Source organism: Dipteris shenzhenensis, chromosome 10 (assembly GCF_047967505.1).
Source record: "Dipteris shenzhenensis isolate YYH24624 ecotype China chromosome 10, Dip_SZ_1.0, whole genome shotgun sequence".
Lineage (NCBI taxonomy): Eukaryota > Viridiplantae > Streptophyta > Polypodiopsida > Gleicheniales > Dipteridaceae > Dipteris > Dipteris shenzhenensis.
The window spans coordinates 49,218,553-49,290,641 of record NC_141605.1 but is presented as its reverse complement, the minus strand read 5'-3'; the positions used below and the strand labels follow the sequence as shown (position 1 = coordinate 49,290,641).

Here is a 72,089-nt window from a genome sequence, read left to right as displayed (position 1 = left end):
GATATTTTCATAATCAGTCTACAGATTAATTAGCTTAAATTGATGAAAATGCAATCAATGCGATTTGATAGTAAGCATACCTCACAATACCACAGATCTTGAATATAGCATTTCTAACATATTCTTGTAAGCACCCTTTTATTGTAATTGGGAGGATGAACTATCAAAGCAACAAAGAAGTCATGTCAACAATATAACATAATCATAATTACGCTAATGCATCATGATTATCGGTACACTAATTCTACTTAGAGTACCTGAAAGACCTTGTGCCAATCACGGGACTTGAGCCCACTAAGCTTATTGTCCTTTGAAAATGATCCTTTCAAGCAATGCATGTACCCTGTCGGTGTTTGAAAAGAGGCAATGTCTGCCTTGACCGCTGCCTCCTCCCTCGTAGAGAGGATCCACGTTGCTTTCAAGAGGACAACTTTTCCACTTGGGGCCACAAACGAGACATCCTATTCATAGCACACAAGTCTTCTCGCACTCTCTCGAGTCCTTGGAACCAACCAAGTGTGCCCAAATAGTAGCCCCCACATTCTTGAAGATATGCATGGGATCCAAGAGATGATTGATTTGTAACTGACCCCAATGAGGAAGCTCATGAAAGATTGATAGCCTCTTCATACCAGGAGGAGGTTCCTCTCCATTCACCCTCCAAGCTTGAGTCTAGTCACTTGCCTTCAAATATGATGGTGGTGGATCAAACTGACCTCCACGTGCGAGATGGTCGAGCAGAAGGTATCGAGCATGACCTTCATAAACATTTTTCCTCATATGTTTGGAGTAGTGTGCAAGTGATTTCAGAGCCGGGTTAAGCATGATACCCACTTGTAACAGGTCCTGCACGTGTGCATGAATGTGTTAGTATCAGACATGCGTGCGAAAGAGAGTCATAAAAGCATAACCCCTCATTATACACGTAAAGACACAACCACGTACGTACACACTCTCCATATCCTAGGTAGTCATGCATGGTCCACATCAAGATACCCCTAACCAAAATATCATTGGTATGTCTAGGAGCTTTGGAAATATCAAAGACCTGCACTCCTCTTTATAATATCTGTAACTCCTCTATCAAAGGTGCCATATACACATCCATATTTTTTGCCTTGTACTTTCCTGGCACAAGTAGTGCAAGCATGAGGTGTCCCTTTTTTATTGTTAGCCATGGTGGGATATTGTAATTCACCACGACTATGGGCCATTTCGACCAAGATGTCGAGCGTAACCCGAAAGGATTCACTCCGTCCATGGCGAGCCCAAGATGTAAGTTGCGTGGCTCCCTCACAAAGTCCGGCCACTGATTATCTATGTGCTTCCAAGGTCCACAATTTGCGGGAATCCTCAATGTATCATCAGTGGACCGATGAGATGCATCCCACGTCATCAACTCCACTATGGACTTGCATCGGAACATGTGTTGTATTTTTGCAATAATGGGAAAGTGTCTCAAGACATTTACCAGTATTTGCTCACCCTACAAGTCATCTCTATATCATTGTTCCCCACACTTTGGACAACTAGCCAAATCTCCATGCTCATGATGAAAGAGAATACAATCATTATGGAAAGCATGGATGGTATCATAATCCATACCCACCGTTGTTAGCATCTTTTTCGCTTCATCTCTTGATGCGGGCATGGTATTTGTTGAAGGCAACATCTTCTAGAGCAACCTATGACAATTCAAACATACATAGGCTTCGAACAATGATGATTCAGTATACACTATCCAAATGATGATTCTCAAAACAAAAATGATGATTCTCAAAACAAACAATATCCAAATAATGAGTCAAATTAATGCAATAGCTCACCTCATTAAGGCCGAGACACTTGTATCCGACCACCCATACTTTACTTGCAAATTCAAGATTGAGAGACAAGCATGTAGTTTAGACATCCTAGCACCCTTGTACAATTGTGTTGATTGCAACTCTCGCATTTTAACCTCAGACTCTGACATCATGTGTACATGGGATGTAGTGCCCCTAAAAATGGAATCCATCATGTCGACCATACCCTCGTCATCATCCGAGAGACTATAGTCTTGCTCAAAGTGAGAAGGTATATGCATATCCTCGTCACCCTCCTCATCCTATTTTAAGATTTCGTGTAAATATAAGATCTTGTATTTCCTAGTATCCAATAAGACTGTGAACTTAAATAGCTTTGACTTACCGATGGTCCATCAACACATGCAACACCAATGGTGGGTACTGGTTCGGGCTCCTCCCCATACATCTATAAGTGGCACATGATAATACGACGTTGATGTCGTACTTCTCGCTTGCAATGAGTGCAATGATAGTATAACCTCTCCGTAAGCCACTTCGTGCTCCCAAGCATTGGCGCATCATCGGAGGAGCTTCCACTCGTCCCTTCCATCTACACTTATAAAATCAGAACATAAGTTGTAAGAAAATATATTAACAGTTATAAAATAGCATCTATGAGCATCCCTTCATGTTAGAACAAAAGGTGACTTAAAGTATCACTTTATAGCGACTTTTTGCTCTGTTCTATTGCTATACAGCGACGTTTTTAATTAAAAACGTCGCTACATAGCGACGGAAAAGCATTGCTATATAGCGACGCTATGGGTTAAAACCTGAAACTCCCGTCGTGCAGTGCTTTCTTTAGCAATCTCTCAAGTAACCAAGGGAATCTCTCCTCCCACCTATTTTCGATGACCTCCCGCCTATTTCTGACAACCTCCCACTCTATTCTCCACTCCTCACCCTTCTCCTAGCTCTTGTACTCCCTCTCTACCCTTTTCTCTCTTTGGTTTCTTGAAAGGAAGTTCTTCAAGAGGTGACTTTGTTTCAATAATGTAGGTTATTTGTTTGTTAGCTTTAGTTTTGTGAGTGCTTCTCCTTGTATTGCTAAACGTGTAAACTAGTTTTCATGCTTGTTTTCAAAGGATTGAAACAAAAAATGAGATTTCAAGAAAGAAAGAAGACTCACCTATTTTAGTCTTTTTTGTATTTCTCTTCCTTGTCTTTCTCCTTGTCTCCTCAATCTCCTCCTTTCAAGAAGTTACTTGTGTAATCTCCTCCTTCCTCTAACATGTTATTTGAAAAATGGTATGTTTCCTCTCTTTTATAGGGCCAGTCGACAACACCGAGCGGGACGTACTATTTTAGGTCAGTGCTTCCTCTTTTTTCCATTTATTATTTTTGTTATTTGCATTGGCCTGTAGCTAGCACCTTAAGCGCTAGCTGTAGTGATGGGCGTAGGAACCCTCTCTTCCCCTCTCTTTCCTCTTCTTTCCCTCTTCTCTCCTCTTCTTTCCCTCCTTTCCTTCTTCTCTCCTTCAATCTCTTTCCTCCTCTTTTTCCCTCTTTCCTTTTCCTCTTCTTCTCTCTTTCTTTCCCTCTTTCTCCCTCTTTCCTTTCCCTCTTCTTCTCTCTTTCCCCCTTCTCTTATGCTCATGCATAAACATAAGCATGAGCATAAGAGAAGGATACATATGCTCATGCTTATGCTTATGCATGAGCATAAGAGAAGTAGACACATGCTCATAGCATGAGCATATGTCTCTTTTTTCCTCTTTTCTCTTTCCCTCTTCTTCTCTCTTTCTCTCCCTCTTTCCTCTTTTCCAATCTCTCCTTCCTTTCCCTCTTCTTCTCTCTTCTCATTTTTTTCCCCCTCTTTTCCCTCTTTCCTTTCACTCTTATTTTCTCTTTCCCCCTTCTCTTATGCTCATGCATGAGCATAAGCATGAGCATATGCTTATGCTTATGCTTTAGCACAAGCATGAGCATAAGAGAAGGAGACATACGCTCATGCTTATGCTTATGCATGAGCATAAGAAAAGTAGACATATGCTCATGCATAAGCATGAGCATATGTCTCTTTTTTCCTCTTTTCTCTTTCCCTCTTCTTCTCTCTCTCTCCCTCTTTCCTCTTATGCTCATGCTTATGCTTATGCATAAGAGGAGTCTTATGCATATGAGCATAAGAGAAGTAGACATATGCTCATGCATAAGCATAAGCATATGTCTCTTTTTTCCTCTTTTTCTTTCCCTCTTCTTCTCTCTTTCTCTCCCTCTTTTCTCTTTTCCAATCTCTCCTTCCTTTGCCTCTTCTTCTCTCTTCTCCTCTTTTCCCCCTCTTTTCCCTCTTTCCTTTCCCTCTTATTCTCTCTTTCCCCCTTCTCTTATGCTCATACATAAGCATAAGCATGAGCATATGCTTATGCTTATGCTTAAGCATAAGCATGAGCATAAGAGGAGACATATGCTCATGCTTATGCTTATGCATGAGCATAAGATAAGTAGACATATGCTCATGCATAAGCTCTCTTCCAATCTCTCTTTTCCAATCTCTATTTCCTCTTTCCTTTTCCTCTTCTTCTTTCTTTTTTCCTTTTCTTCTCTCTTTTTTTTCACTTTCTCCTTTCCCTCTTCTTCTCTCTTCTCCTCTTTTCCCCCTCTTTTCCCTCTTCCATGCTCATGTTCTTATGCTCATGCATAAGCATAAGCATGAGCATATGTCTCCGTCTCTTATGCTCATGCTTATGCTTATGCATAAGAGGAGGCTTATGCATAAGCATAAGCATGAGCATAAGAGAAGGAGATATATGCTCATGCTTATGCTTATGCATGAGCATAAGAGAAGTAGACATATGCTCTCTTTCCTATCTCTCTTTTCCAATCTCTCTTTTCCAATCTCTCTTTCCTCTTTCCTTTTCCTCTTCTTCTCTCTTTTTCCCTCTCCTTCTCTCTTTTTTTCCTCTTTCTCCTTTCCCTCTTCTTCTCTCTTCCTCTTTCATGCTCATGTTCTTATGCTCATGCATAAGCATAAGCATGAGCATAAGATAAGAAGATATATGCTCATGCTTATGCTTAAGCATGAGCATAAGAGAAGTAGACATATGCTCCTCTTTTCCCTCCTCTTCTCCTCTTTTCCCTCTCTTGTTGTATATGTTCGACATGTATATGCTTTTGTTGCTCGATCATTTCATTTGAGCGATTTTGTATCACCCTTTTCGCAAGGGAAATTTTGTTATAAAAAAACTTTGTTTTGTAATTACCCAAAAAAAAAAGGATTAGTGGGGCTAAACAGGGTCATACCAAGCCCTGTTTACCCCCATTAATCCTTTTTTTTAGTTCTATTAATCGTCGCTATATAGTGACGTTTACCAGTGTCACTATATAGTGATGATTAACAGTGTCGCTATATAGCGACGTTTCCATTGTCGGTATATAGCGACGCTTTATAGCGATGGTTCTTTTCTAACACTTTTAGCGACTTTTATAGCGACGTTTGCACTCGTGAAAAAAAAAATTTAATATAAAAAGCATCAGTATTTTCGTCGAAAAAGAGCCTATGCCTTGTACTGTAATGTTGCTCATGGGGATAATCTCATGGAGAAAATAGCTTGTCATTCTTGTTGAGGTAATTTCATGCAACACTTGGGAAGATTTAAGAACCTACCCCAGCCCCCAGCTCTCCATATTCACTTTACGCTTCATTACATGGTCATCCATGTTACTATAGGTTATAAATCCATTCATTTACATTTAAATAAAACGGTCAAGAGGTGGAGAAATGCCATGAGTCACTAATGTTTCAACACAAGTAAAGTGTATTTGTGGGTACAAAGGAATAATTGTAAAAGAAAATCTTCACAAAGAGTGGTGAAAGTCATCTTTTTTAATGTGTTAATTCCTTTTGTCACCTAAAAGTACCTCAAGAACCCAACAATCTTATCTAGGGTGTTATTTTAAAGGAAATGGAATAATGAGCTCTTTTAGCTACCCCCTATTGATCCTCCAATAGTTGACAATCAAAAATGGGAGACACCCATCCAAAATATCAATTGGAATCAAGTACCCAACAAAAAAAAATCCCAACAATCTTATTCAAGGTCTTATCTTAAAGGAAATGGAATAATGAGCTGTCTTAGGTACCCCCTATTGATCCTCCTATGGTTGACAACAAAAAATAGGAGAAACCTATCCAAACTATCAATTTGAATAAAGTACCCAACAAAAAAGAATCCCAACAATCTTATCCAGGGTATTATCACAAATGGAATGATAATGATCTTTCTTAGCTACTCCTTATTGATCCTCCTGTACTTCACAAAAAAGCTCTCTATGCATGTTTGGATGGGATCATGATCTTGGTTTTACCAAGGTTGACCTTCAATTCTCAATTGGAACAATGAGCTCAATTTTTGAAATTCACCTCCAACTCATGGGTTTCAAGATGCTTGAGTGCTAATCATCCAAATTTTTGGACCAATGGCCACAAACCCAATGTGGTGAACATCACCTAACATTGGATGATTCTCCTACGATGAAGTAGTGAAAAGATATAGGAATTCCTTTTGGATTTTTTTCACTCCAAAGAGACAAATTTTGTCTCAATATCTCAGGAAATATCCATTCTCAAAATATGTGAACCATTGGCTTGGCTCGATGTGGTACATTGATCTAAAATTAATATAAAGTAGTGAAAAGAGTTGGAAATCTCTCTAGATCTCTACTACTAGTTAAGAGCCAAAATTTCCCTCTATCTTTCATATATGACTTAAGTTAGACCAATATTAATTTGCAATAGCTATATATGAAATAGGTCTTGGTTGGATAGAGTGTAATTTCGACACTCAATTCTTACTTTTTGTTGTCATCATCTAAGAAATATTCAAAATTGGACATTACTCTTACACTTGGGACTAATACAACCCATTGGTTATATTGGGAAGCTCACATGATAATTCCTTATCATCATGTGGCTTGTGTCGCAATAGGAGTCAAAACAATTAAACTTTTTCCTTGGTTATATTGGAATCTTCACATGAGCATTCCGTAGGACCATGTGCCTTGTGCCCCACAAGGTATGATTACACTAACCTTCATACAAGGTGATCACATGGAATTCAATTGAGCGGTCTCCCCACTCACCACAATAGTACATCCTCTGTCGCATACCTCAATGGAATACCATCAATTGGCAACCTTGACTTTGAGCTCTGCCATTCTTATGCATTTGTGGCAACAATATTATATTTTCATATGAATTTGTGGTAATGATAATAGATGTGGCTCCCACATCCACACATAATACACTTATCTACATTCCATCAATACCAACATCCATTGTGTTGGAAAAATGCTTGACCTAAGGAGACAATAAATTTATTTCTCCTTGGAGGAAAAACAAAGGCAATGCTAAAAAAAATGCATTGAGTAAAATCTTGATTCCATGAATTCTAATGTCCATTCATACTTGTTTCCTAGCTTGATGGTCTTTAACCACCCCATGTGGAATATATAGAAAAATGGGCTTGTTGGAAGTAAAAGATTGGCAAAAGTGATAACCCATCAGTAATTTGGAGAACTCAAAAACAGTATGTAGGTGCATCTTTAGTGACCTTGAGAAAATATAAACCCTATTAATTCTAAGGGCCTTACACACTCGTTTTCCAACTTAATGGCCTTTTTCTACCCCATATTGTCAATCTAGCAAAAAATGGTTATTTGGAGATGAAAAATATGAAAAACTGCCATTTGATCAAATTATTATGAAATTTGATTGTGGTGCTTAAATGCCTTTTACAAGCTCTTCTTGTTAACTAAAAGGCCCTTGAATATCCTTTTCCCAAACATCTATACATACTTCTTTGTAATATATCAATGTCGCAATAATTTAATATCAACAATAGATCTTAGCTTCTCCTCGTGTTTATACTAAGAGATCTAGAGATCAACATGAAGTTTTTGGTATAGGCATTGATCATCTCCCATGCTATCCATTTGTGTCTAAGTCCCTAATAGTCTTGGAGGCTTCACCATGAGAGATAGTCTTGCCCATCATATCTTCAAAGAAGATGGCTTGTTACTCACTTGCTAATGGTGGTAGTGTCTAATATAATCATCCTATTAGCTTTTACAATGACTAAGTGTACTCATGACCAAGCCCCTCTGTTTGGTTATTAATGAGTACATTGTTTGTTGCAATTTAAAAGGATACTAAATTTGAGTATAAGGGGAGCGTAATACAATATTGGTTCATAGATGGGTATTGTGGTTAGAGAGGAGCTCTTGTAGGCTTTGGTACATCTATACTATCTCTAAAGGAACAGTTGGCTCGAGGACAAAATTTGGAGGTTCGAGGAACTTCGCAGGATATAGGGCTTATGCACCATTCAATCATGATCCAGAAGATGAAAATTCATCGTTCGATCCTGTGTAGAGGAAAAGGCAAAGGCAGAGGCAGAATGGGGAAGCAAAAGGGGAAGAGAGAACAAGCTTGACACGTGTGAGGAAAAATGTACATACGGTGTGTTGTTCATGAGATGTGCTTGGAGTGACCAGGGAGCTATATAGTATGTGGTGGGTGTGGGTTTTTTAATAGTGTGGGTGCACCAGACATCCTAGAGCATGGTATCCAATGTGTGACGGTGTTTTATTGTGGGATGACATGTGCACTTTGTGATGTCCCAAGCCATATGTTTGTGAGGGAAATATTTTTGTTGTTGAAGGCATCTTGCAAATATTTTAGTGTGTCAGGATTGGGCTCATTATATGTGATATTCTATCAAAATAAGCATTAAATGCTTGCTTGAAGGTTATGTGCAAATGTGGTGTGCCTAAGGTTGGAATAAAAGGCATTAATAGCCTTGGTATTGTAAAGAATAAGGGAGAGAGATAGGAGACTCAAGTTCAGCTTTCTTCACAACACACAAAAGAGAGAGGACACAAGGTTGGAGGGTGAAGCCTTTCTTCACTTTTGCACACAACAACAATACAATAGAAGAGGGAAATACCCTATATGTCAAAACCTAGAATACGTGGTTCATATGTGAACCCAAACCAAAAACATACGTGGTAGTCTAACTACACCACGAGTACAACTAACATAGGCGGTGACATAAATGATAGTCATCCAGGAGATATGTCAGGGATAGAGCTTGATATCTCAACACTCCCCCTCAAGCTCAAATCCATCTCACGTACACCAAGCAAGCTCCTAAATCTGCGAAGCTTCTCGGTACCCAATGCCTTCGTAAAGATATCAGCCACCTGCTCCTCAGTGCTGACATAGACAAGATCAATCTCACCAGCTAGAACCTTCTCTCTCACAAAGTGATAATGCACCTCAATGTGCTTCGTTCTAGCATGATAAACTGGGTTATTAGCAAGCATGATGCTGCTAATGTTGTCACAATGAATGACAACTGCTGCATGAACTGACTATCCCATATCTGCAAGTAGCTTCCGTAACCAAGCTACCTCACATGCAGCCATTGCTGCACCCCTGTACTCAGCCTCTGTGCTCGACAAGGCAACTGTTGGCTGCTTCTTGCTGCTCCAACTGATGGCACCACTCCCAAGGGAAAACATAAAACCACTAGTAGATCTCCTGTCTGAGACACTACCAGCCCAGTCAGCATCTGTGTATCCATGTACCTGTAATGCACACCCAGCTTCATAAAACAGTCCATAATGCAATGTGGACTTCACATACCGCAGTATGCGCCTAGCCGCATCCAAATGTGGCTTCCTCGGTGCTTGCATAAACTGACTCACCAGCCCCATAGCATAGCTCAAATCTGGTCTGGTTATAGTCATGTAAATCAAGCTACCTACTATGCGCCTGTACATAGTAATATCTTCAAGAAGCTCACCTGACTCTGCATTGAGCTTCACATTCTGCTCCAATGGAACAGAGATAGGCTTACAGCCTGTCATCCCATATTTGGACAGCATGTCCAAACCGTATTGCCTTTGCAACATCCATATCCCACTCGGGGATCTAATAACCTCAATGCCCAAGAAGTAATGCAGCTCTCCCAAATCCTTCATCTCAAATTTCTACTTCAACAGCAGCTTCACTTCATTAATGTCTGCATCACTATCACCTGTAATAATCAAGTCATCAACATAGATGACTATAAGCACAATCCCTCTGTTTGTCCTTTTCACATAAAGTGAAAAATCTGAATTGGAAATCTGAAATCCAATAGTGACAAGATATTGCCCTATCTTGTCTGACCATGCCCTCGGCGCCTGTTTTAAGCCATACAAGGCTTTGCGCAACCTGCATACAAAATCGGGGTGTGCTTTATCCTCATAACCTTCTGGCTGCATCATATAAACCTCTTCCTGCAAGTCACCATGCAAGAAGGCATTTTTCACATCCATCTGATGCAAAGACCATCCCTTTGCAGCAGCCATAGCAATTACTGCTCTCACGGTTGCCATCCTTGCAACTGGGCTGAAAGTTTCCTCATAGTCAATTCCATATGTCTGTGCAAAACCTTTGGCAACCAATCTTGCCTTGTACCTGCTAACAGACCCATCAGCATTGTGCTTTACTTTGTAAACCCACTTGCAGCCAATAGCCTTCTTATCATGAGGCAAAGGCATCAAATCCCAAGTGTGGTTTGCATCCAAGGCAGCCATCTCTTCATCCATAGCTGCTTCCCAATTTTTATGCCCTGCTGCATCCTCAAAACATGTGGGCTCTGGCTCCTCTAGAACCTTGACCATATAAGCATAGTGATGTGCTGTATACCCATCATATCTCAGCCTGTCAACTGGATACTTAATACGAGTGGACCTCCGTACAACTGGATCAGTTGCAGGCGTCTTTAAATCATGCCTGCTTTTCCTTGCACCAGGTGTAACAACAGAAGGAATCCCAAGTTCCTCATCAAGGCTCATTTCAGAGCCGCTTGACTCTCCATCAACATGAGAGCTACCAGCAGACACATCAAACACTGGAGTATGGTCCACTTTTTCTTTTCCCTTATGTGATACCTGCACAACACTATCAGGACTGCCATGTGACGATTCACTAGATCTCAATCTCCCTGTCCATGCATTAGATCCACTAGTAGAGGACTCTCTGGGTCCACTCAAGGCTTGAGATTGCTGCTCTGCATTTATTGCAGCATTCCCATTTCCTGCATCTGCATCTCCTACCATAACAGTTGGTGCATACCAGCTGCTCATTTCATCAAAAACAACATCTCTGCTCACTTGCATTTTGCGGGTGGAAGGGTTATAACAGCGATACCCTTTCTGGTGCTGAGCATATCCAATAAAGATGCATTTTTCTGCCTTTGGATCCAGCTTTGTTCTCTTCTCATCAGGAACATGAACATAAGCTATGCAACCAAATACCTTCAAGTGAGAAATATCTGGTTTTTGGCCTGTATACATTTCTTCAGGCGTCATGCCATGGACAGCTACAGTGGGGGTTCTGTTCATAATATAAACAGCAGTTGCTACTGCTTCAGCCCAAAAATAATCAGGCATATTTTTCTCATTTAGGATCGCCCGTCCTACTTCTGCAATATGCCTGTTCTTCCTTTCTGCAACCCCATTCTGCTGAGGGGTAGACCTGCATGAGTACTTCCTTTGAATTCCCTGTTCTTTCAGATATTCACAAAATTCTTCTGAAAAGTACTCTCCCCCTCCATCAGATCTTAGCACTTTAATATGCACACCTTTCTCTTTTTCAACCATGGCCTTAAAAGCCTTGAAATGGCTGAACACTTCACTTTTGTGCTTCATAAAATAAATCCACACCTTCCTAGTGTAGTCATCAATAAACGTCACATAATAATGGCATCCACCAATAGAAGCAGCTTTGGTTGTCCAAACATCTGAATGGATCACTTCCAAAGGTCTTCTGCTCACCTTAGCATTTTTGGGAAATGCATGTCTGGCCTGCTTACCCATTTGGCATGCTTCACATACCTTTTGCATTCCCTCAACTCTGAATTTAGGCAAACCTGCAACAATGTTTTTCGTTTGCATAGATTTCAGCCTTTGTATATTCACGTGCCCAATGCGCTTGTGCCATATCTCAATATCTACAATGACACCTCTCCCATGCGCAAACATAGCAGCTTTCACCTCAGGCATATCAACATCCAAGGTGAACATTCTGCCATTTTTGTTGCCTTTCGCAACCAAGCGGCACTTATTTTTCAAGTCCTCAACGAAGCATCCATCAGGGTTAAATCTAACCTGCAGACCTTGCTCAACCATCTGGCCAACTGAAACCAGGTTCTTAGTGATTTTTGGAACATGAAGTACATCTGCCAAGTACTTTGTTTTGCCATCTTGCATAGCCAATGGCACTTTACCAACCTGCGTAATTGGGTGCGCAGTATCATCACCTGTTTCAACATAACCTGGCTTATCCAAATTTCTGACATCATGAAACCACTCACCATGACTGGTCATGTGGTTAGAGGCACCTGAATCAACATACCAAACATCATTGCAAGCTGCAGCATCTCCTGACATGGAGTTAACCATATGCTGCATCACAAAAAGGTGCTCATTTCTGTCGTCACCATGCCCACTTGATGATGCATAGTTGCTTTGCTGCAACTTTCCACTTTTGATGTCATTCTGCTTTTTATAGCATGTATTCTCCTTGTGTCCAGGCTTTCCACAATAATAGCATTCTATGCTGCTATTTACTTGCTGGTTCCTTTGCCATGAACCACGGCCTCTTTGGCTCCCCCTGCCTCTAGAACTACCACGTCCTCCTCCATAGGACTGGTTTTCCTGTTGTTGCTGTTGGTTCTGATTTCCTGCATGGCCACCAGAACGGCCTCTTCCTCTACCCCTGCCTCTACCTGTATTCGAGTAGAAAGCAGTCTCTTGAGAAGTTGAGGTGGCTGAACCACCATTCCTTTGCTCTTCACTCAGCAAGAGAGCAATAAGTTCCTGAAAATCAGGAAATGTTTCACGGACTCCAATGGATGTCCGAAACTGTGCATAATCTTTCCCAAGACCATTCAAGGTCACGGACACTAAGTCCTCATCATCAACAGGTGCTCCAATGGAGGCAAGAGAATCTGCAAGGCCTTTCACCTTCAAGGAATACTCATTTATATTCAGATTTTTCCTTTGCACATTGTGCAACTCCTGCTTTAGCTGCATCTTTCGTGCTTTGGTATTTGTGCTATACAGCTTCACCAATGTATCCCATGCCTCCTTAGGCGTCTCTAGATCCTGTATATGCACAATCATAGAATCTGAAATGCTAACGGACAGCCAATACAGGCATTTTCTGGCTTTTTCATGCCATTCTTTAAAGGCCTTCAATTCAGCAGGAGTGGGAGCAGCACCCAAAACTGGTTCTGCAGTTTCACCACTGATGTAATCCCAAACTCCCTTTCCCATAAAGAAGTTTGTCATCCTGAACTTCCATGCTTGGAAGTTGTTCTTGTCAAGCTTCTCACTGACAATGGTAGACAGATTCTCAGACATTTTACAAATCACGAATTGCAACAGCAACCTGTAAACACAGCAAATGCCTCATAAGGGCAAATAGCAAAACTTCTGCGAAAAGCCTCACAGGGGCAGATCTGCAACACTGACGAAAGTGGTATTTCACCACACAGTCACTTCCTCGTGACGATTTTGCATCAACAGGCAACAGGCATGAATCTGCAACTCTCAATATCTCTGCACATAGGCATACAATGCAATTTCTGTGGCACCTTTCCACCGACTAGCCGCGCGGTGGTCGCACAGCAAAAACAGGGCCTTTTTCTGAGTGCCTGCGAAGAACTTCCGCCTTCAAAACGGGCCCCGAAACGGCCTCAAATCAGAAAAATAAAGTCACCAAGGGCTTCGCCTACTCCCGCAGCATATACTGCGCTCTCGCTGCACCGCGAAGGGCCTCTCAATCTGAAGCAGTGCACTCCTGCACTTCTGGCTGTGCTACCTGCAGAGATTTGCTCCCAAACTCGAAATAGAGAAGCTACACTGGTCCTCTTACCAGGACACCACAAATTTGGCTAGCTTTCTTTAGCTCCTTACCACGAACAAGGCTCTGATACCATGTAAAGAATAAGGGAGAGAGATAGGAGACTCAAGTTCAGCTTTCTTCACAACACACAAAAGAGAGAGGACACAAGGTTGGAGGGTGAAGCCTTTCTTCACTTTTGCACACAACAACAATACAATAGAAGAGGGAAATACCCTATATGTCAAAACCTAGAATACGTGGTTCATATGTGAACCCAAACCAAAAACATACGTGGTAGTCTAACTACACCACGAGTACAACTAACATAGGCGGTGACATAAATGATAGTCATCCAGGAGATATGTCAGGGATAGAGCTTGATATCTCAACAGGTATAAGTTTGAACGAAGGGTGGAAGAGTGGTAAAAAGGTAATTGATGACATGGCTAGAATCAAGGAAAGCATGCATGCAAGCATGGTTATGTGATCAGTAAGGGGAGCTCTAGATCGACAAGTAAGCACGTACGTGGAGATGGCAGCTTGCAAGAGAACTCCAGAAGGAATCATGGGCTTTCCTTTGCTGGTATTGCACTGGTATAGGGGTGGAAGCTTTGATCGTCGTGTATCAGATGGCGGAGTTATTTATATGCTGGGCTCAAAGAAGTGTGGAGAGCATACTACCATGAAATGCTTGACTATGGGATTCAAGAAGCCATGTGGTGCCTTGGAAGGGCTCAATATATAAGTGTAGGAGATGAGGATGAAGTAGATTTTGTTGCAGCAGTGTTGGATGATCTTTTTCATATCGGGCTATTGGTGCAAGCCCCTTGGAGTTTCTTGCAGCTTATGGCTTGAGCCAAAGGACTCGACTTTTGTTTCTTGTTTGGCACTCATAGCATGGGTGCTGACTCTTGTAATGCTACATTGGATCAACATTTGGGCATAGAAGCATGGTGCTCTTACTTGTAGATGACAGGCAGGTCTTGTTTGAATTCATGATGAAGATGATCGTTGATAGTGGCTATGTGTTTTTATAGAGTGGTATTTATCTATGTGTATCTAGTCTATAGAACAACTATTGTGAAAGAAGAGTAGAATGTACATTGAAAAGGAAATTCAAAAAGCATCTCATTCTAGATATAGACTCAAACATCAAGCATGTAGTATTTAACTAGAGTTTCCATGTATGATGTAATTTTTCCTATGAGGGCAAGTGGCATGCGGCATCTGATATTGCATGTACAGGATGAGGAGTGGGATGAAGTGATAATACTATGTCATTTTCTACTGATGGAAGCACTAGAAGTGTCAGAGGTGATAACGGGGCAGGGAGAGAATCGGGGGACATTGGGGAGAAATATGGCAGAGTGATAGTGGTGGAAGGGGGAGCAGAGGGGAGGGGGGAAAGAACTGGGCAAATGGTTTGAGCAGCTTGGTAATCCTCAAGGGCAGGAATAGCAAGGGAGGGGAAAAAGCTAGGTGTGAGGCATTAGGGAAAAAGGGAACTCATTTTGGGGCCCTATAAGAAATTCACTATTTTTTGATTTATTTCTCTCCTAAAAGACCTCAAAAATAGTAAAATACGGAAACGTGGCTCAAAACTGTCAGTAAGGACTACAGAACTGTCAATTCAAAAAGGAATAAGATAATCTTTTGTCTGACTAACACGATTTTGTATTAAATATCCTCTTAGATTTTTTTTCGTTTACCAAAGATTCTGCATCTCTTTGGCCGACGTGTGCAGGCCTTTCATAAAGAGTCCATCACTGAACTTAGTGATTGCAAGTTTTCAAAATATTCACATGGATACCGCCACACTTCCACGATTCATGTTACAAAATGACTATGAGATTGAAAAACAAACTTCGCAACCTGAGAAGCACAAAAAATGGCCGATACTAGTGAGTCACTATCTGAGAAGAAGCAATTACACCATCTTCACATCGACTTAGAAGAACAATATGCTACAGCACAAAAAAGACGAAAGGATACGGTGCTGAATGCTCAACAACGGGAAAATATGAGAAGAGAAGGGCTTCAACATATTGACTTATGGTGCGATGGAAGCATATATCCAAAATGTCAAGTAAAATACTCTACATCTCCATTTGTCAATCCCACCACATTATTGAGGTTTGCCGGCGATGGACAAAATGGACTTCTTGGTTATATTTCAGCGCAGTCTGCATTTGCGAAAACGTATAAAATGATGTACCTACAAGAAAAGGGGGCCAAGATGGAGGAGATAGCCATTCGTGCAAAATTGGAGCAACAGTTGCAGAATGAAATTGAGGAGCATTCAAAGAGTAAAAAAGAGTTGACAAGAGCAAGAAAGAAGAGAACCATGCTTGGAGACAGACTACGTAGCAGGAAGATTAAAAACATTGCAAATTTGAAGGCTGGGACTGGTGGATGAAAGGGATGAATTCAGGAAGCAAGGTTAGATTGAAATTTATCATTTTGTATACTCAAAAAGGCTCTCTTCCAGACTATATCTATTTCGTCGATTGTCGCAAAATAAGAATGGAGGTGCTGAATGATATAGTCATATTGTGTTGTTACTACAGGAAATTATTGGAGCCTGCAAAAGAAAATAGGGAATTATTAGAGCATATCCGATGGGGCCTCCAGTTTGCACACAAGTCCGTTTCAACTAGGTTGAGATGCGTGCAAAGTATTATCACCATCGGATATGCTCTGCATGGTCGATTACGCATTATACAACGTTTTTCCCATAGTGATATGCACATCCGTAAAAAAACATGCCCTTAGGTATATTATCTAACCAAGTACTTATCAGATGGGTCTGCCTCTTTGAGAACATTTCAATACCACCTAGGTTAAAGTGTAGGAAAAGTATTGTGCCCATCGGCGGATATGCTTTACATGGTCGATCGAGCATTAAATACCATTTTTGCCTTAGTGTCATGCACATCCGTAAAAAAACACGCTGTTAGGTGTGTTATCTGATCAAGTACTTATGTGATGGAAATGCCACTTTTCATGTAAGTCAATTCCACCTAGTTGAAGGTGTGTGCAAAGTATTGTGCCCATCGGATATGCTTTGCATTATCGATCAAGCATAAAACAGTGTTTTTGCCTTTGTGTCATGCACAACCAAATAGAAACACGGCTGTAGGTGTGTTATTCAAATAATACTTATCGGATGGGGGATCCACTTTGCATACAAGTCCATTTCAACTATGTTGAGATGCGTGCAAAGTATTGTCACCATCGGATATGCTTTGCATGGTCGATCATGCATTATACACCATTTTTTTCCTAGTCATATGGACATTTGCAAAAAAGCACGCCCTTAGGTGTGTTATCTGACCAAGTACTTATCGGATGGGTGTGTCTCATTGAGAACATTTCAATACCACCTAGCTTGAGGCATAAGAAAAGTTTTGTGCCCATCGAATATCCTTTTCATGGTCGATCGAGCATTAAATACTATTTTTGCTCGTGTCATGCACATCCGTAAAAAAACACGCTGCTAGGTATGTTATCCGATCAAGCACTTATGGGATGGGCGTGCCACTTTGCATGTAAGTCAATTCCACGTAGTTGAAGGTGTGTGCAAAGTATTGTGCCCATCGGATATGCTTTGCATTGTCGATCAAGCATAAAACACCATTTTTGCCTTAGTGTCATGCACAACCATGAAAAAACACGGTCCTAGGTGTGTTATTCAAACAAGTACTTATCGGATGGGGGCTCCACTTTTCACGCAAGTCCATTTCAACTACGTTGAGGTGCATGCAAAGTATTGTCACCATCGTATATGATTTGCATGGTCGATCACACATTATATACCATTTTTTCTCTAGTGATATGCACATTCGTAAAAAAACACGCCCTTAGGTGTGTTACCTGATCAAGTACTTATCGGATGGGTGTGCCTCTTGGAGAACATTTCAATACCACCTAGGTTGAGGCATACGAAAAGTGTTGTTCCCATCGGATATCCTTTGCATGGTCGATCAAGCATTAAATACTATTTTTGCTCTAGTGTCATGTACATCCGCAAAAAAACACGCCCTTAGGTGTTATCTAACCAACTACTTATCGGATGGGTATGCCTCTTTGAGAACATTTCAATACCACCTAGGTTGTAGTCTAGGAAAAGTGTTGTGCCCATCAGATATCCTTTGCATGGTCGATCGAGCATTAAATACTATTTTTGCTCTAGTGTCATGCACATCCATAAAAAAACACGCTGCTAGGTATATTATCCGATCAACCACTTATGGGATGGGCGTGCCACCTTGCATGTAAGTCAATTCCACCTAGTTGAAGGTGTGTGCAAAGTATTGTGCCCATCGGATATGCTTTGCATTATTGATCAAGCATAAAACACTGTTTTTGCCTTAGTGTCAAGCACATTTGTAAAGAAACATGGTCCTAGGTGTGGTATCGGATCAAGTACTTATCTAACCAACACGCCACTTTTCATGCAACTCAATAACATTTAGGTTGAGGTGGGTGCAAAGTATTGTGCCCATCGGATGTACTTTGCATGATATATCATGTATTAAACTCCGTTTGTGCCTCAATGTCATGCACAACCATAAAAAATCATGCTTTTAGGTGTGTTATCCGACCAACTACTTATCAGATGGGTGTACCACTTTGCATGCAATGCAATGCCACAATTTTTGAGACTCATGCAAATTATTGTGCCCATCAGATATGCTTTGCATTGTCAAACAAGCATTAAACACTATTTTGGCCTTAGTGTCATGCACAACCATCAAAAAACACGGTCCTAGATGTGTTATTCGACTAAGTACTTATGGGATGGGCACACCACTTTGCATGTAAGTCAATAATACCTAGGTTGAGATGTGTGCAAAGTATTGTGATGATCGCATATGCATTGTATTGTCGATTAAGCATAAATCAGCGTTTTTGCCTTAGTGTCATGGACAACAACCAATAAAAAACATGGTCCTAGGTGTGATATTCTAAAAAGTACTTGTCAGATGGGGGAGCCACTTTGCAAGAAAGTCAATTTCAACTAGGTTGATGTGCATGCATAGTATTGTGTCTATCAGTTATGCTTTGCATGGGGGATCACACATTATGTGCCATTTTCCCCTTAGTGATATGCACATCCGTCAAAGAACACGCTCTTAATAGGTATATTATCATACCAAGTACTTATTGAATGGGCGTTCCACTTTGCATGGAATACCATACCACTGCTTTTGAGGCATGTGCAAAGTATTGTGCCCATCGGATATGCTTTACATGGTAGATTGCATATTAAATACCGTTTTTGGCCTTGGTGTCATGTACAACCGTCAAAAAACACGATCGTAGGTGTATTTTTCAAAAAGTACTTATCAGATGGGGATGCCACTTTTCACACAAGTCAATACTGCCTAGGTTGAGGAATGTGCAAAGTCTTGTGTCCATTGGATATGCTTTGCATAGTCGATCTCACATTATACACCATTTTGTTCCTAGTGTTATGCACAATCATCATAAAATACATTTGGAGGTGTGTTATCCGAACAAGTACTTATGGGATGGGTGCACCACTTTCTATGCAATCAATACGACCTAGGTTGAGGCGTGTACAAAGTTTTGTGCCCATCGGAGAAATGTAGATGCGATAATATTAGAAAATTCTCAGTATGTGTATATGTGTGTGTGTGTGGCAAACAATTTTGATACAACAAAGTAAACACCTAGTGCACTGTATGACCACAATAGGATCGCTTTGACACCTGTGATTTCGCCCACATGTAAGTTTGCAAACAGTATAAAAAATCATATAATAATATATTAATAGTTTGCAAATGTGTATAGCAAGTGAGTAATGGGAAGTGGAAGTGGGAGTGAGGAGGGAGGAGTGGAATGGGAGAGGAAAGTAATAGGGGTGTATGATAATAAGTATAAAAAATAGTATAATAATATATTAATAGTTTTCAAATGGCAAGTGAGTAATGGGAAGTGGAAGTGAGAGTTGGGAGGGAAGAATGGAATGGGAGAGGGGAAGGTAATAGGGGAGTAGGATAATAAGGGAGTGAAATGAGTGAGGGGAGTTAATAAAGGATGAAAAAGAGGAGGGTGAGATGGGGAAATATGGGATTTTGGGAAATGGGAGGAGTATGAGACATGGTGGAAATGTGGGATGGGAGTGGTGGCAATAGGGGAGGAAGAAGAAATGGATGGGGGGAGGGCTAATGGAAGATTGGGATGAGGGATGGGGGTCCAATGGGAGAGGGGGAGTAATGGGAGCTAATGGGAGAGGGGATAAATGAAAAGACAATAGGAGAGAGCGGAGGAATGGAAAGCCAATAGGAGAGGAGGAGGAAAACCTAATTTTTCTTATATATTCTCTTCCTTCTTCATTCATTCTCCCCTCATTTCATTCATTGAAGCAAGAAAACAAGGACGATCAAGAAAGCAAGGAAGGAAGAGCAAGAAAGCAAGAAAGAGCAAACTTACAAACTTTTTCCAAGTACTTGCAAATTTTTTTGATTAATTCTTTATCTAGATTTTTTTTTAAAATTTGAAGAGAGAGGAACTAGAGAGAGAAAGGTTCCTACCAAGAGGGGAGGAGAAGGAGAGAATGGAGGAGCGACAGGGGAGGGAGGGGGAGGGGAGGAAGAGACGGGGCGGGGTCGAGGGGGGGAGGAGGGGGGAGCGAAGCCGGGTAGGGAGAGGGGAGGGAGGGGGAGGGGAGGAAGAGACGGGGGCAGCGTCAAGGGGGGGAGGAGGGGGGAGGGGAGCCGGGTAGGGAGGGGGGGGGAAGCGAGGGGCGGGGGCTAGGTGGGGGAGGGAAAGGGGGGGGCAGGTCTGGTGGGGGAGGCAAGGAGGGAGGGGGGGAGGGGGTGGAAGGGGGGGCGAGGGGGCCACCAGACCCCCATGGAGGGGGGGGCTGGCAGCCGCGGCTGCCAGACCCCCCTAGAGGGGGGGAAGGGGGGCGGGGTGGGAAGAGGGGGGGGAGGTGTTGGGATATCTCAAGGTGTATGCCTCAGGCACACCTTATGTTTCTATGTGTGAGTGCTAGAGGCACAGTTAGGTGTCCACAAGCACAGTTAGGTGGTGGAAAAGCCACATAGGATGATTGAGTGAATCTAGGAGCAGATTGAGGAGATGATTGTGGAGCTTTGAGGTCATCAGTGATGTCAGTGACCTTGTATGAGTCCTTCAGTGTTCCAACATGGTATCAGAGCCCTTTGATCCCCCTTGAGCCCATTTCTGCCACATCATCATCTTCTTCTTCATCTTCTTCTTCTCCATTTTCCTCTTTCTTCCCAAAATCTTTGAGAGCTTGGTTCTCCATCTACAAACAGCCATTGCCCAAACCCTCTGAGCTGGAAACTCCTCTAGTATGGGCGAACTTCCACCTGCAAGCAATTGAAGAAAAAACGTCTGTGGTGGCTGCCATTCTCCAAATAGCGAATTTCTTCTGTTGCTCAATACTCCCTGCCTACTCCGCCATTGCTTGAGCCCTCTTAGGAGTAGATGGGCGACCTCAAGACGAAGATTTTGAGCCATTTTTCAGGTCATTTGGTTTAGTAACGAGGGAGAAATCGTCAAAACTCAGTTTCAGACTGTAGCAACTCTCCCGGGCAAAAGTGCGCACCATTTCGTCCAACCTCTGTGTTGGACCTTCTCTGGTATATGAGCTTTCTTTTGCTTCAGAAAGCCCTCTTTTCCTTGCTTTGAAGAGTGAGCTACAAGCCCTCCAAGTTCAGCTTTTCAGTTTTGACAGTTTTGGACAAGTTTTGAAGATGATGCTACATAAAATGCTACTCTAGCATTTCTGAGCTTTTGAAGTTTTCAATAGCATCAATACAAGTGTGGCTTCAGTTTTGCTTTGATTTGCTAGACCTGGTTGTGATTGGAAAGTGTTTATTTCATCCACTTCTATGAAGCATGTAAAAGGAAGCATCATTGTTTGAAATCTAGTCACTACTATTTGCTACATTAAATGCTTATATTTTGAAGCATTTCAGTTGTTATTCTAAGCCCTGTAAGAGAGAAGACACTACCCAATACTTGGGTTAGAGCCTCTCATGGCTTGCTTATGCAAAATATGTGAAAAGCCAAAACATAAAGCAATGTCTTGTTATGCTACAAAGGATGAAAATGCCAACCTGACTTCCTTGTTGAAGATTGCCAAAACAATGGTTGCCAAAAAGGAAGCAACTACAGAGATCTACCCTCTCATGGTACTTTTATTTGACTCCAAGTACAAGAAAAAGATGAAGCTCAGATACCTAAGATATGCTTCTCTACACAACTATGGAGATGACAAGATAATTGTTCTCTTGAAGGATATGACTTTCAAATCCACTTGTTCTATCATAGTACCATCTTATAAGGCATCTAAAGGCACTAGACACTGCCCATGTGGTAAGACCTTGCCTTGACATGGATATTTTGCCTCCACAAGATGAGGCATCCCATGAAGATTATGCATTTTAAATCATCTCTATGTATGCTCCAGATCTCTCTTTTTATGTCAAGGTACTCAGCCTGGATAGTCCTCCAAAATGAATGCAAATAAACTATTGTGTTTTGTGTGTTTTGTAAACACCTCTGGTCACCTTATGATGTAGGCCATGTGTATGTTTTGCTCCATGGTACCTCCTGCAGACATTGTGTGCATGTACATGCAGGGGAGATAACCATTGGAAGGTCTTTTTGTATCCCTTTCTGTTTACCTTACACCCAAGGGAACCCTTGCTAGCATGAGAACCTAGCCATAGATTAATCCTTGACCACCATGAGATGGCATGAGAAACTATGAGACTAGATGTATCCTTGACATAGCCTGAGGCATTTCTTGAGGGGGGGTTTGTTGGGATATCTCAAGGTGTATGCCTCAGGCACACCTTATGTTTCTATGTGTGAGTGCTAGAGGCACAGTTAGGTGCCCACAAGCACAGTTAGGTGGTGGAAAAGCCACATAGGATGATTGAGTGAATCTAGGAGCAGATTGAGGAGATGATTGTGGAGCTTTGAGGTCATCAGTGATGTCAGTGACCTTGTATGAGGTGCCTACTTAAGGACCTCTCTTTTCTTCATTCTATAAGCAAGTATTCTGATTTTGTGTCCACTCTACTCTTTCCTTTCAGTGTTCCAACAGGAGGGAGGCAGGGGGGGAAGGGGGGGCTGGCGGCCGCAGCCGCCAGACCCCCCTTGGAGGGGGAAGGGGGCGGGGTGGGAAGGGGGGGAAGGGGGGCGGGGGGGGAAGGGGGGGGCTAGCGGCCATGGCCACCAGACCCCCCTTGGAGGGGGGGAAGGGGGGTAGGGTGGGAAGGGGGCAGGGGGGGAAGGGGGGGCCTGGTGGCCACGGCCACCAGACCCCCTAGAGGGGGGGAAGGGGGGGGGCTGGCGACCGCGGCCGCCAGACCTCCCTTGAAGGGGGGGAAGGAGGGCGGGGTGGGAAGGGGGCAGGGGGGAAGGGGGGGCTAGCAGCCGCGGCCGCCAGAGCCCCCTAGAGGGGGGGAAGGGGGGAAGGGCGAGGTGGAGGGGGGGAAGGGGGGGGGGAAGGGGGCAGGGTGGGAAGAGGGGGGGTGGCTGGCGACCGTGGCTGCCAGACCCCCCAAGGGAAGGGGGGAAGGGGGTAGAGTGGGGAAGGGGGGGCTGGCGGCCATGGCCGCCAGACCCCCTTGGAGGGGGGGAAGGGGGGCGGGGGGGAAGGGAGGGGGCTAGCGGCCGCGGCCGCCAGACCCCCCTTGGAGGGGGGAAAGGGGGGCGGGGTGGGAAGGGGGGGGCTAGCAACCACGGCCGCCAGACCCCCCTGGAGGGGGGGAAGGGGGGCGGGGGGGAAGGGGGGGCTGGCGGCCGCAGCCGCAAGACCCCCCTTAGAGGGGCGAAGGGGGGTTGGGTGGGAAGGGAGGGGCTGGCGGCCGCGACTGCGAAACCCCCCTTGGAGGGGGGGAAGGGGGGCGGAAGGGGGGGGAAGGGGGGCAGGGGGCTGGGGGGGAAGGGGCTGGGGGGGAAGGGGGGGAAGGCGGCCGCCGCCAGACCCCCTGGAGGGGGGGAAGGGGGGGTTGGAGGCCGCGGCCGCCAGACCCCCCTTGGAGGGGGGGAAGGGGGGAAGGGGGGGGGAAGGGGGGGAAGGGGGCAGGGGAGGGAGGGGTCGAGGGTTTGAGGGAGGGAAGGGGGGGGAGCAGAGGGGAGGGAGGGGGGGAGCGAGACCGGAGCGAAGGGAGTGGGGGGAGCGGGAGCGGGAGCGGAGGGGGTGGGGGGGGAGGGGAGTAAAGGGGAGGGGGGAGCAGGCCGGAGGGGAGGGATGGGAGGGATCGAGGGAGGGAGAGGGGGAGAGGGGGGGAGGGGAGCCAGGTGGGGGAGGGAGGGAGGGAGGGAGGGGGGGAGGGGAAGGGAGGGGGGAGGGGAAGGGAGGGGGTGGGGGGGTCCCCTAGAGGAGTGGAGCGGAGGGAGGGGGGGGGAGCGGGAGCAGGGGGGAGGGAAAGGGAGGGGGAGGGGCAGGAGGGGGGGGAGCGGGAGCCGAGGGGAGGGGAAGGGAGGGGGTGGGGGTGGAGCGACGGGGGGGGGGGAGCGGGAGCGAAGGGGAGGGGGGGAGGGGAGGGAGGGAGCAAGAGCGGAGGGGAGGGGGGAGGGGTCGAGGGAGGGAGAGGGGAGAGGGGGAGAGGGGTTCTAGCGACGGAGAGAGGAGAGGGGAGGGGGGGAGTGCGGGGTCGAGGGAGGGAGGGAGGGGGGGAGGGGAGCGGAAGGAGAGAGAGGGGAGAGAGAGGGAGAGAGAGAGAGGGAGAGGAGAGGAGGGAGCAGAAGGAGAGAGAGGGGAGAGGAGGGAGGGGAGTGAGAGAGAGAGTGAGGGGAGGGAGAGAGAAAGAGAGAGAGAGAGTGAGGGGAGGGAGAGAGAAAGAGAGAGAGAGTGAGGGGGGAAGGTATGGGAGAGAGAGAGAGAGTGAGGGAGAGAGAAACAAGGGAGTAGAGGGAGTAGAGGGAGACACGTCGAATTCTTACAAGAGCGACAAATAAGATTTGACTTAGGAAAAGAATGAAAGGGACTTACTAGAAGGAAGTATCAAGAAGAATGTTGAACATAAATTTGAATCGTTACAACTAAGAGTAGAACTATCACGAGCAAGAGCGACAAATAAGATTCTTGCTCAAATAAGATTTGACTTACTATCACGAGCAAGAGTGACAAATAAGATTCTTGCTCAAATAAGATTACTATCACAAGCAAGAGCGACAAATAAGATTTGACTTACTATCATGAGCAAGAGCGACAAATAAGATTTGACTTACGAGAAGAATGAAAGGGACTTAAGAGAAGAAAGTATCAAGAAGAATGTTGAACACAAATTTGAATTCAAAAGTAACGTACGAGAAGAAAGTATAAGAAGAATGTTGAACACAAATTTGAATTCAATTTTATAATGAATTCAAATTTCCCTCTCTTTTTTGAAAATTCAAATTTATGCGTAGGAGGAGTGGGCTAGTTTTTCTTATATATACTCTTCTTTCCATTCATTCATTCTCACTCTCTCCTCATTTCATTGAAGCAACCAAGAGCTGAAGAGAAAGGATAAGCAGAGCCTTACTTTTTTCACTTTTTCCATGTACTTGCATTCTTTTTCATTCGTCTTGTAATTCTTTTTCTTTACTTACAATTCTTTTTCAATTAGTTTCTTGTTAAAGTTTTTGAGTTCTATTTCTTAAAATTCGTCTTGTAATTCTTTTTCTTTACTTACAATTCTTTTTCAATTAGTTTATTATTAAAGTTTTTGAGGAGGGGGGTCTTTTAAAAGGCATTACAATTCTTTTTAACTTAGTTTCTTATTTGAGTTTTTGAGTTCTATTTTAATTAGTTTCTTATTTATATTTGAGTTTGTAAATTTGAGAAATAAGAGAGAATAGGGAGGGAGAGAAAGAGAGAGGAGAGAGGAGAGAGGGAAAGAGAGAAATTAAGAGAGAGAAGAGGGGCTCTTGGCAGCCGTGGCCACCAAAGGGAGAGAGAGAATGAGAAATGAGAGGAGTAGGGAGGGAGAGAAAGAGAGAGAGGAGAGAGGGAGAGAGAGAGAGATTCACAGACAGAAGAGGGGCTCCTTAAATGAGAGAGAAGAGTAGGGAGGGAAAGAAAGAGAGAGGAGAGAGGGGGAGAGAGATTAAGAGAGAGAAGAGGGTCTCCTGGCAGTCGTGGCTACTTGAGGGAGGGAGAGAGTAGGGAGAGAGAGGGAGAGAGAGAGAAAGAGAGAGAGGGAGAGAGAGAGAAAGAGAGAGAGAGAGAGGGAAAGAGAGAGAGGGAGAGAGAAAGAAAGAGAGAGAGGGAGAGAGAGGGGGAGAGAGAGAGATGTTTATCAGAATGAAACGTGGCGAGAGGAGAGAGGGAAAGAGAGAAATTAAGAGAGAGAAGAGGGGCTCTTTAGGGCCATGGCCGCCAAAGGGAGAGAGAGAGAGAATGAGAAATGAGAGAGAAGAGTAGGGAGGGAGAGAGACAAGAGATTAAGAGAGAGAAGAGGGGCTCCTTAAATGAGAGAGAAGAGTAGGGAGGGAAAGAAAGAGAGAGCTGAGACGTGGCCGCCAAAGGGAGAGAGAGAATGAGAAATGAGAGAGAAGAGTAGGGAGGGAGAGAAAGAGAGAGAGGGAGAGAGAGAATAAGAAATGAGAGAGAAAAGTAGGGAGGGAGAGAAAGAGAGAGAGGGAGAGAGACAAGAGATTAAGAGAGAGAAGAGGGGCTCCTTAAATGAGAGAGAAGAGTAGGAAGGGAAAGAAAGAGAGAGCTGAGAGAGGGAGAGAGAGAAGAGAGTCTCCTCGCGGCAATGAAAGAGAAGAGTAGGGAGGGAAAGAAAGAGGGGGAGGGAGAGGGATAGAGAGAGAGAGAGAGAAGAGAAGAGGGAGACTTAGGGAGAGAGAAAGAGAGAGAGAGGGAGAGAGAGAGAGAGAGAGAGAGAGAGAGAGAGAGAGAGAGAAAGAGAGAGAGGGAGAGAGAGGGAATGAAACTTGTCTACTAAAAGAGTAGGGAGGGAAAGAAAGAGAGGGAGGGAGAGGGAGAGAGAGAGAGAGAGAGAAGAGAAGAGGGAGACTTAGGGAGAGAGAAAGAGAGAGAGGGAGAGGAAGTGAGAGAGAGAGAGAGGGAGGAATGAAACTTCTGTGCTAGAGGGAGGGAGAGAGTAGGGAGGGAGAGGGAGAGAGAGAGAGAGAAGAGAGGAGGGAGACTTAGGGAGAGAGAAAGAGCGAGAGGGAGAGAGAGAGAGAGAGAGAGAGAGAGAGAAGAGACAGAGAGAGACTTAGGGAGAGAGAGATAAAGAGAGAGGGAGAGAGAATGAAACTTCTAGCAGCCGTGGCCACCAAGAGAGGGAGGTAGAGAGAGAGAGAGAGAGAGACTTCTCGTGGCCGTGGCCGCCAAGGGAGGGAGGGAGGGAGGAAGGTTGAGAGAGATTAAGAGAGAGAATTCAAAGAGAGAGAGAGAGACATAGAGAGGGAAAGAATGACAAATCCTAGCAGCCAAGAGGATAGAGGTAGGGAGGTAGAGAGGCTAAGAGAGAGAGAGAGAGAGAGAGAGAGAGAGAGAGAGAGAGAGAGAGAGGGAGAGAGAGAGAAGAGGAGAGAGAGAGAGAGGAGAGAGATGGAGAGAGAGAAATAATATAGGCAACAAAACCAAATGTATAGAAAAATTGTACATGTCACATATCAAGGCATGAAGTTCATTGTCTCATGCCTTGGAGATAGTTATTATGTGATTGGCAACAAATAGCTTCACATGAAACCAATTACTAGAAGGCATCCTTACCTCCTCCTTTTAGCAATTTGATAATCGTATTGTTGCCAAGGAAAACCATACCAGTGCTAAGTGGCAATGGTACCTTCCTTCCACACTACCATTAAAGCATGTCATTGCAAAAGCTTCAGCCAATAAATCCTAAATAATCATACAAAAATTTTCACAAAGACCTAAAAAATCTAATGCTTTGCTCTATTATCAACAATCCTCCACTTGGAACTCTGTGACTTCACTTGATGGTGGGAAAATGTAGAAACGCTTTCGTTATGGGCTCTATTATGGTAGTTTTGTGGGAAGTGACCTTTCTTTTTATAAACAAAACATGTAAGGGCCAAACCACGCTATTGTAGTATGAATTAAACTCTCTACTAGATGCACAAAAAGTAGATCCAGCTTCTTGCTAGCCTAATCCTAAAGAGTTTAGGCATGTTTAACTGTTGACAAATGGGGTAACTTGAAGGGCTGAACATGCTCTTTGGAAGGCTAAGAAAGTAACCCACACAAAGGATTCATGAAATAAAAATTCATCTCTCAAAATAGATGGGAAGTTTGGAACTAGCGTCGGCATTCCATTGAGGACAAATGATTTATTAAGTAAAGAGTTGTAAAATTATTTTGAGACACAATGTAAGATATCTACTTTTAGAGGAAAAAAGTTGTAGTTCTATATTATTTCAAAAAATATATTATACTACAGTTCCAATCCATAGCTGCCTCTCAAAAGGGATGATGACAAAGTATTGAGAAAAATTAAGCATTACACATGTCTTGTATCTGAGATATATTCAAAATATATCAATTCATAATAGTTAAACAGGTTTTGTCTTGACTTGCTTGCAATTTGGGATGTGCCATGGCTTCCCTTCTAAAGCTACCCATGCTCATTGAAATTCTAGATCTCTTTATTCATTTCTTCTTCATTCTTGAGTAAACTAGGATACAAACAAATCGTTAGCATTCACTTGGACATAGTTAAATTGAAGGTTGTTCTTGAAAATCTCAAATAACCCACAATGCATGAGAGTTGTGCTCTTCTTCACCTTAATTCAATCCCCTAAGAGTATGGTCTTCCAATTGGCTTATTCCCCAACGTCTATTTGCACTATCTTCCATAATTTCCTAGCATTTGGGCAAGCAACAAAAAGATGAAAAATGTCCTCCTGTGTCCTAGGCGTGTTCTGCACTTTCCATCCCCCTTCCTAATGGACCCTCCTTTGGTGTCATCCCAAACAATCTTGTGGAGAATGAAAGCATACATTTGTTTCTAGGATGGCCTTATTACGTATTCTATTAAATCTAGTCTTGCAATTGAGCCTACTGTTAACTACATTCTACCTAGCAAACTAGGACTCTAAATATTTTGTCATTGTCATTGGTGGGAGTAGGTATGGGAAACAAATGTGAGGGTCCCACCAAACTAAACTCTTTTTTATAGATTAAAGTGGAACCCCCTCTCCAATCAATGTTGCTAGTCTGAAGAGCTAATACCAAACTAAATTCTTTGTTATAGATCAAAGTGGAACCCCCTCTCCAATGAGTGTTGCTAGTCTGAAGAGCTAATACCACAACTAAATGAGCATCTTGATTAGAGATCCTAAATTCCCTTTCTATTTCCAACAAACTTCCATCTCATATCCTCTTTGAACCACAACTATCCCCATCACCCTTCTGAAAAAGCAACCTAGTTTGCACGCCCACTTCAGGAGAGGATTAGACACACAGTACTAGATGGGTTTTTACCACAGCCCACCTCAGGTCTCCCTCTTCCCCTCTTATGGTTGCTATCCTGAAAGCATGGGCCAGCTTCAGGAGTACTCTTCGCAGGATTCCCCCATCCACCCATGAAGAGATTGAAAGGCAGCCTATCATGTGGAATGATAGGATTTTGGATGAGCTTGGCAGACCACTTGGAGCTTCTCCTTACATGCAGTGGCCAAGATGGGAGAGGGGCCCTGCATCTATAGTGGGAGCATGGAAAGCCTTCAGGAAGCTTCCTACAGACCAACAGGCCCAGATGGTTCTTAATCTCAGAGGGAGTGTAGGGAGAGTTCAACAGATTGATGCAGCCTTGCCCTTGGATTGGGTGGACACAGATGACATGCCTATTACTTGCTCCACCTAGATGGGGGCATTTTCTAGATTGGGAGTTCCTTTACAGGTGATTGCTTTTCTTGACCCACATGAGGATGCCTTAGTATTTGATGTTTCTTCGGGGGGCAGGCTATCCAAATCCACAAACGATATCTTGTTGGAGGTACTATTTCAGACAGTCAGGATAGTGGGCTTCATGGAGCATGGCTCTCTTTCATAGTGGTACTTGGATCCTAACCCGCTTCTCCTCACCCTTGGCTCATGGAGGCTGTGGCTCTATGGAGGTGTCCCAATTAAGTTTTTGCAGTGGGACCCTGGGGAATGGGAATGGATAGATGAAGGGCACCGAGAGAAGGGCATCCCCTTCTTTCATTACACGGTCAATAATGCCAGGAAATTCCAGCTGTAGGGATTGGAGGCCCACCAGAGCTCGTCATTGGGAGAACTTTAAGATTCCTGCTAACTTGCAGAAATTTTTTTGGCAGAGACTCTGGATATCCCAGCGGAATAGAAAAATCACTCTCTTCTTTTGGCTTTCTATTCATGGTGGGATAGCAATAAACCATTGGAGGGACCCTTCTTGCCCTCACTGCCTTTCTACTTTGGAGACAATACAGCACTGCCTTTGGGATTGCATACAAGCAAGAATCATATGGAAGGGGATTGCAAGACTTTTTAGCACTTTTGTTCGCCTACCTTTCTATATGACCTGGGGATCAGTGGCTTGGCTTACTCTTTCAGAGCCCCACGTATTTTTTGAGAGACTTGATTCCTCTTGGGCTCTTCACATCCGACGACACCTTGTGGATTCGTGCTCTCGAGGATGTTCCGGCCACTCTTTTCAGGGCTGCTCACTCCTCGGTCGACTCTCCATGGGAAATCCTAGCTAGCATTGCAGCATGGCATATTTGGAGAGCCAGATGCACTGAGGCTTTGTAGGGTTCTTAGGTTCACCCTTCTTAGATCTTGGCCAGTACTTGGACAGATACGATATACACTCTGATGGCCATTTGGGCGACCATGCAGGGATCATCTCGAGTAGCCTCCTCAAGGAGAGTTACTTTTCTCAGAGATTGGAGAGACTCTACCTTCTTTGCTAAGACTTCTATAGGGTTGAGATGGCATTTTTAGCCTCAGCCTTGGTTTCTTTCTACCTCATTCCTCTGAGGTGTTTTTTATTACATGCTTAGCATGGTGTATTTCCGCACAGAGCTTCTCTAGCGGGTCTCTTTCTTACTTAATAGAAGTCTCTTTTTTGGGGAGGGGGGTGTTGAGAGTTCACGCTCAACATCATGTGATCATGTGTGCATAGCACCATCACGTGATCATATGTGCATAGCACTAACCTTATAGAGTGCTATAAAGGAAAGGGTTAGATCCCCTAACCCTAACCCTAAAAGGGTTTGTATATATTCTATTTTTTCAACTAATTCTAGTGTACAGTTAGTCATTTGTGGTGTGCTCTCTAGCTGTGCCCTCTCTCCTCATCTCCACTCTTCTCCTCTCCCCTCTTCATATTTTGTCATGGTATCAGAGCTTCCTTGTCTTCCATTGAGACATTGTGATTCTTGAGAGTGTGAGAGAGATTGTGAGATTGAGAGTTCTCTTGAGTGTTCTCCGTGAGAGCCCACTTCCGGTGAGAGATCTTCATCCATTCTGTGAGAGGAATTTCCGTCTGTTCATCTCCTTTGAGTGTTTCTTGAGTTGAGAGAGAGAGAGAGATTCTTCATTGATTGTGAGAGTTTCACTCTTGAGAATTGTTTTCTCTTAATCCGAGAGAGAGAGAGATGTTTGTTATAGATATCCGTCCATTTGATATCATTGTGAGAGAGTCTGTGATATCCTAGCTGCCTCCTACAATCCTCTACAACTAAGGCAACTCCTTCAACAATGGCCTCCTCCACACAACAGCCATGAATCCCTTTGTTCCATCAAGCTCCTCTCAGGGCTTTCGGCTCCCGGCACGTCCAACCGACAATCTCAAACCAAAGAGAGCTCCACGGTCGACAAGCCAGTAGAAGCCTTCTAAGGATCCGCAGCTACAGCTGCGCTATACGCTCTGTCTGCTTCTGCTAAATCACCCTTGGCCATCCACAGAAAGCTGGCGAATCGACCCATCACCTCTCCATCCACTGGATCCGCTCTCATAGCCCTCCGAAACAACTCTTCCGCCCTGTTGTGGTCTCGCCGCACGAGATACAGGAATTGGGCGTAGTTGGCGAGAAGTAGGGGGTTGCTGGGATCCATGCTGATCACGTGCTGATAGTTGAGATCCGTTCTGTCATAGCATGTGTAATCGTCACCCTCAAGCTCGGCATTCACGGGTGCTACCAACATCTGTCTCGTCGGCTGATCCAGCACTGGGATCTAGCATGACATTTCCATCATTGACTCCAGGTTCTGTGATACAGCTTTCCAGAGTATGCTGAAGAAGCGATCTTCGTTTGCAGCATCCGGGTTGACAGTACTACAAGGCGTGGCTCCGGGCTCTCCTCCAGTTTCCAACGGTTCCAATGGCCTCTGACTGCCGGCGACGATAGGTGAGGCGCTGCACCATGGCGGCACAAGCAATGGCGAAGCTGGAGCTTGCCCTTGCCCAAGACAAAATGACTGAGAAGGGCTCTCCAGTGCAACGGCTGCCTCTCCTTCGTCCATTTACTGATGCTCCGTATCTATTCCAACAGTTGTGAATACTTCCGGAAAGCACATCAAATACTACAAAAAATTCGGATCTCGAGGCCAGGTGGGTATCGAGTTTCCTCCTTGGAGATTTGGAATGCTTCCTTGAGACTGAGAACACCTGCACACACTTTCCCTGCAAGGCTCCATAGCTTGTGAGCTTCAAGGCTCCATTGCCTTCTTGAAGACGGCCAACGAGCTCCACTACGCATAAGACCGGCCACAGCGCACGGGCGACGCTCCAGCAGCCACGGGCTGCATGTCCTGTAGACTCCAGCTCTCCATTCGACGCCAGCCCTGAGCTGCTTGTCTCCAGCGACTCAGAGAGCCCACAGAGCTCCATCGAAGAAGAAAACGGAATCTTTGAGATTCTGTCAGAATCTCAAAGATTCTGGTTGTTGTTCTTACGACACGTGCCAGCTGACTTGGACCCTATCCTCAGGGTCACGACACCCTAGAGCTTGGTCAAGGACCCGCCATGTGGCACCCTTATCCATAGTGCCACGTCACTAGCACCACGTCAACTGACACGTCACCACTGCCACATCATCTGCCACATCAGTACTGACACGTCATTTTGCCACATCACTTGCCACATCATCAGTGACACGTCATCAGTGCCATGTCAGCATTGCCACGTCACCTTGCTGACATCATCTGTGCCACCTCAGCACTGCCACCTCAGCAGTCCAGTCAGCACTGACCCCTGCAGGCACAGTCTCTTGCCAGGCACACTGTGCACACACTGCATGTGCACACTCCTGCCACCTCAGCACAGAGCTTCACTGGCACACCTCTTGCTAAGCACAGTGCCACATCATCACTGCATGTGACTCACAGTGACACATCATCATTGAGCACCATTTGCATTCCTTTTGCCCCTCCACCTAGATCAAGTCATATCTCTTGATCCAGGAAGAATTTGAGGGTGATCCAAAAAGGAAAGTCGCTCGATTTTTTGTGCTCTACGCGCTCGTTACATCACGCGCACATTTCGGCGCAAGTTACACTCACATTTGAGCCTCGCCGACAAAACCACTTCCTTCACGCACATTTGCCTCTACATCGATGCATCTGACCCAGCACTTAAAAAGAACAAAGGAAAAGGAATTATTTGCTGCTCTTTCATCGATCGACGGTTGGTTTAGATCTAGATCAGAGTAGACTAGATCGCCATAGAGGGGACGCTTTGAATTCCCCAAGTTGCCAATCTAAGCCATGCCCGAAATTCCCGACTAGTACCTACTCGGAGTCAGTCCATACGCTCACATCCGATTTCACATCATTACATTACCTGAAACCTTACGTTCATCAGTTCAGTGAGCAGACTTCAGAGTTCAGAGGCATTGCAGATTGATTTAGTGGGCAGATAGCACTTGATTTCACACACACATGCCACCATTGTAAAGCCTATTTGGCTATCTCACGGCATCGTGCACATCATTTTTCAGCCTTGTAAAGCCTCTTGGCTATTCCCGGCATCATTGCCACAAGCCTTGTAACATAGATCAGATCTTGTATACTGCAGTTCTATCTTCACCGACGGTACAGAGATTTCACTTGGCATCTTCAGTGTATTTGCAGTTGATTCATACAGAGTTTTTCAGGACACTTTTGAGTACATTGTTTGCACCATGTCGACTAGCAACCTCAATCTGGAGGCATCTGCTAAGTTAGACAACTCCAATTACGGTACATGGAAATACCGAATGGAGACCATTCTTGTGCTTCAGGACAAATGGGACTATGTCGATGGATCTATACCTAGACCATTGGCTGATCCAGCCACCAGTAGCTCTACTCCATCTGTTGTCACAGCACTAGCAACGGGATCTACATCGGGATCTACATCTACACAAACAGTTTCCACACCAGTAGTAGATCCTGCCATTGCCCGATCTGAAGCAGAATGGGATAAGAAAGACAAGTATGCCTATCACCTGATCAAGCAGAATGTGCAAGATGTCATGCTAGGATAGCTCAACACAGTTAAGACATCAAAAGAAGCATGGGATATGTTCGCAGCTCTCTATGAGTCCAAGAACACATCCAGGATTCTCACCCTGAGAAACCAGATCAACCAGAGTTTCCGCAACAGCAGTGAAACTGGTCATGCTTATGTACTCCGCATCAAAGACTAAAACAATCAACTTGCAGCAGCAGGAGAGACTATGAATCCCGCAGAAATGGTTCAAGTAATCCTGAATGGACTAGGAGAAGGATATGAGAATCTAGTCCAGAGTATTGCCATCCAACGGCAAATTCCAACACTGGAAGAACTTTAGTCAGTTCTACTTGGTGAAGAACTCAGGACTCAGGCCATTCAAGCACGTAAAGGTCATTCTAATGATCAGGCATTCACAGCTTCAGACAGAAGCAGAGGCAAAGGCAAAAACAGAGGTAGATCATATCAGAAAAGTGGTCATCATCAACAAAATCAAAGTCAGAATCAGCATCAGCATCAGCAGCATCCTCAGCAACATCAAAATCAGCAAAGAGGAAATCATTCCAACCAAGGAAGATTCCAAGGACGAGGGAATGCATCCACCAATGTGTCAAACATTCAATGCAACTATTGTCACAAGTTTGGACACTATGAAAGAGATTGCCGCAAGAAGCAGTATGACCAAGGCGGTCAATCCAACAGTAATCGAGGGAATTCCCAAGGAAGAGGAAATCATCGTGGTGGACATTCTAGTCACAGTCATTTTGCAAATGAACATGGAAATATGTTTCTTGCAAGTGAGGAATTGCATCAGACTGATACAATGCACCTAGACACTGATTTCAATCCCAAAGAGGATTTCAGTTATCAAGTCGACCAAGTGGAACAGGATCCTTGGTACATCGACAGCGGTGCATCATCTCATATGACAAATCATCAGGAATGGTTCACAGAAATGAAGCCATTAGAAGGTCAAAAGAATGTCATCTACACAGCAGACAATACACCGAATCCGGTTCAAGGGACATGTGTTATCCCTATGAACAATTTCACTGGTACAAAAGGATTAGTCAAAGATGTGCTCTATGTTCCGAAGCTCAGCAAGAACCTTTTGTCAGTAGGTCAAATGACGGAACACAACTACAAAGTCATCTTCGACGGTGATGAATGCACTATCAGAGACAAATCCAAAAGAGGTCAGCTAGTAGCAAAAGGTGTCAAGGAAGGACGCTTATACAGGATGCTAGCTACAGTACCAGATAAGCATGCCATGTCAGCTCAAATGCAACAGATGCCACTATCTGCAAAATGGCACAAGAGATATGGTCATGTCAACTTCAAGTACTTGTTAGATCTAAGGAATCAGAATATGGCAATTGGGATTCCGAAGCTACAGTTTCTTGGAAAGGTTTGTGAAGCATGCTGCTTCGGCAAACAAAAGCGAACCAACTTTGTCATCGTGCACGAGGTATTCTTGATTTGATTCATACAGATGTATGGGGTTATGCCCAGACCCGCAGCATCAATGGTTCACTTTATTACTTGACCTTCATCGACGACTACAGCAGATATTGTTGGGTCTACTTTCTGAAAGAGAAATCTGAAGTGTTTGCCAGATTTCAAGAATTCAAAGCCATGGTAGAAAACCAAACAGGCAGAAAGATCAAGGTCATGAGATCAGACAGAGGAGGTGAATACATGTCTTCAGCATTCATGAACTTTTGCAAAACTCACGGTATTCGAAGACAATTCACATGTGCAGATACTCCTCAGCAAAATGCAAGAGCTGAAAGGAAGAATGGGACTTTAGCAGACAGTGCTAGAGCAATGCTTAGTGAAAAGCATCTTCCGAATCAGTATTGGGTAGAAGCAATAGCTACAACTAACTACTTGCTTAATCGGCTTCCTACCGAACCGATACAAGGTATGACTCCTTATGAAGCATTCACTGGACACAAGCCACGCATTGGGCATCTCCGCATATTTGGTTGCATAGCATATGCCCACATACACGATGATCATCGGGAAATTGGATGCGAAGTCACGCAAATGCATCATGGTTGGCTACAGTGAAGAAAGCAAAGCATACAAATTGTATGATCCCATCAACCGCAAAGTCATTATCTCCAGAGATGTAATCTTCGATGAGGAATCAGAATGGAAAACCTCACCTACACAGGAGATAGAAGCATCGACTTCACAGTCATCTACAGAACAGGTTGATGAAGAAGAGCAAGAATTGCCAGCAACACCCCAAGCAGTGCCACAGTAGCTCAGACGCGGTCTACTAGGGAAAGCAGACCACCAGCCAGATTGACATATGCTCAGAAAGGCAAAGCAATTCAGGTGGAAACCACCAACTATGCTCTTATGACTACCATCATGGCTACAGAAGAGCCAGTGTACTTCGAAGATGCAGTAGATAAGCCAGAATGGCAAACTGCTATGAATGAAGAAATGGATGCTTTGTATAAAAATAACACTTGGGAATTATGCGACCTTCCACTAGGAAAGAAGGCTATAGCCAACAAATGGGTATACAAAGTGAAATACAATCCAGATGGCAGTATTCAGAGATACAAAGCCAGATTAGTTGCAAAAGGATTTGCACAACAATATGGTCAAGATTATGATGAGACTTATGCTCCAGTAGCAAAGATGGATTCCATACGGTTCTTGATATCATTAGCGACACTCAACAAATGGAATGTGTATCAACTCGATGTCAAGAATGCATTTCTCAATGGTTATCTAGACGAGGAAGTCTACATGCAACAACCAGCAGGTTATGTTGAACCAGGAAAGGAGAACAAGGTTTGCCATCTCAAGAAAAGTCTCTATGGCTTAAAGCAAGCACCCAAAAGTTGGTACAGCAGAATTGACAAATATTTTGCTGATCTGGGATACATGAAGTCCAATGCAGATCATACTCTCTACTACAAGGTTCAAGGGGAAGATATTACTATTGCACTTTTGTACGTAGATGATCTGATTGTGACAGGAAGCAAGGATAGCTTCATCAGAAAACTAAAACAAGACTTATCTACAGAGTTCGACATGAAAGATCTTGGACTTATGCACTATTGTCTTGGAATTGAGTTCTGGAGAGATTCGGATAGTACATTCATGAGTCAGCTCAAATATGTTGACAGTCTCCTGAAGAAGTTTCATATGGCAGATTGCAAGATTGCAGCCACTCCCATGGAACAAAGTTTGAAACTTACTAAAGATTCAGAAAAGCCTACAGTCAATGACAGATACTACAGGCAACTCATTGGATCTCTTATATATCTGACAATCACACAGCCAGATATTTGTTATGCAGTAAGCTCACTAGCACAGTTTATGGCAAATCCAAAACAGTCTCACTGGAATGCAGCCAAAAGAGTCTTGAGATACATCAGAGGTACAAGACAATTTGGGATAGCATACAGAGGAAGTCATCCACGGTTGCATGGATACTGTGATAGTGACTATGCTGGAGATCATGAAACCAGGAGATCAACATAGGGATATGCATTTTTCCTTGGTCAAGGTGCTATATCCTGGTTGTCAAACAAACAGCCAACTGTTTCTTTGTCTTCGACTAAAGCAGAATATAGAGCACTCACTACAGGTGCATGTGAAGCTATATGGCTCAGAAGACTATTGTCAGAAACAGATTACTTTGATGAGTCAAAGCCAACAACAATATACTGTGATAATCAATCGGCTCAGGCATTGGCCAAAAATCCAGTATATCACTCCAGAACAAAGCACATTGATGTCAAAGAGCACTTCATCAGAGAAAGAGTGTTACTTGGTGACATCACACTGCAACATTGTGATAGCAAAGAAAATGTTGCAAACATCTTTACCAAACCACTCGGTAAAGAGCTATTCGAGAAACACCGACTAGCTCTTGGTTTGATGCAGAGGAAGGACATTCCCATTAAAGGGGTGTGATGGAATGTAATGCTCAGTCCTTCTTCGATTCCCCAGAATCATCATCTTGAGGGAAGGCCTACTTCATGATGTTGATCTTGAGGGAAGGTGTTGAGAGTTCACGCTCAACATCATGTGATCATGTGTGCATAGCACCATCACGTGATCATATGTGCATAGCACTAACCTTATAGAGTGCTATAAAGGAAAGGGTTAGATCCCCTAACCCTAACCCTAAAAGGGTTTGTATATATTCTATTTTTTCAACTAATTCTAGTGTACAGTTAGTCATTTGTGGTGTGCTCTCTAGCTGTGCCCTCTCTCCTCATCTCCACTCTTCTCCTCTCCCCTCTTCATATTTTGTCAGGGGGGGAAAGCAACCTAGTCTTGTCTATAACTATGTCATTGAGAGAATATTTTTAAAATGTTGTAGAGATCCATATGGAGTCCATGTTCATGAAAGCCCCTTTGCTAGTAAAGACAATTTGACTTTTCAAATAATGAAAGGCTCTCCATAAGGACATCCATAGTGGAGTACTTTTGTATAGCAACGTTGGTGTTTGCAAAGGCTAACGACATTGGGTATTTTTTCCATTTTGGAGCCCTTGAGGGTCTTACATACAAGAATTTTTTCAGAAGCAACTAAGCCCAATCCATACCCGATTGAGAGTAGCCTTAATAATCCAGGATATAGCTAACTTGTTTCTAGCATTCTCAATGTCCACAACTCCTAGACCTCCTTTATCCTTATGTCTTGTTGAAAATTACCATATTATGTTTGAGGTCCTTCTAAGCTTGTCTAGCATTGTTTTAGAGCCATTGTAGCTAGAAAGGTAAAATATGGCTCTAGGATAAATGTAGTGGTTTAGTACCATTCTCATACAAGCTAGGTGAGCGTGGTATCCTCTCCATTTTTCATGTTCTTTTTAAAACTCTCAAGGAGCCATGCCCATCTATCCTTCATGGAGATATCAAATCCTATTGGGATACCAAGCAGCCTGAAAATAGCTCCTTTAGGAATTGTTCTAAGAGAACTTGGCCACCTCCATTAAGAGTGGCATACCCTATTTTTGTGTGATTAATAATTGAGCCTAAGTACTTGCAAAAGGTAGTTAGACACTCAATAACCCCACTAGCATCCTGAGTAGTGTTCCTAGGTGTGAAATTTGGGCCATTAACAAACTACTGGCTCACCAATTGCTTTCCTTTGGGTAATTCTATACTCTTGACAGTGCTAACTTCTACTTGTTTATGCAGTAGCGATGCCAAGGAATCAGCAACTATGGAAAAAGGCAAGGGAGAAAGAGGAAACCCTTGTCTAATAGACCTTTTGAGAGTAAACGGCTGAGTCATCTCACCATTTACCATTTGTGAGAAGGGGATTGACATAAAAACCTAAATTGAGCCTAGTCCCATATCTTGTAAAGATTGAACCAAGAAATCTCATTCAAGGCTTCCATCTACCTTGTGAAAATCCACTTTTAGGAAACATACGTCCTGCCCTATGTCCATGGCATACTCACACCCTTCCCTAAGTTGACAACGGCCTCAAGTAAATGCCCTCCTTTTATGAACCCTTTTTTCTCTTAAAGAATCCAAGCATCCATTCTTCATTGTATCCTTAAAGAAAAAGCCTTAGGAAACACCTTGTAGCTATAATTGAGCATAATCTAGTTTTTTATTGCCATTTTTGGAAATGAGTTTATTCCTCCATTACCATGGCAAGGCAAATATTGAGCCAAGACACTCTCTTGCCATACCAAAAGGAGAAAAGGACCAAATATCTCCCAGAAAACCTCAATATAGCTAAACCATTTTCCCTGCCACTTCTCTTTACCCAAAGCTACCAAGGCCTACCTTCTATAGAAAGAGAGTGTGGTCCTGGCAACAGAACCATTGTAACCAGCCTTTGAAACCCCAAAGGGCGATAAACCACAACTAGCTCTAATTACACCATCAAATACAACCACTTAGCATCCATTTAAACATACCACATCAAATAGCATAAAAAGAAAGTACAAGTGAGGCTAGAATGGCCGTGCTCAATGATCACACGGCGACACTGATTGGACCCAAACACTTGGTCCCCCTTGCGGTATTTATTTATTCTTCTTTAGTGAAAAGTAATGGCAAAATCACAAAACCAGGGTGCACCTTGAACTATTCCCACTGGCTATCACTATTCACTGGCCCACAGAGACAAGGAAAGAGAAACAAGGCTGGAATTGTGGGATTGCAGACCCACAGCATGGGCTACAACCTACAACACCTGCTCCACACTAGAACAGGTTCTCGTGGTATCCAGAGCCTCGCTAAAGACCTAAAAATAGCAATTCGTAGAACAACAAGAAACCCTAATTCACAGCAACAACAAAAATCTACCTTGGGCTACGTGCAAGTGCAAAACGCCTGTAACAAGCTTCGTATAGGCTGTACGGCCTATTTGTACAATTCGTACACAGTGCCCACAGCTTAGAGAGATTTCGGACAATCTGTATGGATTGCCAATTAGTCCGTACATCCTGAAAAATATATCATATTGCAACAGATCGGCGCTAGGAAGACCTCTAGCGATTTGTAGATGCTGCTCTCCGGCTTGGACTGCGTGCAACAGGGCTAGAGAGCAAGAAAATAGAGAAAACTAGCACAACGAAATAGCAACTAGCAACCTGGAGAAGGTCTCGCGAGGAGAAGAAGGAGATGGTGAATTCTAGGACAAGCTCCAAAATTGGATGCCAACTGTCCTAATAGGAGGGAGATGCTAAAATTGGAGCTGATGGGCTGCATGCCTAACACATGGCATATTAATTCCCCTAACCCCATGTACCAAGGAAACGTTGGTTTCCTAGGGGCAACTTTTAAAGGCTCTAACCCCACTAACCAATGACAAACATTGGTATTGTCTAGAGGCAACCTTTTAATCCTCTGACTAAGTTTGTAACCAGTTTGGCCATGGGTTGTTAATTGCTGTTGTGTTGTTGGTTTTCTCTATTTCCTTGCTCTCTAGCCCTATTGCACGCAGTCCAAGCCAGGGAGTAGCATCTGCAAATCATTGGAGGTCTTCCTATTGCTAATTTGCTCTTGTATGGCAGATTTTTTAGGCTGTACGAACTGATAGTGAGTCCATACAGATTGTCCAAAATCTCTCTAGGCTGCGAGAACTATGTACGGACTGTACAAACATGCCATACAGCCTGTACGAAGCTTGTTATAGATGTTTTGCACTTGCATGCAGCCCGAGGCAGACTTTCGTAGCTATGAATTAGGGTTTCTTGCTACGAATTGCTGTTTTGAGGTCTTTGGCAAGGTTCTGGATACCACGGGAACCTGTTCTAGTGTGGAGCACGTGTTTTTGGTTGCATCTCATGTTGTGGAAGCACAATCCTCGAATTTCGGCCCCGTTTCTCTTTCCTTGTCTCTGTTGGATATATTTATAATTCCTTATTTGAAATTCTCTACAGGATTCCCTGGATTTTTTGCAATCACCCAGGTTTACATAAGGTTGTTGAGGTCAGAGGATGCCTATGCCTTGCTCTAGCAGTTGGGATGCACGGTTTGCCAGTCTAATGCACAGTGTGTGCCTAGCGTAGGCGAATGAACAAAGATAGCCACACTGGGAATAGTTTAGGGTATGCCCTGGTTTTGTAATTTTGCCATTACATTTCACAATAGAAGAATAAAGAAATACCACAAGGGGCACTAAGTGTTTGGGGCCAATCAGTGTCGTGTGATCATTGAGCACGGGCATTGTAGCCTCACCTGTACTTTCTTTTTATGCTATCTGATGTGGTGTGTTTAAATAGATTCTAAGTGGTTGTATTTGACAGTGTAATCAGAGCTAGTTGTGGTTTACCACCCTTTGGGGTTCCGAAGGCCGGTTACAGTGGTTCCATTGTCAGGATCACACTCTCTTTCTACAGAAGGTAGGCCCTAGTAGCTTTGAATGAAGAGAAGTGGTTATTGCATCCGTATTACAGCCACGGTGGCACATCGTGAGCGGTCAGAGACTCTCCACGCAGGAGGAAGCAGAGTTGTCAGATGGCCACGAGGAAGAGCCTTATGCCAGTGGTGATGATGCACCTAATGCGGGACAGCATGGTCCCCTTGAGTCTATGCATGCAACCCCTCAGGATGAGGAGTCGTCTGATGAGTCGCATGATTCAGAGGCCGAAGCTCTCCATAAAGCGTGAGTGGCAGAGGTATCATGGAAGCTTTGAATTTTCGCACACAAAACCTTGCAAAAATTCTGCAAACACCTCCCGAAAGCAAGCAGGAAGGAAAGAAAAAGAAGACTCACAAGCATGTATCTTTCACTGTGGACAACCACCAGAGATGCCTTTGCATGCATCTGGGATGGGAAATGCCCACAACATCCCACAAATTTATAGCAAAATCCCTCGCAAGGGAATAATTTTCCGTTTGTGCATCAAGGACAGTAGTCCTACCCTCAACTTGTGATGCAACCAGGTTATTTTAGCAGTGGATCTGTTTTCTAGGCCACGGTGGGACAGCCCCATGGGAGGAATGGGTATGCCAGGCCCTCATAATGTTCCATTTCAGTCGGGCATGCAGCTGATATAGCAACCTATGGTGGGAGGCATGATGTAGCCCGGGAATGAAAATGTAATGTATGCCAACATGGGATTTAGCCCGAAATGTAGATAGGGATAACTGGTATGCTTGTTGGTTCCTTGGGGCCCCTGCAAATGTCTGGTACAGGACCTGGCATGGGTAATCCCAGTATGGGAACTGGAACTAATGTACCTAGAATGATGCAGCCCCCATACTTGCAACCACGAGTGTATGATAATCTAGCGCCTAAGGGCAAACTAAAGGACTTCAAAGAAGGTGGGGCAACAATCAAGCTTGAGACTTTCAGTGTACACCCTAAGTATGGATTCTTGCATATGGAAAATAAAGCCCATTCACATAAGGAATTATTGCCAATAGTTGAAGTGTGTATGTGAGTTTTTTTTTTTTTAAGGGGGGGGGGAGGAGGGGGGGCATTTAAAGTGCCAGGGGAATTTTAAAAATTCATGAGGGGGGTGAATTTGTTGTTGCACATAAGTGTGAATGTGTCGGAGAAAATCGCAAAGAGAGAGAGAGAGAGAGAGAGAGAGAGAGAGAGAGAGAGGAGAGAATGTGTGGGTGCACGCACACGCGTGCGTGCGTGCGTGTGTGTGTGGCGTGTGTGTGTGTGTGTGTGTGTGTGTGTGTGTGTGTGTGTGTGCGTGCGTGTGTGTGTTCACCACACAAAAAAGAGTGTGTGTTTGTGTGGGTCGCGGTGTTTGGGGGGGGGGGGGGGGGGGGGGTTCTCATCTTTGAAAAGACCTATAATGTTCCTTTATTGTAAAGAAGGTGAAGAAATCAAATTAAGTGGCTAAACCTTTTCACAGATTGAAGCAAAACCCTTCCATACAAGATGGTTGGAGGCTCAACTCATGCCCTAAAGCATGCTCGCAAAACCCTTCCATACAAGATGCCTAAAGCATGTTCATTTTACACTTAAGCTCTTCATAGATCAGAACAATCAATATAAAAACAATTACATTTGCATGAGGGTAAGTATAGCATTTTACCCTCAGCAATCCATTCATGTCTTTAAAGTATTTGTCTGCACAATCACAACTCTCTTTAACTTGATACATCACTCCATATTCTCGTTCAAAATCTTCGGTACCTTGACATAGGAACCTTCTATCTCAGGTACGGCAGCCAGCATAGCCTCTCTGCATTCAAAACAACCTATGCATTAAGTTTTTCCTCCTTAATGTTGAACTAAGCAAGAGAACCAATCCTACATTGAATTCTTGCTACAATTGTGTAGGTAGAAAGTACACCCGCTGAATCTCTCTTTCAACTGCACTGGCTAGAGTATTGTTAATGTGATGTGAATGCATAAACCTAGGAAAATTCCATTTCACAAGTGCACCCATATTCGGTAGTATCTAAGTGGGCAGATAGTGCAAGAACATGAACAAGCTCACATACGTCCTACTCATCCACGGAGGTTTTGGAGGCAAGCACAAGGGTAACGAAAGGATATCATGGGGGATTTCTCGGCCTCGGATATGCTCAATTATGGCAAGACTCACACACAAGGCAACCAAACAAATGTCAGTCAGTAGGGAACTTGGACACACACGAGAAAAATTATTGTGTCCGGAAGACATAATGGAGCGGGTGAAGAGGCTAGCCAATGGGGAAGACTGCAAACACATTAAATATTTGTTCTGAATTACTGAAATAGTTCGAAAATGTAGCGCTAGAATGGATATGTGATTTATTCAATCAAGGCATGCTGGATGGGTTTTCTCGGGACCAGCAAGAAAATTGGTGGGGGCCCATCTTTAAAGATGGGATAGAAACCAGCTTGCAAACTACAGGACTATAATGGTTGGCTCTGCCATGGCAAAGCTCTTCAGCGCCATTGTAGAACACAAACTTAGCAAATGGGCCAAGACCGCGGGAAAGAGGACAATTTTTCAAACCCTACATAGCAGTATTGATCATCTTGTCACCATTTGAGTACTAATAGGTTATTGTGCCAGAGTGCTAGTTCATTTGGATAAAGTCAACTCTTATAACTTAACTTTGCCCCAAAGGTTGACGAGGCTAGGGTTTATGGTTAGCCTTCAAAGTGATGTTTCATTACTTCAGTTGTACTTCGCATGCACCTGTGTGCTGCTGCTACAACATTCTACACCTTTCCTTCAATTTTTGCTCCATTGCTTCCACACAGAGACATCAGTGATATCAGAGCTGAGTTCCAGCCTTGCCCTGTGCATTCTAGCCTATTTGGGAGCAGTCTTGTCACATGAAAGAGGGAGCTACAGTCCCAAGTGACTTCCTCTGCGCCACCACCTGCAACAGCTCTTCTGCAAATCCGATTGCTTCTGAATCATTTTTGGAGCCGTCTAGAGTCTCTGCCCTGCTGTATGACTATCTGGAGCTGCCTACAGCTGTTACCCTGCTGTGCAAATTCTTCATGAGCTGTTTTCAGTTGTTTTGAACTGATTTCTATTGCACAATAACTGATGCAGCATTTCTGAGCTCAATTATTGCACTGTCGGAGCTCCAACAGCTTGCCAATCAGCTTTCTGAAGGAGCATTTCAGGTGACTCCTGTCTTTGAGCATTTCTCAGCTCTGTGAATTTTGAAGCTGTTCAAATCTTTTTTGAGGCATTTCTCTGCATTTTGGTGGAGCAACTTCCTTCAGAAGAACATTTCGTACTGTTTTGACACTAGTTTTCTCAACTCGTGAGCTTCTGCCTCAGCTTTCAGGTCCAGTTCAGCTCTATTTGCTGTTCAGACTGGTCAGGGCAGTTCAGCAGTGTTTTTCTACAGTCTGGTGCCCTCTGGAAGGAGTTGTGCAGTCACCTTTTCTTTCAGTGGACTTTTGCTTCAGTCTAGACTTGTTGCATTTGTTGCACTTGCTGTGCAAGCTTTTCTGTAAAGAAGTTGGCCTGCCTTGCCCTGTTCTGGCACTTTTTCCCTTGTGCCTCGGGTTTCACTTGCAGGTTATTTCAGTTACATAAATTTCGCAGGCTATTGACCTTAAAAAAGTATGGTCAAAATCAAACATTTGCAGTTGTCCTCGTGTTGTCATTTGATTCTCTTGGAAAGGGAAGTATGAATTCAAGGGAACACGAAGCTGAAGGAAGCTCAAATGAGATTGCAGCAACAAGAATGAAGCACAATACTAGGGTAGTCATAGAGACAAAACCCTAGCCTAAATAATGTCAAAAACATGTGTGGTGACTAGCTTACCCACAAACTCAACCTCTAATTTGAGATTAGGGGAGAAAAACCTTACAAAAGGGAAAAGTGCACCTAGTGTTGCCACTTCAACCTGGTATAGCCTTGTAGGCTAGTTAGGACTAGTGAGGACTAATAGGACACTTAGATCTATTGGACATCTGGTCCTAGTTCACTTACGACAATTAGTCCTTAGCCCTAAGTTGAGTTTTGGTCCCTATATAGGCCACCATTTGTACTTTCTCATTATCCATTTGCAAGTACACTTCAGTTTCGCCAGCTTGTTGTCTCCACCTTGCATTCCATCTTCCTTCCATTGCTCCTAGCATGCAACAATGTATCAGAGAAGGATATCTTGCTCCTACTTGCATCCCCCCCTCCTCATTGCTCAGCCCAAGTTCCTCCAAACACTACGCGCCGACCCGATGCACGATGAAATCAAGGTGGGAGTGGCTTTTGGTTGTATGGTTTAGCCATTTGTTTGAGGTCAGGAACTGACAATATAGAGCTCAACTCAGTCCCCCATTGCTCCAGCACACCTGCAACCTGCTGTGTGACTTCAGCGACCAGTTAGCAGCTCTCGATTGTCACGTGACCCTGCATTTCTACCTACACCACCATTTCAGCCTGTTTTCATGCGGATTTTAAAAAGGCTTTTGATATCATCCCATGCAAAAGTTTATCAGCATGGACAGAGAATACCAAGGTGCCTAAGAATTGTAGAGCAGTAGTAACTCACCTTTATGAGAAGGTTAGATGTCAACTCATGCCACATGAAGGGCTAATGCAAATAACATGGAGGTAAAACAAGGCTGCCCACTCTCACCCACTTTGTTTGGTCTCTACATACATAAGCTGGAAACAACGGTTATGAATTTCACAAGAAGAAGGCACTGATAGATCTCACCTTGGGCAGCAATACACTCTCATGTTGCTTCTGTAAATGGATGACCTAGTGTTATTTGCATAGAGCCAAGAGGACCTTTAGAGGTTGATGCATATTCTAGATTAGTTTTGTGACAACAGTGGACTCTCTCTTGATGTAGTAAAGACAAAGACTACATAGTAGCTAAATAATTGCAACCTAAAGAGCTGCCACACATTGCATACCTTGGGCAAAGCATTGATATAGTGAACACTTCAAATACTTCTAAACGAACAATTCATGTTGGCTAGACCAACTTACAATGCTTTGAAGACAGATGCAATCAAGGGAGCATCTGAAGATGGCACTTTAGATATTATCTATTCAGCACAGTGTTCACAAAGATCGTACTCTATGGAGTGCAGGTATGGGGAGGGAGCACACCTGGAATAACATCAAGAAAATCGAATTCCAGAATACTTTCTTGAGGAGAAATATGGGTATCAAGACCACAACTCCTTGCTCCATCCTTATGTTGGAGTTCTCTGCCTTGAAAAGACTATACCGATATGTCACAAACATGAAAGAGATGCCTAGTAACAAACTACCTGAGCTATTGTGGAAGAATGGATCTACACTATACAAGATGGGTCAAAAGCAAGCTCCTTACCACAGGTGGGTTTCCTGATGTAGATGTGATGGGCCCATGTGCCCTCTTGGCATGAGGCCATGGATACCATCGTAGTGGAAAGCCCAACGCATATGAATGGAGTGGATACATGCGATGAACTAGGGGGACAAGAAGGTGGAGGCTCAATAGATGTACTCTTATGTATCTGCGATGGATGCCCCTTATGCCCTCTTTTTGCTGCTCCATCAACACGCTTGAACAACCTTATTGATGACTATAGGATGGAGAAGGGATCGAATCTTTGCACATTGGACGGAGTACCTCCATGTGCCAAGAGCATCCCCTTGGGAATGACATGACAACTCTTCGTACCACAGCCTCCATCCATAAAAATTCTACTCAAAATCGAGGACTTGATCCTATAAACTTCTCTGTACAAACGATGCATACCGGCTTCTTTGTGCCAGATGTGCTATATCTATTTATGAGAACAGGGTCCTACCATGCATCACACCTTGTGCTTCCACCGCTTGTCACCGTTGGATGAACCAGGGGGCTGGGGAGGTGAAGGCTCAATGACATACTCTCATGTTTCTGCAATGGAGATTGAGTACGCTCAAGCCTCTCATGGTGTGACACACCTAAACCCCACGCACCCCCGCTACCTAAACGTTTTGCACATTGGACGCCGTACCTCCGCATGCCAAGAACATCCCCTTTGGAATGGCACGACAATTCTTCATACAATAATCTCCCTCCCATGAAAATTGTCCTCAAAACTCAAAAGGTTGATTCTCTCAATGTCTCTGTATAAAAGCTGCATTCTGTCTTTGTCCCAAATCAGCCAAATCTTTTTAGGAAAATAGTGTCCTACCATACATCATGTCTTGTGCTTCCACCTCTTGTCATGATGTTAGCCTATAGGAACCTCGGACTTGGGAGAGAATGGGATCAAGGGATGAATAGGAGAGCATGTGGGCATCAATCTACGTTGGTCTTGTAGTCTTAGGGACCAAATGCATTATAGTTGCCCAAATGATCTTTGGGTCCAAAAGCATAGCATTGAAGAATTGCTAAAAAAAAGCCAGTACTTGGACAAAGCACTATCCATATAATGGCCTTGGAATAATCAGCCATCTTTATAGGTCATATTATTTTTTGAAGTTAAATTGCTTACGGAAAACCATGATAACATGTTCTATAGTTCAAAAAGGTAGAAAATAAGGGAGTGGAAATCTCGCTAGCATAATAAAGCCATAGTAATCTCTTGAAAATATTCAATGCACTCATATTCATGACACTATATAATATGGTTAAATTGAATTAATATCTTGCACATGAAAAGATAAAACCTGTCCTCGAATTTTGAAGGAACATCTGAACGAGGTGTGCTTTGACATCCAACATCTGTGAGCAATGCCAATGCCAACGAGTCCACAATATAAAAAAGAGTGCATAGCTTCCAAAATTGTCTATGATCCACAACCATTTCATCATCATAAGAGTAGGACCCAAGCAACTACAAAAATCTACATATCAGAATTGCAAAAAGATATGCCATAATAAGTAGCTAACGACAACTGGAGAAAATGTGAAAGCCTAATAGCAGCCATTTTTAACAATTTTTCACTCAACACTATCACATAATCACAAAGGGAAGGACATGACCAGGGGGTAGACCATCACACACCAAGTGAAGAAGGTATCTGATATCTACCTAATCGAATAAAAGGTGAGACATTGTCCAAGTCCACTTCTTGAAGCTGCCCACACCTGAAAATAGCATTGTGTCAAAGAGTTAACTACCCACTATCGATGGCATAAAAACATTAAATTACTTTTACATGGGTTGTAAATGTTTCGAACATTTCAATCAACCAAATCTCCCTTTAAAAAGCCCATGCTCATCTTAAAGGACCATTCTATATAGCATTAAAAAGAATTAAAGGACCTCTTGAAGAAGGATGCCTTTTGTGGTCAAAAGAAGCGCAAATGAGTCTTGAAGACCTAAAATTTGCAATCACAAATGCCCCTATGTTGGTATGCCCTGATTTCTCACAGCCAGTGCTTGTGGAGGAAAATGTTAGTGGCAAAGGTAGGAGAATGTTGTGATATATATTGAAAGCAAAAAACTGGATGCCAAAGAGCTCACCTACCATGTTTATGATCTGGAAATGTTGGCCATCTAACATGACTTCAAAAAGCAGCATCACTACCTACCTGTATGGGAGCAAAATCAAAGTCAAAACTAATCATAGAACACTATTATTTTCCTTACGCAGCCCAACCTATCAGCCAAGCAAAAGAGATGGTTGCCATCGGTGCAGTCCTATAAGTTTGACATTCAGTATAAAAAGCGGAAAGAAAATGTGGTTGCAAATGCCTTGTCTAGGTCGTGGGCTTGCACACTACCTACAGTTTCTATAATTTACTAGGATTGGATACATGGCAAAAGAGTACATGCAGAAATCAAATACAGGAACCATTTTTTAGAATGAAATCCCTAAAAAGGGTATCCCGCAATGGAAGACTGATAGATGGGCCCAGGGATTACACACGGAAGTGTTTCACTAGAACTATGTGTGTACTCCAGATCCATTCATGCATGTGCAGACTGGCAAATAGACTGTGCTCAAAGACAACATAGAAGCAACTCTTATATATTTCCGTCAGACCACAAACTAGACATACCAAAAAGGTTCTCCTACTATATGCCTGGCATCTCTAGATCGCGCTCTACTAAGCTTATGCAAACTCTCCGTCCAAAGGATCTCTTCCACCTTGCTGTCCGAAAACGCAGCCTAGGTGGGCAGCTTCTTGAGCTAAGTCTGCAGCCCTCTGTAGGTCACCATCACCTCCTATATATAGGCCCAAGGATGGTCCTCCTGCTGCTCCTTCCTGCTCTTGGATTAGTGATGGTGAAATGAGGCCAAGGGGCCTCCCTTTTATAGGGCAGAAGCCCTCCCTAAAATGGCCTACCCCAAAACTGACCCAAACAGGCTCCCAACCGACCCCCGCATTGCAGCCTTTAAATACCCCTCTGGGGGCTCATTTGCAAGGTTTTTGCTGGCCCTGCCTAGCCACGTGGCTGGCTGCCACTAGCCTAGATAGGCCTGCCTCATTTCCATGCCCCTAGGGTCCCATAACATTTGCTAACCTGTGCATTTCTGTTCTCTCCACGTGTGGACAGCATCTGGATTCAGATCTGCCCTCCATAGTGGATCTCCTATGCCAGGTACCTGTCCTTTCTCTCTGCTGCCCATATGACAGCTCATGTGCTGCCCCATGTGGCAGCCCCATGTCTATTAGTACTATATGGTCCAACCCCCCGATGCACTCCCCATATGGGGGTCACAAGTGGGGAGGTGACTAGTCCTATTCCAACAAGCCCTCATATCAGGATCATCTTGAACTTCAATTGCATAATGGTTTGTTGTAGTTCTGAAACAAATTCTGTTTGGTTCTAGACTAGCTGGTGTTAAGGGAAATGCATTCTTACCCTATGGCAAGTCATATAAGCGTCATGAAGACATATGACATAAGGCACTTTTGGAAAGGTCCATGGACAGATTGTAGTGAAAGGTGTTGCTGAACGTTTGCCATGTCAGTAAATTAAAGTGGACAGCAAACTACCAGCTGATTCATTGCATCCATTACCCATTCCAAAGGGTAAATGGACACACATAGCCATGGATTCATCACGCGGCTGCCTTGTACAGATAAAGGATGGGACAGCATCTATGTAATGGTGGACAGGCTGACAAAAGAAGCCCATTTCATACATACCAAGGCCCAATATTCAACATCACACACTGTCTAGAAGTGCATTGATCACCTGCTTAAGCATCATGGATTTCCTCAAAAAATTGTTAGTGATAGAGATGCAAACTTATGGGTCATTTCTAGGAGCGGGTACTTTACTCACTCCTAGCAATGGTCAGTCTGAAAAGATGAACAAATGGGTAGAAGAAACTTGAGGCATTTTTGCAATGACACCTAGAGCTCGAGGGATAAATGGCTTGCACTTAACGAGTTTTGCCACAACAACACCAAGCATCTCTCCATCGGGATGAGCCTATTTGAGGCAATGTATGAGTGCAAATTGGAAAAGCCTTCCTCATTTGTAGACATGGCTCTGAAAATCAGCAAGCACGAGATGACTTGGGGAGGATGGAGACTTTCCTACAATTGTCTAAAAAGAAGCAAAAGAAATGTATGTGGACAGTGCCAAAGAAAATGAGGCACAGATTTCCGTGGAGCCAAACACCTGGAGCAATATGTCTGCGGGCCAAGAGCTTCCCAGAGGGAAGAACACTTGGCAGCACTCGCTACAAAAAAACCTGTTGTCGAAGAGGTACAAACGCGCGCGCTTGCGCACACACACATGTATACATTATGTGTGTATAGGTATACAAAAATGCATGCACGGAGCCTCTCTCTACCAAGATCCACTCATCCATTCTCACCCACCTGGTGGACTTGGTTCCTCAGACAACAAACAGAGGACCGCCACAATGATACCAGACTGCAGATATTTACCCCCCTCCTAAATTGAGATATTTAGTATTCGTGTCTGTGTTTGTATTTGTCTTGGGTATGGATGATAGCTTAGTGGCTTCACCGTATTTCTTTCTCTCTCCACACACTTTTTTTTTTTGGTTAAGTAGAAGAAAAACATTCGTCGCCATCCAAAGTGGAACAGCTACTTCTCAAAACTCGAAGCAATAATAAAAGACTTCTAACTGGGCCAGAGGAGGGTCTACAAGGGGATGAGCATCCTAGAGTGACCGATATAAAGAAGATCGCTATTGGGCTCTCTGGTCGTTGTATCATGCTCGTACCATTCGATTCTATGAGCACTCTTTAGTGGATGTCTTTCCCTATTTTTGATCTTCTCTCTCCACAAACACGCGCTCGTGCACATATGCATGTGCATGCTTATACACAAAACATGTATGTCTATATGATTTGATTAATAGACATATAGATGTGTCCATACATGTGTGTTTGTGTCTGTGTGCGCACGTGCAAGCGTGTGTGTGTGTGTGTGTGTGTGTAGATACATCAATTTGTCTATCAATCTAATCATACACACACACACATATGTTTTTTGTGTGTGCACGTGTGTGTGTGTGTGTGGAGAGAGAGAGAGAGAGAGAGAGAGAGAGAGATTATTAAACTCTTCGAAAGAACAAAAGGTCTATGAGACTATAAAAACCAAATACAATGAGCTGAATAGGGGTGAAGCCACTAAGTGGTCATCTACACCCAAGACAAATACAAACACAAACACAAATGCTGAATATCTCAACTCATGGAAAGGAGGGAAAATCTGCAATGTGGTATCAATCTAGTGGTCCTCTGTATGCTGTCGGAGGAACCAAGTCCACCAGGCGGCTAAGAATTGATAAGAGGATCTTGGCAGAGATAGGCTGTGACGGTGAATGGAGCTGCGGTGGCATGAAAACCATGACAAAGCGCTAACATCCGTCAATCTGCATGGTTCGCTATGGTCTCCTAGTTGTGGCTCTCCACTGTCACCTTTGTCAGCAATGTCCTTCGTCTGGTGAATATGGAGGGAATATCCCCAAAGCCTCATATGTGCATCAACACACTAGCAGATCTGTCGTGCCTCTGGCTCCGAACCCTGGCCCGCCATCTCCCTGGGAATTGTTGGTTCGTGCTATCTGACTAGAAACACCTTTAAATACTCAAATTTCTCAACAAGGTAGCATCGTTCTGGTAATTTGTCTTTCAAGATAAGCCATACCAAAGATTTTGATTAACAAAGAGCAAAAGGTCATCGGCAATATGCGAATTCAATCATTTGACCTCTTCTTGCTCTCATTTCATAGCCTTTTACCTTTTTAGTATTTAGTTATATCGCTTCATGTGACAAAATCGTGGTACTTACTCACGAGAGCCTTCCCTTGCACATAGATTGAGTCACTTTTCATTTCTTTTCATGCATTCAATGAAGCTTGCAAGACACCTATGGATGTTTAACAAATAAACAACCCTATGTGAATTTAAAAACAGAACTTAACAACTGCTGGGCAAGGTCAGTATGATCTCAAACAAAATTGTCTCTAAAAGCAAAAACATACATACATAGTGCACACAAGCACCCAATAAGATGTCTTACCAATCAATAAGCTGCTCCAGTTTTGGGTGAAAATCCTCGATCTTCAGAGTAGGGAAAAAAACAGGAGTGATATTAGTGTAAATGCATAAAAAAGATTAATTGAGAGATGCAGAAGAAAAAGGAATAACAAATTGAAACAAGAAACCATACAATTCCTAGAATAATGGAACAATATCAGACTTTCTTATCAATGTTAATATTAAAGACATTTCAATTTTAAAAAAATACCAAATGAAAAAACCTTCCAATTATTTGAAAATGTTTCAGAATTAACTTCTAGCAGATTTTGTAGTTGCTAAACAAATCCAATATAAATGCCCATAGCATCAAATCCCTATTGCTAGTTCCAACAAAAAATGTTTTAGTATGCATTCTCATTTAAGGGCAACAAAGCAAATAGCGGTGAGAGTAGATACATGAGTTCTCAATGAGTCACCCTGTGCTGAGGGATTTAGGTATTAGGAAACTATTTCCCACCAAAACTTACTATGATTGCAAAACGCTTATATATTGCTTGATAATCATTTAAATTTAAGATGAATGCAAGGCTCATAATGAAAGGATTGAGAAAGTGTGTGAATTTTGAAGAATGCAATTATGTAGACCCTAGCAGGCCAAGCACAATGCCAAGCAACAAACGAGCCAGAAGTGGGCCACGAGCAGTCAACATGCAAACAGCTGACAAGTGGCAAACCAGCCACATCTCCACACTGTAGGCAGACAGCAGTCTATCAACCACATGATGGCCAAGGTGCCACATGGTGACTCGTCCACATGGCAGCCATCTAGGGTCGATTCTGAATCTCTTTGCCACTGGTCAGGTCATGGCAGAGCTTGGAATCCTACCAGAAGCAGCTACGATGTCACATGGCAAGGTCTGAAGGTGGTTCAACAACAATACTGTCATGTGCACGGATTGGTATCTGACGTGTACTGGGTACACAAGACTAGCTCAGGTAGCCTGGGGAGGCTTAGAGCTAGGCAGGCTTGATTCTCGGGTTGAGTGGCAAGGGTACGAACCAGTTAGAGGTCTTCACTATTTTTGGCGCTTGGGGCTCGAGTCTATAAAAGGGGCCCAGGGGTTCAGTTCTCAGTGAGCCGATGGGAGCAAGTTTCGTTCCCAGGTGCTAGGTATGATCCTGGATTGAGTCACGGACGCGCGCCTGCATCATAGCGTAGCCCAAGGCCCAGTAGCAGATCCCAGGCTTCACAACGCCACCTGGTGGTATGGGACATCAGGCTGGTTTGGATCTGGTTGGGAGTTCGTGCCAGTAGCTCAGCTCGTGGCTCGGAGGGGACATCTCCGGATTCGGGATCATATCCCGTAGATGTCATGGTTGGGTGGTGAGCAGCCTGCTCAGTTTCTCACGTTGTGTGTGTGTTCTTGTGTTTGCTTGCAGATCATAGGTTTCAGGAGTGCTGGGACGTGTCAGTTGGTATCAGAGCCAACTCCTGAGGTAGGAACTTCTGTTCCAAGAATTCTGGACGATTTGTTCCTCCAGGTATGCCCTAATTTCGAAATTTGTGCTGCAAAGTTTTTGTTAGGATCATCGGTTATGGGAAGTGGTCAGGATTTAGGGAAAAGGTAGGAAGCAGAGAGTGAGGACGAATTCGAGATTGCTGAAGGTTTAGGTAAGAGAGGGTGTGGGGTGTAGCTAGGAGAGAGTGGATAGGATGGGAGGAGAGGCGTGAGAGGGGCTGTTAGGTAGACGAAGGGTTGACAGGAACCCTAGGGGATTCCGAGTTTGGTCAAGGCTGCGCAGTGGGTTAGGTGATGCAGGTAGGTGCGCCAGGCTGGAGCGTGATTCGGCCAGGCAGGTAGGTGCGCCAGGCTGGAGCGTGATTCGGCCAGGCAGGGGGGTGTGCCATAGGCTGGAGCAGGGTGTGGCCAGGCTGCTCGGGGAGGCTGATGTGCAAAAAAGCACCACCCTCCAAGTTGGGAGGGTGGGGCGAAAAAAGCATCGACCCTCCACGTTTGGGAGGGTGTGCATGCTAAAAATAGCATCAACCCTCCAAGTTTGGGAGGGTGGGGTTTTCTAGAAAGCATAGCTTCCTAGAATAGCTACACCGTCTCCTTTATAGCCTGACGAAATCCCAAGCTCAGCCACAGCTTAGGCAAGAGTGCGCAAGAAGACCTCTCCACACCTCTACCAGATTTTCGTCACCTAGGTACGGTTCGCAGCAGATTACCGTACGGTACAGCCAGCAGCAGGACCAGCAAAGGGAGTCTCTGGGTTCACCTACACGAGCTGATCGCCAGCTTTGTACCCCTTCTTCTCGGCCAGCTTCTCTTCTTTCGTCACCTCCTCATAGGACGGTTTTTTTCTCTACTCCACTCTCCTTCCAGCTTCGATTCCCCCAGTCACTTCTCTCAGTTCGCTACTCTTTTCAGATCACATTTCAGAAATGGCTGATTCTATAAATCCTGAGTTTGCCATGGGAGATCATGATTTGGACTACCCTGCGGAGGAAGACTAGGGTCTCTACAACGATCTGATTACAAAAAGCCTTCAATGAATTCACCACTGCTCTTGATGGAAAGTTTGAGCAGGTTAATGCGAATCAAACGGGGTTGACGCAGCAACTCCAAGGGATTCAGACTACCCTCACACTTCTGACTAGCACTGTTCAGGCGCTCACGCATGTGGATGCCATGGCTTCAGTGTTAGGTCCGAACATAACTCCAAATCCTTTTCCCGGAGATCAGAAGTCTCGAACCAAGGAGGTTGTTGACACTTGGTTGCACAAGTGGCAAGTACACTTCCAGTTCCACCCGTACCCAGATGACAAGAAAATACAGCTTGCAGCCGGCTTCATGTCAGGCAAGGCTTTGTTATGGTGAAAGGAACTCCAACCTAAGCCTGTAACATGGATAGATTTTGAAGGGGTCTTCACGAAGGAGTTTCTGAAGAAGGAGGACGACTATGATATCGTAGGCAAGCTTAAAGCCCTCGATATGTCCAAGCTGAACTTGACTTTTGAGGTTTATCTTCAAAGGTGTCGGGATTTGCAGACCAGAGCTACAAAGATGGATCCAATGACCTTGTTAGGTTTCTTTGTGGATGGTTTGCCTGATTCGTATAAGTTGCACATCAAGAACAACAAATGTACCACGTTGCAAGAGGCCATGAATTACGCGCGTATTTATGATAATACCATGGCCAGTGCAAAGGCAACCACAGTTTCCGACACGAGCGGGAAGAACAAACGGAAGTTCTTCCAGTCTACCATTGGTACCGGGGAGACGAAGTCTATAGACAACGCCTCCAAGAAACACTTGACTCAGGCAAAGAATGGTCGAGCCCGTTTCCTTCGTACCTTGAAGCTTAAGAAGGAAGGATGTTGCTTCTACTGCGAGGAGCGGGGCCACACCAAGAATGAGTGTCCAAAGCGCAAGAATCAAAAGCACGCACTGGGACCAAAGCTCTAGGCGGGTGTTCCGTAAATCTCTTCTTGGATATCAGCTTTATTCACCTTTACTTCGAACTCCACAATTACCTCTTGCTTCATTGTCTGCATTTCAGTTTGAACCAAATCCTTGACTGTGGAGACTAACTGGGGGGTTGCTAGGGAATCCTTGCAAGACTTTTTAGCCTCGTTAATTACCTCCTGCTTACCAGGTCCTTCAAGGACTTGGATTCTAAGCATCTATGTCAAGGGCATCCACACGCCCGTGGCCATGCTAGCTGGTGCCAGCGCAGGCAGCCAAGTCAACGGTCACGCAAGCCTCCATACAGCCATGCAGGAAGACTATGCAGTCAGCAATCAGCACAAGCTCAACAGACAGTCAACGCCACATTATTGTAGGTCAAAAACACAGAGTTGACTGTTTGGTCAAAAGTCAGCGCGTTAACTTTTTTGTCAACTTTGCCTTTTTGACCGGCTTGGTCAATAGCCGACATTGACCAATTCGGCCAGGCTGACCTATCAGCCTATAAAAGGGCAGCCTTTGGCCCTCATTCTTCATCCACTCCTCAGGCCTTCAAGCCTTCAGAGCAGCAAAGCCCACCCCGCAACAGACCAACACGGTAGCCTCAGCCTCTTTAAGGATCTAGTGAGGATTCACCTCCTCTAGGTAGTCTAGTCTTCCAATTTTGCAATGAGGGTTTCAACCCCTTCGTACAGTTGTATTCAACCCTTTGGGCATTCATTATTCAGTTGTATCTATTTTCCTCTTCGGAGGTCCACTACATTCTCTCCCTCTGTTTCTCTCACTCAAATCCACAGCATCACTTTGTGTATTGAGTGCACCATCTTGCAGTTGCAGTTAGTATTGAGCAGAAGAGAGAGTGAGGATAGTCTATCTCTCGGTCGGCGTTGACCATCCGACCAAGGTCAACGGTCGGCGTTGACCAAGTCAGCCAGGCTAACCTACCAACCTATAAAAGGGCAGGGGCAGCCTTTGGCCCTCATTCTTCATCCACTCCTCAAGCCTTCAAGCCTTCAGAGCAGCATAGCCCAAGCCTCCCCGCAGCATACTAGCAGGATAGCCTCAGCCTCTTCAGGGATCTAGTGAGAATTCCCCTCCTCTAGGTAGTCTAGTCTTCCAGTTTTGCAATGAGGGTTTCAGCCCCTTCATACAGTTGTATTCAGCCCTTTGGGCATTCATTCTTCAGTTGTTTCTATTTTCCTCTTCGGAGGTCTACTACATTCTCCTCCCTCTGATTCTCTCATATCCACATCATCACTTTGTGTATTGAGTGCATCATCTTGCAGTTGAAGTTAGTATTGAGCAAGAGAGAGAGTGAGGATAGTCTATCTCCCGCTACATTGGTATCAGAGCTTCATATTCTTTCATGAGACAAAGGGTTATCCTTTTTTTTTTTTGGGTATTTTGTTCCTTCCTATATATATTTTTTTTGTATTTTGTTCCTACATACAATTGTATTCGGCCCTTTGGGCATTCATTATTCAGGTGTATCTATTTTCCTCTTCAGAGGTCCACTACATTCTCTCCCTCTAATTCTCTCTCATTCGGGAAGCAAAAGACGAACACGATCGAGAGGCTTGGGAAGCCAAGGAGCTTCGGGACCGCGAGGCTCAGGAGGCCAAGGAGCTCCGAGAACGTACTGCTCGAGAAGAGAAGGAAGAATGGGATCGGCAACTTCTCATTTCTCTACTCCGACCACAGGGGGCAGAAAAGGAGAGACTTCCACCTCCAACCAAGCCTTCCTTTCTGAGGAAGCTCAACTTCACACGGTACGATGGTAAGCAGGAACCCTTAGTGTTGACTTCGTGGCTCAATCAGTTTGAAAGCTATTTTTTAGTGATGCCTACGAAGGACAATGAGCGATGCATCCTAGCATCCATGCACCTCACAGGCAAGGCAGTCACCTGGTGGCTCAAGTGGCAAAAGGACCACTATGATGCAGATGAGGAGCCACCTTTCTACAAGTGGATAGAATTCTCGAAAGATCTTTGATTACGGTTCCTACCAATGCAGTACCTAGACAGGCTCCAAAGTCAGTTCTATGAGCTACACCAGGGAGACACTAAGACGGTGAATCATTATGCCAATGCATACACTCAAGTGTTTATACAGTTGCAGGTGGAGGATAGTCAGAAGTTGAGCAAATTTCTCCATGGGCTGCGTACAGACATCCAGTGGTATGTCAGAAGTTTCAAGCCACGGGATTATGAGTGTGCATATGAGCTTGCTCAGAATTTTGAGCTCATGCACAAGGGTCAAGGATCCAAGCAGGTCAACAATAAGAAGTCCAAGGATTCCACGCCAGCTGACGGTGGCAATGGACAGCAGAAGAAGAGCTGGATGGCAAAGGACAACAACGGCTATGGCAGGTACTTGGATACAGCGACACGAGCACTCTATGCCAAGGAAAACCGATGCTTCCATTGTCATGTGCCGGGCCATAATAAGAAAGATTGCCCGCATTACCAGAAGCTTCTAATAGCAGGAGCCGCATCAAGTGGTTCAACAACAGCTTCAACAACCTCAATAGTCATTGAGGAGCTTGATGCACTACAGACTACAGGGACAACCTCCGTAGTCATCTAGGAGCTTGAAGCTCAGCAAAAGGGGGAGCCTTGTCAGTTTCCCAATATGTTTCAGTTTTATGGACAGGTCGGTGGTCAGAAGGTCCTTATCCTGTGTTAGAATTATAGATATAATTCAGCAGTGACCAATGTAATTTAATAAGCTAGTTAGGGGCACTTTTCCCTCTTTAAGAGGTTTTTCCCCCTAACCGCAGTCAATCCACTAACTATGGTTAGTGACTACTAGGGTTTTGTCACTAGGACAAAACCTTATCTCACTCCTTCAGTTGTATCTCTCTTACTCTCATCTATTTGCAACTAAGCTTTCAGCTCTCACTCTCTCCTGCTTCTTGCTCTCATTTGCCATTTGGTATCAGAGCCTCGTTGAGCTCTTGCCTCCAGCCCAAGCTCCTCGTGCCCGTACAGTTGGTGCTCCTGCTGTTACATCCCGTCCGTACAGCCTCTACGTGCGTACCCGTTCCATACAGCTGTGCTCAGCTCACACGTGCGCCGGTACAACTCCATCGCCGTATCAGCACTTGCATCAACGTACGGCCGTACAGCCCCCGTACGTACCTGCACAGTACTATCTGTTCCGTTGGTGGTATCATCGATGTACAGCCTGCAGTCGTACAGCTCCGTACACAGGCGCGGTACAACCTGCAGCCCCATACGTACCTGCGCCATACTTACTGCCGTACAGACCGTACGGCTCCTGCACTAAATTCCATACATCGTCGCCATTGTACAGGTCGTACAGTTGCATTTGACCTTTCCTGCAGGCACTCTTGAAGTTGGTCGTTTGGCAGGTAGACTTTGCAAGAAGCCATTGTTTGGCAGAGCAATCTTTGGACAGATTTGAGCACAACCTGTGAATTGGGCATTTTGTTAGATTTGGGGCTTTTGTCCATTTTTTGGCACACATTGCAAGCAAATTGCAAAGATTGGCCAAGAAATTGTGGCTTTTGCAGGAGATTAGCTATTTGGGTGAAATTTGGCTCAATTTCAACTCAAAATTTGGGGCTTTTGCAGATCTAATCTGAAATTTGGGGCTTTTGTTCAGAAATTGCAGATTTGGGGCTTTTAGTAAATTTGCCCCTTTCTAGTTGCAATTTCAAGCCACAAATTGGGGCTTTGGTGTTGGGAGAGCAATTTGACAGTTTTCAGTTCACACTGCCTTTCTTGAAGTGTTTTGCAGCACTTTTGGCAGATTCTGGAGAGCTTTTGATGCTTGGACAGATTTCTGACAGGGCAAGTGCAGAAATCTTAGTTTCGTTTACAGCCAGTGCTTGGCTGTGTTTTTTGGGAGTTTTGCATTTCATTCCCAGTAAGGGAATTCAGTTTTGTATCTACTAAAATCTCTTTCTCAGATATGGCCCAGCAAAATCCGAATGATTTCCCGTTCGGTGGTCTTTCACAAGAAGACAAGTTGGATGGTACCAACTACTCCCTATGGAGTTTTATGGTACGCAATATTCTGATTTCTCGCAATTTATGGGATTATGTGAATGGGGATGAGATCCGACCAGCAGGTATGGCACCTAATACCCCTCCCCAGCAAGGAGGTGGAAGAGGTCGTGCACAGGGTGCAGTTGCAGGACAGGTTGTTGGTGCAGCTGTAGCCACCACTCCAGAACAAAAGAGATGGGATTCATGGGATACCTTAGCTTTGTCATGCATCTCTCTTTCAGTGAAAAGATTTATCATTCCGCATCTCCGGTCATGTAAGACCTCAAAGGCAGCGTGGGATATCTTAGAAAGCATGTATGCAGCCCGGAATGATGCAAGGGTATCTTTCTTGAAAAGAGAGTTAAGTAATACACATATGGAAGAGGGTGACTCCATGTCAGTCCACCTCACAAAGCTACAGGATCTCAGATAGCAATTATTGAACATTGATGAGATTATTCCTGATTCAGAGATGATTACCACCACTTTGAATTCTCTTCCTGAGACTTATCTCAGCTTTCATACCTCGCTGAGCTTATCATTGAGGGGGGCTGCAAATCCTCTCACTTTTCATGAGTTGATAGGACTTATGCTTCAGGAAGAGCAGACCAGGAAAAATTTGGCTTCACGTGCAGGTGAACAAGCTATGCTCTCAAAGTTCAAGTCAAAAGGAAAGGGACAGGCAAAGACATCAGTAAATCAGCCTTCCAGTGGGTCAGGACAGCCTTCACAAAAGGCTAAGAATGATGCAAGTAAGCCCAAGAAGAAGGGTTTTTGTCATTACTGCAAAAAGCCAGGCCATCACATTGCAGAATGCAGGAAAAGGCTTGCAAAAGAGAAGAAAAACAGCTCCGGTATGGCTGTTTCAGATTCAGCTCCTCATGCATCTGACAGTGGGGATGCTGTAGCCAACTTTGTTGGATAGGATTATGCCTTTTTATCTTGCATTTCAGATTCTAGGCTGGGTGCTCCAAATGCTCGGGATAGTACAGCCACTTGTAATGATGATACATATGCCTTTTTGACTTGCAGTTATGACCCTTCCACGGATGCATCAGCTTTCAGTGTCAATGAAACACTGAATACTTGGTATTTTGACAGCGGTGCCTCCAAGCATATCACTTCTAGAAAGTGTCTCTTCACTTCCTTGCATCCACCTCCCGTTAAAGTCACTTGTGCCAACAACTCGTCATATTCAGTACGTGGTACAGGAGAAGTTGAGCTTACCGCCATTGATGGCTCAGTTTTCAGACTTTCAGATGTCTTGTATGTGCCTGGTATCACCAAGAATCTCCTTTCAGTGTCCACTCTTAACAGGGCTGGATTTCAGGTCATCTTTGAGGATGACAAATGTGCTGTCCGAGACAGAGAAAATGATTATGCCTTGAGATTATCTGGTACTCTGCTGCGTGGGCTTTTTCAGCTTGATCTTTTTGAGAAAAGAGCAGCCCATGCTCTTGCAATTTCTACTCCTACTGCTGCCATGCAGAATGCAGAGTTATGGCATGCCAGATATGGCCACATGCATTACAACAGCTTGATGACACTTCAGAAGCACTCTATGGTTGATGCATTGCTACCTCTTGAGATACCTCCTCCACATGCCTATGAAGGGTGCATTTTAGGCAAGATGCACAGATTCCCCTTCAAAAAGGATGGTTCGGTTAAAACTGTCCGAAAATTACAGCTTATACACAGGAATGTCTATGGTCCCATGAGGACTCCATCATTGGGTGGTCATCTCTACTTTGTTACTTTTATTGATGATTACTCCAATTTCACTTGGGTCTTTGGCCTGAAGTGCAAATCAGAAGTGTTCATGGTGTTTAAACACTTTTCAGCCATGGTTGAAAATGAATCTGGACTCAAGATACAGACATTGCGCACAGATAGAGGTGGGGAATACTTGTCTGCAGATTTTGATGCTTTTCTGAAAGGCAAGGGTAATGTGCATCAGCTCACAGTGAGGCTGACCCCTCAGCAAAATGGCAAAGCTGAGAGGAAAAATAGAACTCTTATGGAGATGGACAGATGTATGCTGAAAAGCAAACACATGCCTCACAAATTCTGGCTTGAAGGTCTAATGTGTGGCAACTACATCTTAAATCAGTCTCCCACTAAGGCTTTGAAAACAAAAACTCCCTATGAAGTCTGAAATGGGAGAAAGCCTTCAGTGGATCATTTCCGTGTCTTTGGATGCCTTGCATATGCTCATGTGCCAGTTGAATTTCGGCATAAGTTGTCAGATAAGGCAATTAAGTGCATATTTGTTGGGTACAGTGCAGAAAGCAAGGGGTACCATCTCTACAATCTTGCTACACGCAAGATCATTGTCAGTAGAGATGTGATATTTGCAGAAAATTCAGCTCACACTCAGGCTGAATTTCATATGCCTTCTTCTTCAGAGAATGTTTTTGAGGGGTTGCTACCCATTGCCTTGGGTTCCCCTGCTGATATTTATGATGCAAACACCCACCTTCCGATGCTCCAGTTCAGCCACAGGATATCTTGCCACCTCCACAGGCAGTGGAACATTTGGTTCAGCAAGAAATTGCAGACATACATGCAGCAAAAACAGTCCCAAACTGGCTGTTACAGACTCTCAGGGAGAGTAAGATTGATGCTCCATTACCTGGTAGGACTCGCAGTGTAGTAAGGCACATGGAAGGTGCTAATTCAGTGGAATCAGCATATGCAGGTACTCTTCTCGATGAGGAGGAGCCTGCAACATTCGAAGAAGCAAAGGACAATGTCCATTGGATGAATGCCATACACGATGAATTGCAAGTCCATTCAAAAAAATCACACTTGGGATGTCGCAGACTTGCCACCAGGTAAACATGCCATTGGTACATGATGGGTTTTCAAGGTGAAACGGAAGCCAGATGGCTCCATTGACACATACAAGGCAAGGCTGGTTGCCAAAGGCTATGCTCAGAAAAAGGGCATAGATTATGAGGAGACCTTTGCTCCTACATCCCGGATGACCACCATCCGATCTGTTAATGCAATGGCTGCACATTTTGAGTGGAATGTTCATCAGTTGGACATTAAAACAGCCTTCCTAAATGGAGACTTGTTGGAAGAGGTTTATGTCAAACAACCTCCAGGCTTTGAAATTTCAGGAAATGCACTTCAGGTATGCAAGCTGAATAAATCTTTGTGTGGGCTGAAATAGGCCCCCCGTGCATGGTATGCCAAGATTCGTGCCTTTTTGACCAGCAAGGGGCTGCACAATAGTCCTACTGAGAGCACCCTCTACATCAAGAAGGATGGGGGGGAAATTTTAGTCATCATTCTTTATGTCGATGACTTACTGCTCACAGGGTCCAATGAAGATAATATTGCAGATTTCAAAGCTGATTTGCAGACCAACTTTGACATGTCAGATTTGGGCCTGCTTCACTTTTATTTGGGGATCCAGTTTTCTCAAGAGAGACGTGGCACTATTATGTCTCAGTCCAAGTATGTGCAGAAACTCTTGGACAGATTTAACATGCATGATTGTAAGCCCATAGCCACTCCCATGGAGCTGGGGCTGAAACTCACAATGCATGATGCAGGAGAATCAGTTGATGCCACGTTTTACAGTCAGGCTGTTGGATGCCTCATTTATCTCTGTAACACTAGACCTGATATTCAGTTTGCAGTATCTCAGGTGAGCAGGTATATGCACAGCCCAAAAACTATGCATTGGCAGGCAGTTAAGCACATCTTCCGTTATTTGCAGGGCACGAAGTCTTTTGGCTTGTTATTTCCCAGGGGGGGTGACTTGCAGATGCATGCCTACAGTGATTCAGATTGGGCTGGTGATTATGACACTAGGCAGTCCACTAGTGGCAATTGTTTCTTTTTGGGTAAAGCTTGCATTTCCTGGCTGAGCAAGAAACAATCTACACTGGCTACCTCATCATGTGAAGCTGAGTATAGGGCAGCTTTCACAGCAACAGTTGAATGTGTCTGGCTATGCCGTCTATTTGCTGATCTTCATCTGTCATTGGAGGGTCCTTCTCCAATTCTCACTGATAGTCAGAGTGCCATTGCAGTGGCAAAGAATCCAGTGTTTCATGCTCGCACGAAGCACACTGAGGTTCACTATCACTACGTCATAGAGAAGTTGCATGCAGGAGAGATCAGTATGATCTTTGTGTCCACACATGACAAATGTTGCAGATATTTTCACCAAAGCACTTCCACGTGAAAAGTCTGAGGCATTTCGCAGTGCCCTGAACTTATATCCATTTGGTGATAAATCATCCTTGTACATGACATTGGCACTGCAAGGGGGTGTTAGAATTATAGATATAATTCAGCAGTGACCAACGTAATTTAATAAGCTAGTTAGGGGCACTTTTCCCTCTTTAAGAGGTTTTCCCCCCTAACCGCAGTTAGTCCACTAACTATGGTTAGTAACTACTAAGGTTTTGTCACTAGGACAAAACCTTATCTCACTCCTTCAGTTGTATCTCTCTTACTCTCATCTATTTGCAACTAAGCTTTCAGCTCTCACTCTCTCTTGCTTCTTGCTCTCATTTGCTCTCTCTCTCCCATTCTCACATCCTGGCAGACTCAGGAAGTTCCAAGGACATCATCTACACCACAGCAGCTCAAAAGAGTTGCCTCTTACGCCAATGGAACCAATGACCTTGAATGGTGCATTTCCAGGGCAGCTGATAGAGAGCAACATGCAGGTAGCTTCAACCACTCTGAAGATCTCAAGGTGGGTACACAGGCACTCAGCAGCACGACAGGAAGCCCCTTTCATACCCTAATTCGAGTTTCATCAGAGGGGAATATCACGAGCATCCACACACCCGTGGCCATGCTAGTTGATGCCAATGCAGGCAGCCAGGTCAATGGTCACACAAGCATCCGTACAGCCATGCAAGAAGACCTACGCAGCCAGCAATCAGCACATAATCAATGCCACGTCATCGCAGGTCAAAAACACAAAGTTGACTTATTGGTCAACAGTCAACGCGTTGACCTTTTTGCCAACATTGCCTTTTTGACCGACCTGGTCAACGATCGGTGTTGACCAATTCGGCCAGGCTGACCTATCAGCCTATAAAAGGGCAGCCTTTGGCCCTCATTCTTCATCCACTTCTCAGGCCTTTAAGCCTTCAGAGGAGCAGAGCCCAGGCCTCCCCGCAGCAGACCAGCAAGGTAGCCTCAGCCTCTTCAAGGATCTAGTGAGGATTCACCTCCTCTAGGTAGTCTAGTCTTCCATTTTGGCAGTGAGGGTTTCAGCCCCTTCATACAGTTGTTCAACCCTTTGGGCATTCATTATTCAATTGTATCTATTTCCCTCTTTGGAGGTCCACTACATTCTCTCCCTCTGATTCTCTCACTCATATCCACAGCAACACTTTCTGTATTGAGTGCATCATCTTGCAGTTGCAATTAGTATTGAGCAGGAGAGAGAGTGAGGATAGTCTATCTCCCACTACAATCTGTCAGTTGTGTCCTCAGCTCTCTCACCTGATCTTGTAAGAAACAATATGTGCATGATATCCAATAATGGGGCAGCCAAAAAGACCTCTCTCATATATATGTGCATAAGGAGAGGGTGTTCAAGCTGCAACTGTGGCAGGTTTCGCCCTGCTGGAAGGATCTGTTGGAGTTGATGGGGTTTTTGAGAAAGACGTGCGGGAAGAGAGGTTGGGCCAAGCTTTACTGGCCATGTCTCCTGCAACCCCTTGCTGAGCTAACCCCCCAACTGGGCTAGGGGTTTCAGCCCAAATCGGAGTGTAACATGAAACCATTATCTCATCATGTAATCACAGCGAGACCTTCTTTAAACCTTTAGCAAGGAATTATACTTATGCACCATAAAGAGAGAAAGGAGATGAGGGTAGAGAGAGAATAGAGACGACAACCGATTGGGTCCTTGTACCCACTGAGGGCCCCCTCCCCCAATCAAGGGAGAATTTGCTTCAATACTTGGAGAACTGAAAGATACAACTAACACTCTTCGAGAGAGCACGGAAACGCACTTTTGAAGGGTACACTGTGCACACGTATTGCAGACCCGACGACTTGACAGGCAACTCCAACCGAAACCGAGACCTTGATAAGTCCACACTGACAATGTAGGGCACGTCTGCAAGGCAAGGAAGAGGCTTGTTCTGTCCAGTGGAATGCAGGGTTACTGCAAGAGTGAGAGAGTGAAAGCTGAGAGTAATAGAAGCTGAGAGAGAGCTGAGATATGACTAAGAGATAAAGCTGAGAAGTGAGCTGTGCAAATTGCAAAAGAGAACTTAACGAGCTGATGAAACAGGACCCAAACCTTACTCCATTTGCTACTCCAAATCCCCCGACTGTAGTGCTGCATGTACACCTTCCAGGCAGGCTGATCTGGACTGCTGAAGTCTGCTGCTGTCAGGGTCTGTTCTGGAGTGCATAGGGGCTGCACAAAGGGTTGGAGGGGAGCTGCACCTGGAGGAGCAGATGAGGCTGGAACTGAATGAGGAATGAGGGCTGCAGGCCCCCCTTTCTATATGGGGCTGTGGGGTGAGCCAACCAGCCCCAAACTGGCTCACTTCTAGTCGGTTGGTTTGGGCTGGCTGGTTGGCCCTTTGCTCCATAAATGGCAGCCTAGGGAGGGAGGGGCACAGGGCAGCCTATAAAGGCAGCCCTTTCCCCAGGCCATTCTCACTTGATGGGAGTTCATTGGCTCAGCCCTGAGGGGGCTTTTCTGGGCTGACACCTAGACCTACCTAGAACCCTAAGACGGAAACACTACCGTACTGTTCTCCAGTGGGTACTAGTGAACAAGGACTAACTATCTGACTTGACCTAAGGCTGAGAGACTAACCTATGTAGCCCGTGCGTGACTGTCCCTGGACAAGGGCTCACAATGGGGTCACGGCATACGACAGAATATCCTATCATAGGAACTATTTGCATTTTGTCGATGTAGCCAGTGTGTCACACTGCACCCAAGTGCACAGGTTTATGTGACACGGGGTTAGGTGACGAAGGAGAGGTTGCTGGTGCTGCTGACAAGTTTTTACGAAACTCGCACTGCTGCTGACGGGCCTTACGCCATTAATGGGCTGGTGGGCTATTAACAGGCTAACAAGCTGGTGAACTGTAAGGGGCTGACGGGCTGACGAAGGGCTAACAAATGAAGGAGCGGAGGGGCTGACGAACGAAGCAACCAAATGCAGGAATGGAGGGCTGACGGAGATCAGCGACGAAGGGCTGAGCGCTGAGGGACGGAGAGTGAGCAAAGGGGAGGGAGAGAGAGTAGACAATACGCCAGAAAATACTAGGCTGAAAGATGAGAGAATAGTGTGATGGCCACATCCTTGCATAAGATCTCCTTTCCTGCCTAGAGAGCCTCCAACTGAAGTGCCTAAGCTTGTTGATGTGCTCCCACATGGTGGCTGACTTGGTGGGATTCAACACTCTCACCTGCACTTCAAGGGAGACTCTCTCTCTCTCTCTCTCTCTCTCTCAGATAACGTATTTCAACTCTGAGATTGAGTACTAGTCTTGAGTTTTGATTTTTGAGCTTAGTTTAGTATAGTACTCTGCAAAGGGCCTTAGCATGCCCTTTGCTTCATCCCACAATAGCTTGTATGAGTTACTCTATGATTGTACTTTGTCTCATAGCCCAGGAGGCCTCCCAAAGGCAGTAATACATCTCTCTCTCTCTCTCTCTCTCTCTCTCTCTCTCTCTCTCTCTCATGGTACCGCATCAGATTATGTTCTCCAGATTGATCAGAGCGAAGCCCACGGTACCGCATCAGATTATGTTCGCAGAGTTTGGAGCTACACCCCTAGCGCTAGATGCAGCATTTCAGTCAGTTACACACTTGCATAGGATTAGGCGCTCGGAGACTCAGCAGCAGGCAGAGCACGATTACCGTGGCTAGCACTGACATCCTCGCAGATGTTAGCGGAGAGAGGTCATACTTTTTGTTGGTACCACACACTCTCCACATGGCTCACCTCGTTGGGCTTGGATATGGATAGGCTGCCACCATTTCGATACAGCATAGATGCCCCTCGCCTCCCTCTCACTCGACATGAGCTCAGTTAGGTTATCAGGGCAGATTTGTTGCAGCTACACACGTTTCGCACTTGGGTTCATCCCACGGAGCTTCCTACGAAGATGGCCACATATCGTGACCATTTTCTCAGGATTTCAGAGGATGGCTTCATCATATCCCAAGGATATATCGGCGTTCATATGTCGCACTCACTCAGGATTGCCTTGGGCCAGCTCAGGGTATCTTCCCACAGATTAGACGTTGAGGCCGGCAGGATGCGTCGTACAGCTACCGGACATAGACCCAGGCGAGAGACTAGGATATGCCCTTGTTGCACTATGGGGGAGGTGGAGACTGAGGAGCACTTTGTTTGCAGATGCCCTTTATATTATGAGATCCGTGGCAGATTTCACTGTTTATTTGGGCACGGATTTGGATCTCTCTCTCGGATTATGGAGTATGAGGATCAGTATTGCTTAGCGTTGTTCATCAGGGAGATCACCAGATACAGAGAGAGATTCCTCAGAGAGCACCGTCGCATCCCTGCCAGAGACCTGGTTATTCATGAGGAGCAGGACGAGGCGCAGGACCATGAGCACAGAGATAGCCCGTCTTGCCAGAGAGCACCGATGGTTCCATCCCGAGGATGTACATATGACATGATCCGGCAGCACCGCAGGATGATCTTACACAGAGGCCATACCCGTCGCTTTATTTCTAGACGACGAAGGATGATGGCAGATTTTCGGAGGAGATTGCTCCATGGGGACTTGGCACCGCCAGCAGCCCACTTGACACTTGCCCAGATCTTCACACTCATGGCAGGAGGCATGGTCGATGGCCATGACTTCCATCATTTCTTTGGATCACAGACCCCTTAGGGAAGACGATGTTCCTCATATTTCATATTTTACATTTTGTATCTAGGCATTTTTGGTACTCTATTTCATTTCATTTTGTATCTAGGATTTTTGTAGCCATTTTTGGCATCTTAGCTATATTACGATGAGGCCACCTAGTTCGCGCATCGTTGATGATGTATTTTCCTTTCGGATGATTTTGTGTCCCATAGGCCATGTATGGCCTTCCGTGGACCTTTACTAAAATTTCTTTCTTTCTTTCTTTCTCTCTCTCGCGTGTCACCCCTCAAGCCCCATCGCTTGTCAAGCCCCTCAAGCCAGTCGTCGTCATCGTTCAGCCCTCAGGCCAAGCCACCAGCCGTCGCCCGTCATTCGTCACTCGACCCTCACCACAAGCCTAGCCACCAGCTGCTCATCACCGTCGACCAGTAGCTCTAGACAGTTCGTCGTCCCACAAGTCGAGGAGGAGTTTCCCGTCGACAAACCCTAGCAACCACCTAACCTTAGTCGCCACCATCGCCGAACCCTAGCCCTTCTACTAGGCCGAACCCTAACATGTCTACTAGCAAAGGCAAAACCCACCCTAGGTTGGGCTGAACCCTTGGCCCAGCCTGGGGGTTAGCCTTAGCGAGGGGGATCCCTTAGCATAGACCACCAGATGGAGTTCCCCAAGACTAAGCTTTTTGCCACGACTCCAATTGATCCACATGAGCTTATTTCCTACAGCAAGAACTCGGAGCATTGCATCTCTGGAGAAGGCAATTTCAGAAATGAAAAGCAAGGGCAATGAGGGAATACTTCAAGAGGTTCTACAGCAATGCAATATAGCAATGCCTGCACCACAGGTTGTGACCAAGGTACAGGAATTGATTACTACTCAGGTCAAATCGATGAAAGAGGAAATTTCAGCGACAATGGAACAATAAAATCAACAAAAAGGAAGTGTCACATGCCCTTCAAGTTTAGGGTGGATTTAGGATGGGAAATTAACTATGACTCCGAGACTAGAGGTTTCTTTATTGTGCTAGTATCTATCGACGCTCTAAAGATACTCAGTTTGATGAAACCATCACAATTTGACTAGATTGAATCTAGTCACGGATACGAAGAAATTTAGTAGGAAAAAGCTGTTACGAAAGCCGTATTTCTGGTTGTCGAAGATAAAGGGTCCCTATAAAAGAAAAGGAAGACATGACGTTTGCGTTCTCCAGCAAAAATTTGTGCACCCTTCAATTGAGAGGCCAGCAAAGCTGGCAATTTATGTGAAGGCATGGTAAACGCCTCTGCTTTCGTGTATTTTATTCTGGCTCAAAGGAAAAGTTTTCAACATGTCTTTCCATGAGCATGTACTTGATGTTAAAAAGGGGCTTAAATGGTAAGGAGAGCGATGGCTTGCCTCCTTAGGGGTAAGGGTGATGCGAGCTTTTTCGGCAAGCTGGGCAACGTTGGGAGGCTCGATTATCTTCCGGGGAGCGCTGCTGGAAGAAGAACAACACCGACAGGAGAGTGGCATTGAACGCCCAAAGCGAGGAGGAGCTGCGAGAGTGGGAAGAAGCTTACAAGTGCCCCTCCAAGCGATGGCCATCACTGCAAAAACAACGATTGTAGCCAAGCACTACCTTAGGAGCTGTTTCCACGCACACTGAGTGCGCACCCACGTGTCCGACGACGCCGGTGGGCACCACCACACCGGAGCATGTGGAAACAGCTCCTTAGTGTGCCTAGGCGAGACAAGGGGCGTAAGTTGACGCAGTCACCGCGTGCATCAATATTCGTAAACGGGGGCATCAACCTAAGTCTGTATTATAAGATCACGTCTTGCTCTTGCGAATTTGTAGTTTCTTTTCATCGAAAGTGCCCATCCTTTTCTCTCGCATGGGTGGGCATGAGGTGGTGTGTACCCAGCTTGAGAAAGCGAGTAGGATTAAGTGACTTCTAGGAGATTGTCAAAGATGACAAAGGAATACGTACATTTGGTGTAAAGGGCAACATTTCTCTCACCCTCATCTTATCGTTGATTATGACATTGGTAGGTAGTCATACATACTTGGCATCACACACTAACAATTCAACAAGGCTACTCTATCAAAGGAGTAATTAAGGAAGGCTATAAAACTATTGGAACTAGGCAAGTCTCTGTAACCCAAGGGTTAATGACTAGGATTGCGTCGAGAGTGTTTATGTTGATATGGTTAGAACATTCTGTTGTGTGGGGAGTAGTAAACATTGGTCTGATCTCTCTCATCCCAAAGAAAGTGAATAAATTATGGTAGCAGGTT

General features: G+C 44.5%; 1 protein-coding gene across 2 annotated transcripts; it reads right to left on the bottom strand.

The window, feature by feature from the left end:
* Positions 1 to 43,482: 43,482 nt before the first annotated feature.
* On the bottom strand, positions 43,483 to 71,427 carry LOC147897929 (glutamyl-tRNA(Gln) amidotransferase subunit C, chloroplastic/mitochondrial-like). Of its 2 annotated transcripts, none has more exons than XM_087380611.1 (5): positions 71,207 to 71,427; positions 53,508 to 53,548; positions 49,080 to 49,135; positions 48,715 to 48,834; positions 43,483 to 43,837 (listed from the first exon to the last, which is right to left on the bottom strand). In XM_087380611.1, exons 1-5 carry the CDS (start codon positions 71,393 to 71,395, stop codon positions 43,806 to 43,808), a joined length of 438 nt encoding a protein of 145 aa, XP_087236737.1. In that variant the 5' UTR covers positions 71,396 to 71,427; the 3' UTR covers positions 43,483 to 43,805. The 2 variants fall into 2 exon arrangements, with proteins under 2 accessions (XP_087236737.1, XP_087236738.1); XM_087380612.1 differs by having other exon boundaries at positions 48,715 to 48,769.
* Positions 71,428 to 72,089: the final 662 nt, after the last annotated feature.

What these genes read in the sequence shown, in the direction of transcription:
- LOC147897929 (XM_087380611.1), bottom strand. Translation starts at nt 71,395, where the DNA reads ATGGCCATCGCTTGGAGGGGCACTTGTAAGCTTCTTCCCACTCTCGCA. An exon ending in CTCACCTTTTATTCGATTAG is followed by an intron (nt 48,835 to 49,079) that starts GTAGATATCAGA and finishes TGTGGATCATAG; the next exon opens with ACAATTTTGGAAGCTATGCA. An exon ending in CCTTCAAAATTCGAGGACAG is followed by an intron (nt 43,838 to 48,714) that starts GTTTTATCTTTT and finishes TTTTGAATGCAG; the next exon opens with AGAGGCTATGCTGGCTGCCG.